Source organism: Humulus lupulus, chromosome X, assembly GCF_963169125.1.
Source record: "Humulus lupulus chromosome X, drHumLupu1.1, whole genome shotgun sequence".
Taxonomy (NCBI): Eukaryota; Viridiplantae; Streptophyta; class Magnoliopsida; order Rosales; family Cannabaceae; genus Humulus; species Humulus lupulus.
In genome coordinates, this window is record NC_084802.1 from 260,918,563 (window position 1) to 260,990,651 (window position 72,089).

General features: G+C 40.4%; 3 protein-coding genes across 6 annotated transcripts; all 3 read left to right on the forward strand.

Moving 5' to 3' along the window:
• The first annotated feature begins 27,436 nt into the window (after positions 1–27,436).
• Positions 27,437–29,818, forward strand: LOC133806938 (replication factor A protein 1-like). The gene is made up of 9 exons (XM_062245031.1): positions 27,437–27,580; positions 27,666–27,939; positions 28,031–28,118; positions 28,248–28,300; positions 28,594–28,811; positions 28,926–28,981; positions 29,178–29,469; positions 29,550–29,618; positions 29,717–29,818. The coding sequence occupies exons 1-9, from the start codon at positions 27,437–27,439 to the stop codon at positions 29,816–29,818; spliced, it is 1,296 nt and encodes a 431-aa protein (XP_062101015.1).
• Positions 29,819–36,174: 6,356 nt separating this feature from the next.
• Positions 36,175–41,065, forward strand: LOC133806939 (uncharacterized). Its single transcript, XM_062245032.1, has 5 exons — positions 36,175–36,223; positions 36,348–36,455; positions 36,562–36,690; positions 36,775–38,154; positions 38,286–41,065. The coding sequence occupies exons 1-5, from the start codon at positions 36,175–36,177 to the stop codon at positions 41,063–41,065; spliced, it is 4,446 nt and encodes a 1,481-aa protein (XP_062101016.1).
• A 693-nt stretch (positions 41,066–41,758) lies between these two features.
• Positions 41,759–57,280, forward strand: LOC133804197 (L-arabinokinase-like). 4 transcript variants are annotated; one of them, XR_009878352.1, is made up of 29 exons: positions 41,760–41,986; positions 42,075–42,182; positions 42,350–42,418; positions 42,528–42,611; positions 42,743–42,819; positions 43,182–43,248; positions 43,405–43,462; positions 43,583–43,650; positions 43,727–43,789; positions 44,294–44,347; positions 44,450–44,552; positions 44,623–44,732; positions 44,902–45,021; positions 45,879–45,935; positions 46,516–46,688; positions 46,782–46,950; positions 47,569–47,652; positions 47,761–47,886; positions 48,149–48,279; positions 48,359–48,440; positions 48,871–48,958; positions 54,144–54,187; positions 54,301–54,396; positions 54,478–54,554; positions 54,822–55,022; positions 55,173–55,338; positions 55,737–55,808; positions 56,620–56,812; positions 57,047–57,280. XR_009878352.1 is itself a non-coding variant. In XM_062242356.1 (29 exons), exons 1-29 carry the CDS (start codon positions 41,879–41,881, stop codon positions 57,167–57,169), a joined length of 2,982 nt encoding a protein of 993 aa, XP_062098340.1. In that variant the 5' UTR covers positions 41,762–41,878; the 3' UTR covers positions 57,170–57,280. The 4 variants fall into 4 exon arrangements, 1 of the variants encoding a protein (XP_062098340.1); XM_062242356.1 differs by having other exon boundaries at positions 41,762–41,986; positions 56,609–56,812; XR_009878353.1 differs by lacking the exons at positions 55,173–55,338; positions 57,047–57,280 and having other exon boundaries at positions 41,759–41,986; positions 56,609–56,704.
• Positions 57,281–72,089: the final 14,809 nt, after the last annotated feature.

Consider the following 72,089-nt stretch of genomic DNA (forward strand, 5'->3'; position numbering starts at 1 on the left):
CCTTGAAGAAGAAGTGGCCCGGCTCAAAAAATGTGGCTTTATCCGCGAAGCCAGATTTCCCATTTGGGTTGCCAATCCCGTGTTAGTTCCAAAGCCCAATGGCAAGTGGCAGACCTGTATCGATTTTTCCGACCTGAATAAAGCCTGCCCCAAGGATTGCTTTCCGTTGCCGAGGATCGATCAACTGGTGGATGCCACGGCGGGGCACGAGCTCATGTCCTTCATGGACGCGTACTCGGGCTACAATCAGATCGCGATGAATCCAGCAGACCAGGATCATACCAGCTTTATGACCCCGACTAATGTCTATTGTTATAAGGTCATGCCGTTCGGTCTTAAGAATGCCGGAATCATTCTGATATCCCCAGAAGGACATAGATTCCATTCGGCGCTGAGGTTCGGGTTCAAGGCGTCCAACAACGAGGCAGAGTACGAGGCCTTGTTAGCCGGACTTAGGATAGCTAGCGAGCTAAAGGCAAGCTCTGTCCAATGCTTCAGCGACTCCCAGCTCGGGGTCTTAGGCGAGTATCAGGCGCGGGGTCCCAAGATGGCCTCTTATTTGGCTAAGGTAAAATCCGAATTGTCTACGTTTAGGCAAGGGTCGATCGAGCAGATACCTCGGGAGCAGAACGCCAATGCAGATGCTCTCGCCAAGCTCGCCACCTCGGGGGAGGCAGAAACCCTGGGGTTGGTGCCAATTGAGTTCTTGGACAAACCAAGCATAGACGGAGATCGAGCAGATATTGAGATGATTGACATAAGGCCGACCTGGATGACTCCCATTGTTGAGTACCTCGTCGAGGGCAAGTTACCCGAAGGGCGCAACGACGTACGGTGAGTCCTTTATCAAGCTCCGAGATATACGCTAGTCGAGGGGGTGTTGTACCGACGTGGGCACTCATTACCTCTCCTCCGGTGTGTTCTTCCAAGTAACAACGAAAGGCCCTTTCCCAGTTACTTGGGGGGCATATGGTACCTGGATATATCCAGGTCTCCTTAACGACTTAGGTGTTAATTTTTATCTACGGATAAGAGTCATCACAAACTAAGTCCTATCCTGGTCTTAACCGGGTCATAAAACTTAGAAGTTAACAAAAATTTGTTGACCGTGGTTCTTCTTTAAAGAGCCCGGCATACGGATAAAAGTTAACGCGATCTAAGTTTTTTCGAAATAAGTTCCTGGTCTTAACCGGGTCATAAAACTTAGAAGTTAACAAAAATTTGTTGACCGTGGTTCTTCTTTAAAGAGCCCGGGATACGGATAAAAGTTAACGCGATCTAAGTTTTTTCAAAATAAGTTCCTAGTCTTAACCGGGTCATAAAACTTAGAAGTTAACAAAAATTTGTTGACCGTGGTTCTTCTTTAAAGAGCTCGGGATACGGATAAAAGTTAACGCGATCTAAGTTTTTTCAAAATAAGTTCCTGGTCTTAACCAGGTCATAAAACTTAGAAGTTAGCTAAAATTTGTTGACCGTGGTTCTTCTTTAAAGAGCCCGGGATACGGATAAAAGTTGACGCGATCTGAGTTTTTTCAAAATAAGTTCCTGGTCTTAACCGGGTCATAAAACTTAGAAGTTAGCTAAAATTTGTTGACCGAGGTTCTTCTTTAAAGAGCCCGGGATACGAATAAAAGTTGACGCGATCTGAGTTTTTTCAAAATAAGTTCCTGGTCTTAACCGGGTCATAAAACTTAGAAGTTAGCTAAAATTTGTTGACCGAGGTTCTTCTTTAAAGAGCCCGGGATACGGATAAAAGTTGACCCGATCTGAGTTTTTTCAAAATAAGTTCCTGGTCTTAACCAGGTCATAAAACTTAGAAGTTAGCTCAAATTTGTTGACCAAGGTTCTTCTTTAGAGAGCCCGGGATACGAATAAAAGTTGACGCGAACTAAGTTTTTTCAAAATAAGTCCCTGGTCTTAACCAGGTCAGAAAACTTAGGAGTGAACTAAAATTTGTTGAACGCGGATCTTATTTAAAGAGCCCGGGATACGGATAAAGTTAACTCGAACTACGTTCATAAAAATAAAGAGATAAATTGTGACCAAATGCATAAAAATATATATGTAAAACTGGTTGAGCAAATTGTCTCGAGGCGGAAACGCCTCACATAAAAAAGAGAATTACAATAAAGAAGAGTGTTCAAAATACTTAAACGAGAAGCGTCCTAAGCCCCATCAGCTGGCCCTTTGGAGGTCGCGGTCTCACCCTGCTCCGCCGCGGCAGAGGCCTCTCCAGTCTCCGATGGAGGAGCCTCCTTATTCAGGCGGGCTTGAAGCCGCGGCAACAGGAATGCCCAGAGGTCCGGCGGCATGAAGGAGAAGTCCGCGTCCGGATTGTGGGACCAGCAGTGATAGAATAGGTCCTGTAAGGACTACTCCGACACGACCCGCTCATCTTTCAGGGCGGCCTGGGAGGTCTGGACTTCGGCCTTCGCCACCTCAAGGTCTGCCCGCGATGCGGCCAGGGAGTTTTTAAGCTCTAGGTTCTCGGAGCGAAGCTTCTCTAGCTCGGATGCGGCCAGGGAGCGTTTAAGCTCTTGGTTCTCCGAGCGGACCTTCTCTAGCTCGGCTTTGGAGGCCGCCAGGGCGTCTCTCGCCTCCTGAGACTCCTGGAGGGCAGTCTGGCGATCTGCTTCCAAACCCTCGAGCTGGGCCTTGGTCCTAACGATGCCTCTATAGGCGGCAGCCATGCCCTGCAAGAAAAGAATGATAAATTAGCAAACTGGAAGGAGAAAGGCGGCGCGTGAGTGTCAAAGCCTTAGAAGAAGGGGGCACTTTACCGTTAAAGTCATGTCCATAGCAGATTCTATAACTCGGACCGGGCTCGTCGTTTCGATGGCCCGGAGCTCCTTCTCCCTGATATTGTAATAGTGGCTGACGGCGTAGCTGGCCGACTCGTACACCGTACCCCGGAATGCTTCGGGCATCTTCTCCAGAGCCCGGGGGTCGACCGGGATACGCACGTCCGGGGCTGCCGCGGCCAGATTCCCGACCTCTATTACCCCGTCCTGGGCGGCCAGTGGAGATCGTTGGGGTGGCGGATGCATGAGTCCTGTCCTGGCGACAGGGAGGTTCGCCCCCGCGACCTGGGATGGCGGGTCTCTCTCCTTCTCCGTAGCTGGGGATTTGGTGGAGACCCCGGTCGAGCTCTTGGACTCGCGAAGCCTCTTTAACCTCGGCCCCGCTGGGGGATTCCCACCGAACACAACGCCCCGCAGACTATTCCCGGGCTGAGACATCTCTTCTGCCAAAGAGCAAAAAACACGGTTATTAGCAATCATACAGAAATAAAGGCAATAAGAAAGCAAATACTAAGGGAGCCCTACCCCCCGAGCTGGAAGAGCCTAGGACGATTATCTCACGAACTGGCGAAGGTTCTAGGTCCGGTTCTGAATCGGGGCTGGACTCTTCTACGTACTGCCTAATCCCCGGAGCGTAGACGCCCCTCTGTAGCGCAGGCCACGTGCGTAAATTGGTCCCGTACTCCTCAAAAATGGCCGACCTAAAGGCTAGGGTATTATCTACTACTACGGTACCCTTGGGCCGACTCTCTTGGTTGTCCAGCACGAGCTGGTCAACGCAGTGGAGCAGAAGCGTGTCCAGGTTCGGATTTCTTGGGTGACGATGGACGAGCTGCCTAGGGTTGAACCTAACCAGCCGGGGGTCTGCAATGGCCCTATCTACGTTCTTAAATAAGTAAGAGTTACCTTGACCGGAAGGACCCGCGGCTGCTCCGGATTGGGCCCTCTCCTCGCTCATCCCCTGGGCGACCTCCAAGCTCCTCTTCCTGTTCCTCACCAGAGGAACTTCCTCACCTTCTTCCTCGCCTTCGTCATCTGCGACCTCCTCCGCGACGATCGGCCTGTTGTCGCGGGCTGGGGGAAGCCCCCGGGGCCTTTTCAAATTCAAAGTCTGATTTGGGAAAATCAGCTTGCAGAATACCATTGCCTCGTCCGTCACGAGCACGCGGTAGTCTTTCTCACTGGGGGGCAGGTTCGCCAGTGTATCGTATTGACCCCCGAGGGTCACGGACTTTTCGGTCCTCGAGTAGATGGCTGCAAGGTTGGTTGAAATCAGAATTGGAATAAGGGACGAGCTAAAATAAGATAACCGTTAAAAGGCGAGCTAAATGGAGGATTACTTACGAGGGCGGTTGAAATAATGATGATCGCAGTTTCAGAACCCAGTAGACATAAAAAACTGGTCTTTGAAGTCGTTTGGATGGCTCGGCAGCTCGATCACTGCTGCTGTGTTAGGGAAGCGGGTTAAGTAATAGAACCCGTCGCCTCGCCCCCGCTGGTCCGGGCTGGCTTTGAGGCAGAAGAAATATAGGATATCAGCAGGAGTGGGGACCTCCCACTCATGCTTTTGGAACAATTACCTCAGTCCCGCCAGCAGACGGTAGGAATTGGGGGGGAGCTGAAATGGGGCCAACCCCACATAGTTCAGAAAATCAGCAAAATACTGATCCAGGGGGAGGAAGGCCCTTGCCTTGAAGTGTTCCCCGCTCCAGGCCGCGAACGACTCGTCGAGCGGCGTGCAGCTCCTCTCCCCATCCGCAGCAGGTCGGGCGATCACGGAGGTCTTCCCCAGAGGAATGTTGTGGTTAAGGAAGATTTTGGTGATCTTTGCCTGGCTGGTTATCTTCGAGACGATTCTCTCCGCCTCGAAAAACGCGTCAGGAGCCACCTCGGCCTGCTTCTCCACCGCCGGCCCAAAGTGAGGAATTGGCGAGCTGGTCACCACCGCCTTTCCTTTATCCTTCTGGGAGGCCGAACTTCCCACATTCTTCTGTGGCAGATTTCTCTTTGGAGCCATCTGGTCGCCTATCGAACAAAAGAAAACACTTTAGAAAAGGCGACCCAAGCAGGAGAGTGAAGCAAGTATTAAGTACACGAGCTGGGGTAAGCCCAGCCCGTGGAGAGTGGTGCCACGCGTTCCAAGGAACACGCGCCTATGCCCTCAACAGATCCCAGATTACTCGGAATTCGTGTGTCAGAAGGCTCAGAGTAAAAAAAATTTCCTTGGGGGGAAAGTTTCAACAGGCAAGGCGTGGCAAAACCGCTTTTAAGGCGTATTCCCTAAGCTACCCGGTTTTTTCACCCAAAATTCTTAAGGATCCTACCCAGAAATTGTTCCTAAGAGAGAATCATGGAACCCATATTCTAAGGCGATGTCCCATGGCAGGCGTGCCCTAATCTAAGAAGGGCCATCACCCTCCATATCCGCGCGACCCAAAAAACCTCTGCATGTGGCTACAGTAAAAATTTTTACCTAGGCTACAGTGGCATGCTTTCAAAAATAAACAGGGACAGAAGACTTACAGTATAGGGTTGGATGGTGAGCGAGGTTGCTGTGCTGGTAGGAGCTTCGTTGGCACAGTAGTCTCCAAGGCCTTGAAGGAACTCGCACGCTTAAGCTTCGTGAACGGAGAAGATGAAAGCAGTGGAAATGAGGGTTTTGTTCTTCGGAAGGTCAGAGAGAAAAGAAGGAAATTTGAGAGGTTCTGAATGGTAAGGTGGCCCGTGCGTGGGATGACCACCCCCTTTTTATACAAGGGGGGATCACGTGTAAAAGGCTCCTGGGAGACCCTCCACTCGAAATGTGAAACGACGGCTGGACAGTAGGCTAGGCCATTTAATGCGGTTCTCATAGAGTGTGCCGTCGCCACCCACGGCGTTCCACGTATCAGACGCATGCGAAAAGCATGGAATGCGAAGGGTTGTGGGGGAAGTCTAAAAGCTCCTACTGTGGTCTCCCATATCTGACGTCATGGACCACGAGCAGGAGCTTGGGGGGTAGATGTACGCCCTGGCTTTCCCACGGGCTGTTTAGCAGGACGATCCTCGGACTAAACATGATTTAGCCCGAGGCTCCCACAGGCCAGAGGCTTTATCTTCAGGACGGGCCCTTCCTAGCTCGAGGGGATGGAGTTTCCTGCTCCCTCTTGTTGTTCCAGGAGCTGGGAACAACATCCGGCGACCACCGACGGATCAGCTCGGGTAATGGATTGTTCCGGCAGCGAGCTTCTCAGGAAGCTCTGACCCTATGGGAAGTCAACACGCAAGATAAACGTGCATAATCCTGCCATCACGTGTCCGATATCCCCCTGACTTCTCGGACACGCAGCAGGAACGTGCGTATTCAGACACCCACGGACGGGTTGGGCCGTGCGGCCCATTGTTTCCTTCCATACTGATTAGACCACACTTGTGTGTCAGGTTTAGGAATTAATCATGAATATCACAGACTTGATATGACAAATGGAAAGGTCACGGGATGACCTCCCTACCAATTTCCAGGTGCCTTCTCCTATAAATATGGAGACCCTGGGAATTGATAGGGGTTGGAAAAAATAGTCTTGTAAGAACTATATATTTTGTAAACCAATTACCCAGAAAAGATCAATAATATTGACTAGTGGAGTAGAAGGATTTTAACCTTCGAACCACTTAAAAACGTGTTTAAGGTCACCTAGTTCTTTTCACAAAGATTTCATATCTGCGGCGGTTCTACTTTTAAGTACTAATCTCTTTCTCTTCTTCTCTTCTTCTCTTAACTTGCCCTCGACGAGGTACTCAACAATGGGAGTCATCCAGGTCGGCCTGATGTCAATCATCTCAATATCTGCTCGATCTCCGTCTATGCTTGGTTTGTCCAAGAACTCAATTGGCACTAACCCCAGGGTTTCTGCCTCCCCCGAGGTGGCGAGCTTGGCGAGAGCATCTGCATTGGCGTTCTGCTCTCGAGGTATCTGCTCGATCGACCCTTGCCCAAACGTAGACAATTCGGATTTTACCTTAGCCAAATAAGAGGCCATCTTGGGACCCCGCGCCTGATACTCGCCTAAGACCTGATTCACCACGAGCTGGGAGTCGCTGAAGCATTGGACAGAGCTTGCCTTTAGCTCGCTAGCTATCCTAAGTCCGGCTAACAAGGCCTCGTACTCTGCCTCGTTGTTGGACGCCTTGAACTCGAACCTCAGCGCCGAATGGAATCTATGTCCTTCTGGGGATATCAGAATGATTCCGGCCCCGGAGCCGTTCTCGTTAGATGAGCCATCAACGAAGATCCTCCACGATGAACCTGAGGAGGTGAGCTGCTGTGAATCTTCCGATGGGATCTCACGGAATCCCGCGCATTCTGCCACGAAGTCGGCCAAGGCTTGACTTTTTATGGTAGTTCGGGGAGTATAGAAAATCTCGAACTGACTGAGTTCGACCGCCCACTTTAGCAAGCGTCCCGAGGCTTCAGGCTTTTGCAAAACCTGCCTTAGAGGCTGATCGGTCATGACGTGTACAGAGTGGGACTGGAAGTATGGCCTGAGTTTTCGCGAGGCCGTGATTAGGCAGAACGCCAGCTTTTCCATCAACGGGTACCTTGACTCAGCTCCGAGGAGTCGCTTGCTGATGTAATAAACCGGTTTCTGAGCCTGGTCCTCTTCTCGCACCAGAACGGCACTAGCTGCGTCCTCAGTCACGGCCATGTAGAGGAAAAGAGGTTCTCCTACCCTGGGCTTTGATAGCACAGGTGGCTCAGCTAGGTGCGTTTTTAGGTCGAGGAATGCGCCCTCGCATTCTACTGTCCATTCGAATTTCTTGTTTCCGCGGAGCAGGTTGTAGAAAGGCAGGCACTTGTCGGTCGATTTGGAAATGAACCGGTTCAGTGCTGCCACCCTTCCTGTGAGGCCTTGGACATCTTTCCGCGACCTGGGGGATGGAAGCTCGAGCAGTGACCTGATCTTGTCGGGATTTGCCTCGATTCCTCGGGTATTGACTATGAAACCCAAGAACTTCCCCGATGCGACACCGAAAGTGCATTTCTGAGGATTGAGCCTCATGCCATATTCTCGCAGTATGTTAAAACATTCTTCCAGGTCGGCGACGTGGTTGGTGGCAGTCTTTGACTTGACAAGCATATCATCGACGTACACTTCCATGTTTTTCCCGATCTGATCCGCGAACATTCTATTTACCAGCCTTTGGTAGGTTGCCCCAGCATTCTTAAGACCGAACGGCATGACCTTATAACAATAGACATTAGTCGGGGTCATAAAGCTGGTATGATCCTGGTCTGCTGGATTCATCGCGATCTGATTGTAGCCCGAGTACGCGTCCATGAAGGACATGAGCTCGTGCCCCGCCGTGGCATCCACCAGTTGATCGATCCTCGGCAACGGAAAGCAATCCTTGGGGCATGCTTTATTCAGGTCGGAAAAATCGATACAGGTCCGCCACTTGCCATTGGGCTTTGGAACTAACACGGGATTGGCAACCCAAATGGGAAATCTGGCTTCGCGGATAAAGCCACATTTTTTGAGCCGGGCCACTTCTTCTTCAAGGGCCTCGGCTCGGGTTGTCCCTAAACGCCTCTGCTTTTGAGACTTTGCAGGGACGCTTTTGTCTAGGTGGAGCGTGTGCATGATTACGCTCGGACTGATCCCTATCATGTCCTCGTGCGATCATGCGAATACGTCTAGGTTCTTTTTCAGAAACGCAGTCAGATCCGCCTTTCTCTTATCGCAGAGGTTCTTTCCGAGCTTCACCGTCCGTGAAGGATTTTGTTCATCGATGCCTACCTCCTCGAGATCTTCAATAGCTTGGAGCTCGGACCTGTCCTCGCCTACTCGGGGGTCAATGTCCTCGCTTAAGGCGAGCTTTTCGTCTTCGAAAACCCGAGGTTTTTCAATCTCAGGGGCCGCCTTGGGTCCCTGCGATTCCTCTTCATCCTGAATGGCCATCGCCACCTGCCCGGGTTTAGATTTTCCCTTCATGGAAATGCTGTAGCATTCCCTGGCAGCGAGCTGATCGCCCTTGATAGTGCAGACCCCTGTCGAAGTAGGGAACTTCATGGCGAGGTGCCGGACGGATGTGATAGCTTCGAAAGCAACGAGCGTTGGTCGGCCCAAAATTGCATTGTAGGCAGCGGAGCAGTCAATGACTACGAATTCGAGCAGTTTGGACACTGTTCGGGACTCGTCGCCTAGGGTGATCACCAGCTCGATCGTTCCTATCGCTGCTGACCCTTCGCCTGAAAAACCATATAGCATCATCGAGGTTGCCTTTAGCTCGGAGACGGTCAGACCCATTTTTTCTAAGGTTGAACGGAATAGGAGATTCACCGAGCTCCCATTGTCCACTAACACCCTCCTTACTCTCCGGTTGGCGAGCTGGACTGCTACGACCAAGGGATCGTTATGAGGGAATTGGACATGGCCCGCGTCCTCCTCCGTGAAAGTGACTGGTTGTTTCTCTAATCTTTGTTGTTTTGATTGACGCTGTTCCGGGACGAACTCCCCTCCATTGTGGGCCTTCAACTCATTTATGTACCTCTTCTGGGCGCCTCTGCTCGTGCCAGCCATGTGTGGCCCTCCAGAGATGGTGGAAATCTCTCCCTCGACCACGGGGGGAGGGACGTCCTGATCTACTTGAGGTCCAGGTTGACTGGCTGGGATCTCCGGAGCGGGTCGACCTGTCGGGACCCTGTTCCGCGAGTATTGCGCCAACGGACCTGCTCGGATGAGAGTCTCTATTTCATCTTTGAGGTGCCTGCAGTCGTCGGTATTGTGCCCGACGTCGTTATGAAAACGGCAGAATTTGGAAGCGTCTCTCTTTCCCTTAGGGTGCTTTATTGGCTCCGGTCTTTTCCAGGGGACTCGCGTTGCGTTGGCCAGGAAAATATTCTCTCTGGTTTGGGTGAGCTCGGTATACGTTGTGAACACGGGCTTGAATTTATCCACGGACTTATTCTTCTTTTGACCGTGCTGGACGTTTTCACCATTCCCTTTTCTTTTGCCGCCACCGGGCTGGTTGCTCTGCGTGACGTCGGGAGTCGCTACTACGATCTCTGTTCCCGCCCCAGCAGGCTTCTCGAGGGCCTGGCTGGTCCCCGCGGCTGAAGCTTCAGCTTCCTCCAAGTTTATCCATTCTTGGGCTCTGTTAAGGAATTCACTAACTGAGCTGACCCCCCTCCTTTGAATATCCTTCCACAGATCTCCGCCTACTAGGATCCCGGTCCTCATAGCCATGAGTTTGGAGCTGTCGTCGGCGTCTCTGGCTCGAGCAGCGACATTTGCAAATCTGCTCAAGTAGGCTTTTAGCGTTTCTCCAGGTTGCTGTCTCACGTTAGCTAGGGAGTCGGCCTGGACCCTGGCGGCCTGAGAGGCGCGGAATGCCCTCTTGAAGTCAGCCGAAAAGGTCTTCCAGGAGCTGATTGACTGCCTTTTACTTTGTTTGAACCACTGCCTGGCAGGTCCAGTTAGGGTGGAAGGAAAGATCAAGCAACGAAGCTCTGGCCCGATGTTATGAGCCATCATTAGGGTGTTGAACATCCCTAAGTGGTCAGATGGGTCTCCATCCCCGTTGAACTTTGACAAGTGAGGCATACGAAAGCCAGAAGGGTATGCTGTTGCTGCTATGTTGGGGGCGAAGAGCTCCATCTCATCCCCTGAATCATATTCGTCTTTTTCTTTCTCCGACAGGAGCTTCTTCATCAGCTCCTCCATTTGAGTTAAGCGCTCTAGGGTTTTGTCCTGAGATCCTGGGTTATTCCGGGGCTGTTCAACAGCTCCGGACTCGTTGTACATATTAGGCGGGTTATTGCCCCTCCTATCTGGAGATAGGTCATTTGGGGCATTCCCGCCATTACGTACTTCGGATCGGACCCCAACTGAGCGGGCCCGGCTACCATCCCTAACTGGACCCTCTCTGTGAGAGTTGAGGCGATCTCGAAGGTCGCCTCCATGGGAATTATGGTGACTTTGTGCTGAACTTAGTCGCTGTCGCAGGTCCCCTCCCGAAAGATCACTCCGTGCACTGCCGGTCCAGTGACTCCTGCTGGACAGGCTCGATGTGCGTCTTTGGCGGCTCCGACCTGCTCCTTCTCCCGGCGCCCTGCTGCGGCGGGAAGGCCCGGCCGATGGCGGGTCTCTCCTACTATTTCCGTAGGTCGGGATGTCTCAGACGGTCTGAGGAGACGGATATCTGATGGGAGAAGGAGGATGCCTGACCGGAGAGGCGATCCTAGTGCCGTCTGGACGGACTAAATTTGGTGGGGGCCTCTCGGCCCTGCCAGCTTGATGGTTTCGCGCTGGGCGATCTGGACGAGGAACTGGACGTTCTTCGGGGACGGGCTGACGTCTCCGGATCTCCTCGGCCCTCCTTTGGGAATTTCCTCTATCTCTTCTGGGCGTCCTCGAGGAAGGCTGAGAGCTAGGGGTTGATGTCCTAACCGAACGGCTGTACTGCTGCGGTTCAGTCTGAGGCATTTCCCTGAAGTTCGCCTCTTGATGGCGTGATGCAGGGGTGGAGTTGGCTGCAGGGAGTCTACCCGAACGGCTATGCCTGGATCGATTACTCCGGCGAGACTTAGGAGCCTCGCCTTGCCTCTCTCCAACGTTACCGTTGGTTGTGAGAGGGGGTAGTCGACTCAGAATATCCTGGATTTGCTGACCAGCTGCTGCTAGCTGGCTCCTCAGCTGAGCATTCTCCATCTCCACCGCAGTATAATAACATGGATTCGGATTAGGCGGCCGGGGCGCCGAACTACCAGTGTCGTCTTGGCCGGCCGGCTGCTTTCCTGGCCTTTGCTGGACTTCAGGAACTTGCTCCTCGGGGAGGGCAACATGGCGGGCCTCCTGCCCATCATGCTGTTCTGTCTCGTTGCCATGTTTGGATCGAGTGGTCACCATAGTTGTATGTTCGTGGTAGTACTAATTGGGCTTGCTCTCAATGAAAGCACCAAACTGTAAACAGGGACAGAAGACTTACAGTATATGGTTGGATGGTGAGCGAGGTTGCTGTGCTGGTAGGAGCTTCGTTGGCACAGTAGTCTCCAAGGCCTTGAAGGAACTCGCACGCTTAAGCTTCGTGAACGGAGAAGATGAAAGCAGTGGAAATGAGGGTTTTGTTCTTCGAAAGGTCAGAGAGAAAAGAAGGAAATTTGAGAGGTTCTGAATGGTAAGGTGGCCCGTGCGTGGGATGACCACCCCCTTTTTATACAAGGGGGGATCACGTGTAAAAGGCTCCTGGGAGACCCTCCACTCGAAATGTGAAACGACGGCTGGACAGTAGGCTAGGCCATTTAATGCGGTTCTCATAGAGTGTACCGTCGCCACCCACGGCGTTCCACGTATCAGACGCATGCGAAAAGCATGGAATGCGAAGGGTTGTGGGGGAAGTCTAAAAGCTCCTACTGTGGTCTCCCATATCTGACGTCATGGACCACGAGCAGGAGCTTGGGGGGCAGATGTACGCCCTGGCTTTCCCACGGGCTGTTTAGCAGGACGATCCTCGGACTAAACATGATTTAGCCCGAGGCTCCCACAGGCCAGAGGCTTTATCTTCAGGACGGTCCCTTCCTAGCTCGAGGGGATGGAGTTTCCTGCTCCCTCTTGTTGTTCCAGGAGCTGGGAACAACATCCGGCGACCACCGACGGATCAGCTCGGGTTATGGATTGTTCCGGCAGCGAGCTTCTCAGGAAGCTCTGACCCTATGGGAAGTCAACACGCAAGATAAACGTGCATAATCCTGCCATCACGTGTCCGATATCCCCCTGACTTCTCGGACACGCAGCAGGAACGTGCGTATTCAGACACCCACGGACGGGTTGGGCCGTGCGGCCCATTGTTTCCTTCCATACTGATTAGACCACACTTGTGTGTCAGGTTTAGGAATTAATCATGAATATCACAGACTTGATATGACAAATGGAAAGGTCACGGGATGACCTCCCTACCAATTTCCAGGTGCCTTCTCCTATAAATATGGAGACCCTGGGAATTGATAGGGGTTGGAAAAAATAGTCTTGTAAGAACTATATATTTTGTAAACCAATTACCCAGAAAAGATCAATAATATTGACTAGTGGAGTAGAAGGATTTTAACCTTCGAACCACTTAAAAACGTGTTTAAGGTCACCTAGTTCTTTTCACAAAGATTTCATATCTGCGGCGGTTCTACTTTTAAGTACTAATCTCTTTCTCTTCTTCTCTTAATTACCTGTTGCCGAAGAACCGCGTCAACATGGATAAATTTAAATTATAATATAATTACGTGATATTACATATGGGTAGATATTGTAAACATTAAAATATATAAATATATTATTGATAGTTATAGAAAATATTTGAAAGGAATAAAATATGTTTGAAAATATAATATTTAAATAATAAAAAAATAGAGAATTTTATGTATGATAAAATATAAAATTTAGAGGTAAAATAAAAAAATTATATTTTTGGGAAGTAAAATTTCATTTAAAACGATGTGGTAGAAACAACGAGCGACTTGAATGATACGATGGGTAGATTCTATCCACCATTTTCTATTTTAAAGATGAGGTAAAGCACAGATGAAAAACAGATCTATATATCTATATAATAGGGATCTACATGGAGCTTAGGTGACATCCTAACATCTCTTTTAGATGAGTTATCTAATTTTTAAGAATTTGATTTTTTTATAATAAATTATTAGTATTATATTAATTACATGTGAGTTAATTATTAGAATTATCTAATTTTTAAAAATTTGATTTTTTTAATAAATTATTAGTATTATATTAATTACATGTGAGTTATTATATGAGAAAATTTAACATTATTATTATTTATTATATTAATTACATTATTATATGAGAAATTTTAACATTATTATTATTTATTTATTACTAATTTTTAAGAATTTGATTTTTTACTAATAATAATATAACAAATATATCTACATGTTCAAATAATAATAATATCTATATAATTTTATATTATTATATGAGAAAATTTAACATTATTATTATATAAATAATTTTTTTATTAAAAATTATAAGTTTAAGTAAACTTATATATAAATATATATAAGTTTAAGTAATAATAATCTATAATAATAATAATAATAACTTCTAAATCTATACATGTTATAACCATCTAGTAGAATAGTTTTATATTATGATATGAATAATTTTATTTACATATATCTATGATTAATATTATTATTATAATATAGGACTTAAAACTTTATATTATAATAATAACATCTAAATAATTTTATATTATTATATGAGAGTTAAAATTTAATATTATATACATATATATATTTACCTATATAAGTTCAAGTAATAAAAACCTATAATAATAATAATAACTTCTAAATCTATATATGTTTTAGATAACATCTATATCTATATATATATGAATAATTTATAATATATGGATAATAAACATATATGAACATAATATATATGGATAGTTTTATATTATAATATATGAATTTTTTATAAACTTTATTATTTTATATTATGATATATAAATTTTTTATTGTTTTAACGGTAACCTCACTTGTATGTATGTCATTAATTTATATATATATATTTAAATAAATGCATATATATATATAGATTGTGTCATGTACTATAACTACACAAAGTGTATATATGTATATGTAACTGTTTTGTAATTAATCAGTTATTTTTTAATTAATAAAGTTATTTTTAATGATTAATCAGTTAGGAAGTAAATTTAAAATTGATTACAATTATTATTATTATTATTATTAAGACTTACCGTTAAAATAATAAAAAGGAGATGGAATTTGTTGACGCGGTTCTTCGGCAACAGGTAATTAAGAGAAGAAGAGAAAGAGATTAGTACTAAAAGTAGAACCGTCACAGATATGAAATCTTTGTGCAAGAACTAGGTGACTCCAGACACGTTTTTAAGTGGTTCGAAGGTTAAAATCCTTCTACTCCACTAGTCAATATTATTGACTTTCTCTGAGTATTTGGTTTACAAAGTATATATTTCTTCAAAGACTATTTCTTCCAACCCCTATCAACTCCCAGGGTCTCCTTATTTATAGGAGAAGGCACCTGGGGGTTGGTAGGGAGGTCATCCCGTGACCTTACCATTTGTCATATCAAATCTGTGACACTCATGATTAATTCCTAAACCTGACACACAAGTGTGGTCTAATCAGCATGGAAGAAGATAATGGGCCGCACGGCCCAACCCGTCCGTGGGTGTCTGAATACGCACGTTCCTGCTGCATGTCCGAGAAGTCAGGGGGATATCAGGCACGTGATGGCAGGAATATGCACGTTTAGCTTGCGTGTTGACTTCCCATAGGGTCAGAGCTTCCTGAGAAGCTCGCAACCCGTGCTGCTCCGCCCGTGGCCTTCAAATGTCACTCTCAGCTCCTATGCCACAAATGCGAGCTGGAAACAAGACCCCCTCGAGCTGATAAGGGTCCGTCTTGGAAATAGGGCCTCCGGCCTGCGGGAGCCTCGGACTGAACCTGATTAGTCCGAGGCTCGTCCTGCTAAACAGCCCGTGGGAAATTCAGGGCGTACATCTGCCCCCCAAGCTCCTGCTCGTGGTCTATGACGTCACATATAGGAGACCACAGTAGGGGCTTTTAGACTTCCCCCACAACCCTTCGCATTCCATTCTTTTCGCAGGCGTCTGATACGTGGAACGCCGTGGGTGGCGACGGTACACCCCACGAGAACCGCATTAAATGGCCTAGCCTACTGTCCAGCCGTCGTTTCATATTTCGAGTGGGGGGTCTCCCAAGAGCCTTTTACACGTGATCCTTCCCTTGTATAAAAGGGGGTGGCCATCCCACGCACGGGCCACCTTATCACTCAAAAAATTCCCAAATTTCCTTCTTCTTTCTCTGACCTTCCAAAGAACGAAACCCTCATCTCTGCTATTCTCATCTTCTCCGTTCACGAAGCTTAAGCGTACGAGTTTCTTCAAAGCCTTGGAGGTCACCGTACCAACGAAGCTTTTACCAGCGCAGTAATCTCACTCATCATCCAGCCACACACTGTAAGTTCTTCTGGCCCTGTTTGCTTTGAAAGCATGTCACTGTAGCTTAGGTAAAAAATATTACTGTAGCCACATGCAGGGGTTTTCTGAGTTGCGTGAATACAGAGGGTGGCAACCCTTCTTAGGTTAGGGCACGCCTGCCATGGGACATCGTCTTAAAGTATGGGTTTCATGGTGCTTCTTCAGGAACAATTTCTGGGTAGGACCTTTAGGAATTTTGGGTGCAAAACCGGGTAGCTTAGGGAATACGCCTCAAAAGCGGTTTTGCCACGCTTTGCCTGTTGAAACTTTCCCCCCAAGGCAAATTTTTACTCTGAGCCCCCTGACACACGAATTCCGAGTAATCTGGGATCTGTTGAGGGCACAGGCACGTGTTCCTTGGAACGCGTGGCACCACTCTCCACGGGCTAGGCTTACCCCAGCTCGTGTACTTAATACTTGCTTCATTCTCCTGCTTGGGTCGCCTTTTCTAAAGTGTTTTCTTTTGTTCGATAGGCGACCAGATGGCTCCAAAGAGAAATCTGCCACAGAAGAATATGGGAAGTTCGTCCTCCCAGCAGGATAAAGGAAAGGCGGTGATGACCAGCTCGCCAATTTCTCACTTTGGACCGGCAGTGGAGAAACAGGCCGAGGTGGCCCCTGACGCGTTTTTCGAGGTGGAGAGAATCGTCTCGAAGATAACCGACCAGGCAAAGATCAACAAAATCTTCCTCAACCACAACATTCCCCTGGGGAGGGCCTCCGTGATCGCCCGACCTGCTGCGGATGGGGAGCGGAGCTGCACGCCGCTCGATGAGTCGTTCGCGGCCTGGAGCGGTGAACACTTCAAGGCAGGGGCCTTCCTCCCCCTGGATCAGTATTTTGCTGATTTTCTGAACTATGTGGGGTTGGCCCCATTCCAGCTCCCCCCCAACTCATACCGTCTGTTGGCGGGATTGAGGTATTTGTTTCAAAAGCATGAGTGGGAGGTCCCCACTCCTGCTGATATTCTATACTTCTTTTGCCTCAAAGCCAGCCCGGACCAGCGGGGGCGAGGCGACGGGTTCTATTACTTAACCCGCTTCCCTAACACGGCAGCAGTCATCGAGCTGCCAAGCCATCCAAACGACTTCAAGGACCAGTTTTTTATGTCAACTGGGTTCCGAAACTGCAATCATCACTACTTCAACCGTCCTCGTAAGTGATCCTTGATTTAGCTCGCCTTTTAAAGGTTATCTTATTTTAGCTCTTCCCTTATTCCACTTCTGACTTCAACCAACCTTGCAGCCATCTACGCGAGGACCGAAAAGTCTGTGACCCTCGGGGGTCAATATGATACACTGGCGAACTTGCCCCCCAGTGAGAAAGACTACCGCGCGCTCGTGACGGACGAGACGATGGTATTCTGCAAGCTGATTTTCCCAAATCAGACTTTGAATTTGAAAAGGCCCCGGGGGCCTCCCCCAGCTCGCGACAACAGACCGATCGTCGCGGAGGAGGTCGCAGACGACAAAGGCGAGGAGGAGGGTGAAGAAGTTCCTCTCGTGATGAACAGGAAGAGGACCTTGGAGGTCGCCCAGGGGATGGGCGAGGAGAGGGTCCAATTCGGAGCAGCCGCGGGTCCTTCCGGCCAAGGTAACCCTTACTTATTTAAGAATGTAGATAGGGCCACTGCAGACCCCCGGCTGGTTAGGTTCAATCCTAGGCAGATCGTCCATCGTCATTAGAGGAATCCGGACCTGGATACGCTCTTACTCCATTGCGTTGACCAGCTCGTGCTGGACAACCAAGAGAGTTGGCCTAAGGGTACCGTAGTAGTAGATAACACCCTAGCTTTTAGGTCGATCCTCTTTGAGGAGTATGGGACCAACTTACGCACGTGGCCAGCGCTCCAGAGGGGCATCTATGCTCTGGGGACTAGGCAGTATGTAGAAGAGTCTAGCCCCGAGTCAGAACCGGACCTAGAACCTGCGCCAGTTCGCGAGATAATCGTCTTAGGCTCTTCCAGCTCGAGGGGTAGGGCTCCCTTAGTATTTGCTTACTTATTGCCTTTAAACCTTTTGTCTCTATTTCTGCATGATTGCTACCTTGTAATAACCATGTTTTTTGTTCTTAGCAGAAGAGATGTCTCAGCTTGGAGGTAGTCTACGGGGCGTGGTCTTTGGCGGGAACCCCCCAGCGGGGCCGAGGTTAAAAAGGCTCCGAGAGTCCAAGAGCTCGACTGGGACCTCCACCAAATCCCCAGCTAAGGAGAAGGAGAAAGCCCCTCCATCCCAGGGCGCGGGGGCGATCCTTCCTGTTGCCAGGACAGGACCCATGCTCCCGCCATCCCAACGATCTCCATTAGCCGTCCAGGACGGGGTAATGGAGATCGGGAATCCGGCCGCGGCAGCCCCGGATGTGCGTATCCCGGTCGATCCCCAGGACCTGGAGAAGATGCCAGAAGCATTCCGGGGGACGGTTTATGAGTCGGCGAGCTATGCCGTCAGCCATTTCTACAAGATCAGGGAGAAGGAGCTCCGGGCCATCGAAACGACGAGCCCGGTCCGAGTTATAGAGTCTTCGATAGACATGACCCTAACGGTAAACTGCCCCATTCCTTTAAGGTTTTAACGCTCACACGTCGCCTTTTTTCTTCCAGTTAGTTAATTTATCCTTCCTTTCTTACAGGGCATTGCTGCCGCGTACAGAGGCATTGCTAGGACCAAGGCCCAGCTCGAGGGTATGGAGGCCGAGCGCCAGACCGCGCTTCAGGAGGCCCAGGAGGCGAAGGACGCGCTGGCGGCCTCCAAAGTCGAGCTAAAGAAGATCCGCTCCGAGAACCAAGAGCTTAAAAACTCCCTGACCGCATCGCGGACGGATCTCGAGGCAGCGAAGACCGAGGCCCAGGCCGCCCTGGAAGCCGAGCGGGCCGTTTCGGAGCAGTCCTTACAAGACCTGTTCTATCACTGCTGGTCCCACAATCTGGACGCGGACTTTTCTTTCATGCCACTGGACCTCTGGGCGTTTTTGCTGCCGAAGCTCCAAGCCCGCCTAAATAAAGAGGTTCCTCCCTCGGAGACTGGAGAGGCCTTTGCCGCGGCGGAGCAGGACGAGACCGCGACCTCCAAAAGGCCAACTGATGGGGCTTAGGATACTTCTCTTTGGGCATTTTGAACTCTTACTTTCCATTGTAATTTTTTTTTATATGAGGTGCTTCCACCTCGAGACAATTTGCTCAGCAATTTTAACATATATATATATTTTTATGCATTTGGCTACAATTCATCTCTTTATTTTTATGGACTTAGTTCGGGTTAACCGTTATTTATATCCCGGGCTTTTAGAGAAGAACCACGATCTACAAATTTTAAGTTAACTTCTAAGTTTTATGACCTGGTTAAAACCAGGAACTTATTTTATAAAACTTAGTTCGCGTCAACTTTTATCCATATCCCGGGCTCTTTAAAGAAGAACCACGGTCAATAAATTTTAGTTAACTTCTAAGTTTTATGACCTGGTTAAAACCAGGAACTTATTTTAAAAAACTTAGTTCGCGTCAACTTTTATCCATATCCCGGGCTCTTTAAAGAAGAACCACGGTCAATAAATTTTAGTTAACTTCTAAGTTTTATGACCTGGTTAAAACCAGGATAGGACTTAGTTTGTGATAACTCTTATCCATAGATAAAAATTAACACCTAAGTCGTTAAGGAGACCTGGTTATGTCCAGGTACCATATGCCCCCCAAGTAACTGGGAAAGGGTCTTTCGTGGTTACTTTAAAATTACACTTGCAAATAAAGAGAAACATTTGATTTTTATTTATACATGGAAGGTGACCTTCTAGGCCTTACAAACGGATCATTGATAGTATTTCTTTAGGTGGATAGCATTCCAACTCCGCGGGACCGCCCCTCCACCAAGTCGAGCTAACTTATAAGTTCCCTCTTTGATAACTTCGATGACCTGGTATGGTCCTTCCCAGCTTGGTCCCAAAACCCCATCTTTGGGATCTTTCCCGGCCAGGAAAACTCTCCTCAAGACCAAATCACCGACGCTAAAGGCACGTCTTTTGACCTTAGTGTTGAAGTAGCGAGTGATCTTCTGTTGATAATGGGCGAGCTAGAGTTGTGAATCCTCTCGCCTTTCATCCACTAAGTCTAAGGAATGGCATAGGAGCTCGTGGTTCCTGTCTTGGTCGTAGGACTGGACCCTATGTGACAGAACTTTAATCTCCACGGGGAGGACTGCTTCACTCCCAAATGTTAGGGAGAAAGGAGTGTGACCCGTGGGAGTCCTATGTGAGGTCCTATATGCCCACAGAACTTGGGGGAGCTGTTCTGGCCAGATCCCCTTTGCCTCATCTAGCCTCTTCTTGAGGCTCGCCTTCAGAGTTTTATTGACCGCCTCGACCTGGCCGTTCGCCTGGGGATAGGCCACGGACGAGAAGCTTTTCACAATTCCGTGCCTTTCGCAAAATTCGGTGAACAGATCGCTGTCAAATTGAGTGCCATTGTCGGAGACGATCTTTTTAGGTAGGCCAAATCGACATATGATGCTTTTAACCACGAAGTCTAGCACCTTTTTCGATGTTATTGTCGCCAACGGCTCTGCTTCGGCCCACTTGGTGAAGTAGTCAATGGCTACTACGGCGTAACGGACCCCGCCCTTTCCGGTAGGCAGGGCGCCTATTAGATCTATCCCCCAAACGGCAAATGGCCAGGGAGATGAAATCATTTTTAGCTCGACCGGAGGAGCTCGGGCAACCGCAGCGAACCGCTGACACTTGTAGCACCTTTTCACATATGAGATCGAGTCTTTGGACAGAGTCGGCCAGTAATAACCTTGCTGGAGAACCTTCAAGGCCAGGCTTTGCCCCCCAGAATGGTCTCCGCAGAATCCTTCATGAACTTCTTGCAGGATGGCCTTCGCTTTGCTTGGAAGAACGCACCGGAGGAGAGGTAAGGAATGCCCACGTCGGTACAGCACCCCCTCGACTAGCGTATACCTCGGAGCTTGATAAAGGACTCGTCGTGCGTCGTTGCGCCCTTTGGGTAACTTGCCCTCGACGAGATACTCAATAATGGGAGTCATCCAGGTCGGCCTGATGTCAATCATTTCAATATCTGCCCGATCTCCGTCTATGCTAGGTTTCTCCAAGAACTCAACTGGCACCAACCCCAGGGTTTCTGTCTCTCCCGAGGTGGCGAGCTTGGCGAGAGCATCTGCGTTGGCGTTCTGCTCCCGAGGTATCTGTTCGATCGACCCTTGCCCAAACGCAGACAGTTCGGATTTTACCTTTGCCAAATAGGCGGCCATCTTGGGACCCCGCGCCTGATACTCGCCTAGAACCTGATTCACCACGAGCTGGGAGTCGCTGAAGCATTGGACAGAGCTTGCCTTTAGCTCACTAGCTATCCTAAGTCCAGCTAACAAGGCCTCGTACTCTGCCTCGTTGTTAGACGCCTTGAACCCGAACCTCAGCGCCGAGTGGAATCTATGCCCCTCTAGGGATATCAGAATGATTCCGGCCCCGGAGCCGTTCTCGTTAGATGAGCCATCAATGAAGATCTTCCACAATGAGCTCGAGGAGGCGACCTGAGATGAGTCTTCTGATGGAATCTCATGGAATCCCGCGCATTCCGCCACGAAGTCGGCCAAGGCTTGACTTTTTATGGTAGTTCGGGGAGTATAGAAAATCTCGAATTGACTGAGTTCGACCGCCCACTTTAGCAAGCGTCCCGACGCTTCAGGCTTTTGCAAAACCTGCCTTAAAGGCTGATCGGTCATGACGTGTACAGAGTGGGACTGGAAGTATGGCCTGAGTTTTCGCGAGGCAGTGATTAGGCAGAACGCCAGTTTTTCCATCAATGGGTACCTTGATTCAGCTCCGAGGAGTCTCTTGCTGATGTAATAGACCGGTTTCTAAGCCTGGTCCTCTTCTCGCACCAAAACGGCACTAGCTGCGTCCTCAGTGACGGCCATGTAGAGGAAAAGAGGTTCTCCTACCTTGGGCTTTGATAGCACAGGCGGTTCAGCCAGGTGCGTTTTTAGGTCGAGGAATGCGCTTTCACACTCTACTGTCCATTCGAACTTCTTGTTTCCCCGGAGCAGGTTGTAGAAGGGCAAACACTTATCAGTCGATTTGGAAATGAACCGGTTCAGTGCTGCCACTCATCCTGTGAGGCCTTGGACATCTTTCCGCGACCTGGGGGAAGGAAGCTCGAGCAGTGACCTGATCTTGTAGGGGTTTGCCTCGATTCCTCGGGTATTGACTATGAAACCCAAGAATTTCCCCAATGCGATGCCAAAAGTGCACTTCTGAGGATTGAGCCTCATGCCATATTCTCGCAGTATGTTAAAGCATTCTTCCAGGTCGACGACGTGGTTGCTGGCAGTCTTTGACTTGACAAGCATATCATCGACGTACACTTCCATGTTTTTCCCGATCTGGTCCGCGAACATTCTATTTACTAGCCTTTGGTAGGTAGCCCCGACATTCTTAAGACCGAACGGCATGACCTTATAGCAATAGACATTAGTCGGGGTCATGAAGCTGGTATGTTCCTGGTCTGCTGGATTCATCGCGATCTGATTGTAGCCCGAGTACGCGTCCATGAAGGACATGAGCTCGTGCCCCGCCGTGGCATCCACCAGTTGATCGATCCTCGGCAATGGAAAGCAATCCTTGGGGCAGGCTTTATTCAGGTCGGAGAAGTCGATACAGGTCCGCCACTTCCCATTGGGCTTTGGAACTAACACGGGATTGGCAACCCAAATGGGAAATTTGGCTTCGCGGATAAAGCCACACTTTTTGAGCCGGGCCACTTCTTCTTCAAGGGCTTCGGCTCGGGTTGTCCCTAAACGTCTCTGCTTTTGGGACTTGGCAGGGACGCTTTTATCTAGGTGGAGCGTGTGCATGATGACGCTCGGACTGATCCCTATCATGTCCTCGTGCGACCATGCGAATACGTCCAGGTTCTTCTGCAGAAACGTAGTTAGCTCCGCCTTTCTTCCATCGCAGAGGTTCTTTCCGAGCTTAACCGTCCGTGACGGGTTTTGCTCATCGATGCTTACCTCCTCGAGCTCTTCAATAGCTTGGAGCTCGGACCTGTCCTCGCCTACTCGGGGGTCAATGTCCTCGCTTAGGGCGAGCTTTTCGCCTTCGGAAATCTGAGGTCCCCGAGATTCCTCTTCGTCCTGAATGGCCATCGTCATCTGCCCGGGTTTAGATTTTCCCTTCATGGAAATGCTGTAGCATTCCCTGGCAGCGAGCTGATCGCCCTTGATAGTACAGACCCCTGTTGAAGTAGGAAATTTCATGGCGAGGTGCCGAACGGAAGTGATAGCCTCGAAAGCAATGAGCGTAGGTCGGCCCAAAATGGCATTGTAAGCAGCGGAGCAGTCAATGACCACGAATTCGAGTAGTTTGGACACTGTTCGGGACTCGTCTCCTAGGGTGATCACCAGCTCAATCGTCCCTATCGCTGCTGATCCTTCTCCTGAAAAACCATATAGCATCATCGAGGTTGCCTCCAGCTCGGAGACGGTCAGACCCATTTTTTCTAAGGTGGACCGGAATAGGAGGTTCACCGAGCTCCCATTGTCCACCAACACTCTCCTTACTCTCCGGTTGGCGAGCTGGACTGCTACGACCAAGGGATCGTTATGAGGGAATTGGACATGGCTCGTGTCTTCCTCCGTGAAAGTTATCGGTTGTTTCTCTAATCTTTGCTATTTTGATTGACGTTGTTCCGGGACGAACTCCGCTCTGTTATGGGCCTTTAATTCATTCACATACCTCTTCTGGGCGCCTCTACTCGTGCCAGCCATGTGTGGTCCTCCAGAGATGGTGGAAATCTCTCCCTCGACCACGGGGGGAAGGACGTCATGATCTACCCGAGGTCCAGGCTGACTGGCCAGGACCTCCGGAGCGGGTCGACTTGTCGGGACCCTGTTCCGCGAGTATTGCGCCAACGGACCTGCTCGGATGAGAGTCTCGATTTCATCTTTGAGGTGCCTGCAGTCGTCGGTATTGTGCCCGACGTCGTTATGAAAACGGCAGAATTTGGAAGCGTCTCTCTTTCCCTTGGGGTGTTTCAATGGCTCCGGCCTCTTCCAGGGGACTCGTGTAGCGTTGGCCAGGAAAATATTTTCTCTGGTCTGGGTGAGCTCGGTATACGTGTGAACACGAGCTTGAATTTATCCACAGACTTATTCTTCTTTTGACCGTGCTAGCTGTTTTCACCATTTCCTTTTCTTTTGCCACCACCGGGCTGGTTATTCTACGCAACGTCGGGAATCGCCACTACGATCTCTTTTCCCGTCCCAGCGGGCTTCTCGGGGGCCTGGCTGGTCCCCGCGGCTGAAGCTTCAGCTTCTTCCAAGTTTATCCACTCTTGGGCTCTGTTAAGGAATTCACTAACCGAGCTGACACCCCTCCTTTGAATATCCTTCCACAGGTCTCCGCCGACTAGGATCCCGGTCCTCATGGCCATGAGTTTGGAGCTATCGTCAGCGTTTCTGGCTCGAGCAGCGACATTTGCAAATCTGCTCAAGTAGGCTTTCAGCGTCTCACCAGGTTGCTGTCTCACATTAGCTAGGGAGTCGGCCTGGACTCGGGCGGCCTGAGAGGCTCGGAATGCCCTTTTGAAGTCAGCCGAAAATGTCTTCCAAGAGCTTATTAACTGCCTTTTACTCTGCTTGAACCACTGCCTGGCGGGCCCAGTTAGGGTGGAAGGAAAGATCAAGCAACGAAGCTCCGGTCCGATGTTATGGGCCATCATTAGGGTGTTGAACATCCCTAAGTGGTCAGACGGGTCTCCATCCCCGTTGAACTTTGACAAGTGGGGCATACGAAAGCCAGAAGGGTATGCCGTCGCTGCTATATTGGGGGCGAAGAGTTCCATCTCATCCCTTGAATCATATTCGTCTTTTTCTTTTTCCGATAGGAGCTTCTTCATCAGCTCCTCCATCTGAGTTAAGCGCTCTAGGGTTTTGTCCTGAGATCCTGGGTTATTCCGGGGCTGTTCAACAGCTCCGGATCCGTTGTACATATTAGGCGGGTTGTTGCCCCTCCTATTTTGAGATAGGTCATTTGGGGCATTCCCGTCGTTACGTACTTCGGATCGGACCCCAACTGAGCGGGCCTGGCTACCATCCCTAACTCGATCCTCTCTGTGAGAGTTGAGGCGATCTCGAAGGTCGCCTCCCTGGGTTGTATGGTGACTTTGTGCTGAACTTAGTCGCTGGCGCAGGTCTCCTCCCGAGAGATCACTCCGTGCACTACCGGTCCAGTGACTCCTGCTGGACAGGCTCGGGGTGCGTCTTTGGCGGCTCCGACCTGGTCCCTCCCCCGGCACCCTGCTGCGCCGGGAGGGCCCGGCCGATGGCGGGTCTCTCCTACTATTTCCGTAGGTCGGGATATCTCGGACGGGTTGAGGAGACGGATATCTGATGGGAGAAGGAGGATGCCTGACCGGGGAGGCGATCCTAGTACCATCTGGTCGGACTAAATTTGGTGGGGGCCTCTCGGCCCTGCCAGCTTGCTGGTCCCGAGATGGGCGAGCTGGACGAGGGACTGGACGTTCTTCGGGGACGGGCCGACGTCTCCGGCTCTCCTCGGCCATTCTTCGGGAATTTCCTCGATCTCTTCTGGGCGTCCTCGAGGAAGGCTGAGAGCTAGGGGTTGACGTCCTAACCGAGCGGCTGTACTGCTGCTGTCCGGTCCGAGGCATTTCCCAGAAGTTCGCCTCTTGATGGTGTGATGAAGGGGCGGAACTAGCTGCAGGAAGTCTATCCGAACGGCTACGCCTAGACCGATTACTCCGGCGAGACTTAGGAGCCTCGCCTTGCCTCTCTCCAACGTTACCGTTGGTTGTGAGAGGGGGTAGTCGGCTCAGAATGTCCTGGAGTTGCTGACCAGCTGCTGCTAACTGGCTCCTCAGCTGAGCATTCTCCATCTCCACCGCAGTGTAATAACATGGATTCGGATTAGGCGGCTGGGGCGCTGAACTACCAGTGTCGTCTTGGCCCGCTGGCTGCTTCCCTGGCCTCTGCTGGACTTCAGGAACTTGCTCATCAGGGAGGGCAACATGGTGGGCCTCCTGCCCATCACGCTGCTCTGTCTCGTTGCCATGCCTGGATCGAGTGGTCACCATAGTTGTATGTTTGTGGTAGTACTAATCGGACTTGCTCTCAATGAAAGCACCAAACTGTTGACGCGGTTCTTCGGCAACAGGTAATTAAGAGAAGAAGAGAAAGAGATTAGTACTAAAAGTAGAACCGTCACAGATATGAAATCTTTGTGCAAGAACTAGGTGACTCCAGACACGTTTTTAAGTGGTTCGAAGGTTAAAATCCTTCTACTCCACTAGTCAATATTATTGACTTTCTCTGAGTATTTGGTTTACAAAGTATATATTTCTTCAAAGACTATTTCTTCCAACCCCTATCAACTCCCAGGGTCTCCTTATTTATAGGAGAAGGCACCTGGGGGTTGGTAGGGAGGTCATCCCGTGACCTTACCATTTGTCATATCAAATCTGTGACACTCATGATTAATTCCTAAACCTGACACACAAGTGTGGTCTAATCAGCATGGAAGAAGATAATGGGCCGCACGGCCCAACCCGTCCGTGGGTGTCTGAATACGCACGTTCCTGCTGCGTGTCCGAGAAGTCAGGGGGATATCAGGCACGTGATGGCAGGAATATGCACGTTTAGCTTGCGTGTTGACTTCCCATAGGGTCAGAGCTTCCTGAGAAGCTCGCAACCCGAGCTGCTCCGCCCGTGGCCTTCAGATGTCACTCTCAGCTCCTATGCCACAAATGTGAGCTGGAAACAAGACCCCCTCGAGCTGATAAGGGTCCGTCTTGGAAATAGGGCCTCCGGCCTGCGGGAGCCTCGGACTGAACCTGATTAGTCTGAGGCTCGTCCTGCTAAACAGCCCGTGGGAAATCCAGGGCGTACAGAATTCCAATAGTTTTGTAAACATATATCTCTTTCATCATTTATGGGTATTATTTCATAGTCTCAATCTCAAAAGCAGTAATAAGAACATATAATAAATATATTGTTATTATTGCTATTATTAAATGAGAGAAAATGAGTATCTACATAACCTGTGTGCATATATAAATTTAAGGTATTATAAACATATGAATTAGCCTGACACGTAATCATTCAATATAGTTATATTCTCTACCAAAAATATATTAGATATACATATACAATAAGTTGTGTATCTACTTTTCTTCCACGTAGCCCCTTACATGCAAACTATATTATTATGCATGTAGGACAAAGGCTCATATACATACACGATACACAACAGTTTATTTTATTTATTGACCAACGGCTGCACCAATATCCATAACGTCTACTTCTTAAATTATAGTTAAAAATAACTTTATTTTTTAAAAAATAATTTGAATAATCATATAAGTTATGAGATTTAAAAAATGTTATTTTGTAGAAAAAAAAAAACTGATTAGTATATAATAAATGTAGCTTAATACTTTAGATTTTTTAATTAGTAAATAGACTTAATTAAATTGGTTATATATAAACACCATTTGCTTGAAGGAAAGTTCCCCTTACAAAGTATTTTTGTGTTTTGGTAATTGATATTTGAACTTTTTCATTGTTTACTTTATGGAGTACTCTTTTCTTCAAGATTTAGACAATGATAAGGGTAGTTTGATGATAAGAGTTCGAGTTTGTAGGATGTGGGAATCAATCAACACCAAGAAAAATGGAGAACTTATCAGTCTTGACATGATTTTCATTGATGAAAAGGTATACAAAAAATCTTTTTATCCTATTATATTGTCTATTTTTTTCAATTATTTTATACTTAATATAATATGGATTTTTGTGACAGGAAAATCTTATGCATGCAACAATCGGAAAAAATTTAGTTACCAAGTTGAAGCACCTTTTGAGTGAGGGTTGTTTATATAGTATAAAAAATTTAAAAGTGGTTGCAAGCACAGGCGAGTACAAACCTCTTTCTAATGAGAACAAACTTCTTTTTTTGGTTACAACTTCCCTAAAGAAGTTGGAAGAAGGAATTGTTAAGATTCCAATCAATGGATTTCAATTCATATCTCAAAGTTTAATTGATTTACGTGTCAATGACAATACAATCCTCTCAGGTACTTGTATCATTTTTTATATTTTTTAATTTATATTTTAAAAAAATTATCTTTGTATTCTAATGATATTTTTTTGGGGGTGCTATTTTAGATGTTGTTGGATGCTTGTGTGGAGTGGGTGACATTGAGATTGTTGGAGGTAACTGGAAAAAAAGAGACATAAAAATTATAACAAATTAGTAAGTTTTAACATGGTCATAAAAATTAAAATTATGTGTATGTTTCTTATTATTGGTTTATTTTATAAATCTTTCATATTCTGCCTTTATTTTTTTTTAGTTAACATTGAATTTTTTTTTCCTTTATAGTTCGGTGACAACAAAAATAACTTTATGGGGAGATTTGGGGGAGATGTTTGATCGTGAGTTGTATAAAAAAGATGACAAACCATTTATAGTGATACTCACTTCCACAACAATTAAAAGATTCCAAGGTGATAATTTTTTGACATCTCACCAATTATACTTTTTTTTAAAAAAAAAAAAAATCAATGTGTATACCTCACTATTATAGTCAAGTTATTTTTTTATTGAAATTTATATTCTTGGCTTTGTGTATCTTATTTTATACTCAAGTTTTGTATATCTTACTATTATATATTAAGTTTGATATGTCAAAAATAATTTTATTGAATTTTACAATTACTTTAAATAGGTGAAGTCATTTTTTCTACAACAAGTGCAACAAAAATATATATTAATCTTGAAATAGATTATGTGACATCTTTAATTGAGAGATTTTCCACCACCTCCAACCGAGTGCAAGATATTGAAAGTTCCAACGTCAATAGGCTTTCTCTTGAGGAAGAGATGTTCCTCAATCGTTTGAGTATTAAAGAAATGTTAGAGGCTAATTTGGGTGATCAAGTCAAGGTAATCATTTTCCATTCTCTTCATCATTCTCTGACTATTCTATTATTTATTCCTTAATGTTCCTATGTCTAATTGTTTGATTTATATTTTTCTATGGTTTGTGTTTAATTGTAGGAGTGCATTGTTACAATAAGGTGCAAAATTATTGGTATAGACAACACTTTTGGATGGTATTATATATCATGCAAAACGTGTTTAAAAAAAATCATACCTACAAATGGTGTTTATATGTGCGGCACTTGCAAGAAAATATGTGATTACCCTCTTGTGATGTAAGAGCAATAATGTTGGTGATTTTTTTTTTTAAAAAAAAAATCTTGATTATTTTATTTGATCTATTCTAACTTTTGTTTTTGTCTAATGTAGGTACAAAATACATATAAGAGTCATGGATAAAACTGGAGAAACAACTTTTGTTTTATTCAATGTTATAGCTGAAAAATTACTTGATACATCTGCACACAAGTTATTCAATAGATTATCTTCAAACAATAATCTTCCTACAGAGATTGAAACTCTTTGTGGAAAAGATTTTGTTTATAAGTTAAGATTGAATGAATATAACTTAAAAGAGGGTCTTGAAAATTTTACCGTATCCAAGATTTTTGTGCCTAATGAGAAATTAGAACAAGAACATGAATCAAAGAAAGTAAAGAAGGTAATTTTTTTAAAATGCAAGGTTTAATTTGTGTGTGATATATGTAATTTAAATAAATATATTTATTATTTGTTTTGTAGGAAAAATTTACTACAAATGATGGAGATGAGAAACTAAGGGTAACAAAAGAAAATCATTCTCAAGATGTGGTAATTTCATTAACTCCCATTTCTAAATTGATATTTCTTATTATTAAAATGAATATGATTTGTGTTCATATTTTTTTCTTCTAAAAATTAAATTGCAGGGTCATCATGATTTTGGAGATTCTGTGGAAGACTATGGTCTCACTGTTCAAAGTGGAAAGAGAAAAAAGCATGTTGTAGTTGATGATGAAGATGATGATTAAGTTGATGATAGTAAAATTATTCAATTTTAAGGATTTGCTTAGTAGTTTGGTGGACTATCTTTCCACATGTGTGTTTAATTTAATTTTATATCTAAGTGTGGTGTAATATGATATTTCTCATTCCTTATTAATCTATGTTTTTATTTAGAATTATTATTGCATTGATCACAATTCATTTCATTGTCTATTTTCAAAATAACCCATAAAAAATATTAAGATTTATCTATTAAATAAAAAAAAATTGATCAAGTCCATTAGACTTAATAAATCTCATAATCTATTACTTAATGGACTTTTAATCTACTAACAGTATTTGTCAACAAATCATTTTCATTTTCAATAATTTTATTAATGAGATAATATCTCATATATAGAAAATTATAATTTTGTTCTTGATTGAATATTAGACGAGTAAAGAGTCTTTATTTATAAGTATAACAAGTAAAAAAAGAATGAAAAAAATGTGAGCATAGTGGCACTTGAATCAACAAGTTGATGAAACGAGAATTTCTACAAAATATTCTAATTTTAATGGTTATGACTAAAACTTTTTTTTTGGTATTATTTTGTCAAATGTATACATGTAAATATTAGTGTTTCCTTAATTATATTTTATTTTGTTATGTTCTTTCATACACATTTACATTCTTTTTTTAGGAAAAAAAATTAATAATCATTAATAATAATAGTATTAAAAATTATGATTAATATATTAAATTAATATTAGTAATAGTTCTTAATTTAAATGTTTAAGTTTTTTTTTAAATATTGGTGTTATTCTTATTATATTGATTTCAAAATCATGATGATATGTAAGAATAATTTTTATAATTTAAATGTATTATAAATTGTTTATTATATATAATAGAATAATTTTATATTATTATTATAATGAGAGTTAAAATTTTATATTATCATTATATGAATAAATTTATTATATACATATATATTTACATATACTATTAATTATAACATAACAAATATATATAAGTTCAAGTAATAATAATTTTGTATCTATATATAGTAGAATAGTATTATATTATTATATGTATAGTTTTATTTACATATATATATTATAATAATAATAATAATAATATGGAGTTAAAACTTTATATTATTATTATTATTATTATTATATGAGTGACCATTCAAATCATCATTGTTTGAATTATTAATAATTATTATATATATGTAAAATAGGCTATTTAATTCATATGATTATAAAACTTTAAATTTATATACATTATTCTCTCATCTTAAAAAATAACTTTATTACCTAAAACAATAACTAATTAATTAGAAAACAGTTACATATATATACACGTGTAGTTATAGTATATAACACAATATTATTATAATAACAATAATAATAGTACAAAAAATATGTAACATATATATGTATATATATGCATATTATAAATTGTTTATTATATATAATAGAATAATTTTATATTATTATTATAATGAGAGTTAAAGTTTTATATTATCATTATCTGAATAAATTTATTATATACATATATATTTACATATACTATTAATTATAATATAACAAGTTCAAATAATAATAATTATGTATCTATATATAATAAAATAGTATTATATGTATATATGTATAGTTTTATTTACATATATATATTATTATAATAATAATATGGAGTTAAAACTTTATATTATTATTATTATTATTATATGAGTGACCATTCAAATCATCATTATTTGAATTATTGATAATTATTATATATATGTAAAATAGGCCATTTAATTCATATGATTATAAAACTTTAAATTTATATACATTATTCTCTCATCTTATTATTAATAATAATAATAATAATAATATATTTATTATATGTTATTATTACTGGTTTTGACTATGAAATAATATCCATAACTACAAAACCATTAAAATTCTATCTCCTCTTTATATATCTTAACTATATCTCATTAATAATAATAATAATAATTGTAATTAATTTCTAATTTTACTTCCTAACTGATTAATTAAAAAACAGTTACATATATATACATGTATAGTTATAGTATATGATACAATATTATTATAATAACAATAATAATAGTACAAAAAATACGTAACATATATATGTATATATATGCATTTATCTAAATATATATATATATATAAATTAATGACATTAATGACATATAGGTGAAGGCTTACCGTTAAAATACTTCCAAGAATTTAACTTTTATTATATGCATATGAGTTATATTAATAAAAATAACATATATATGCATATATAAATTTCAAATGTTATAACAATATGAATTAAATATCTTATTAAATAATAATACCAACGTAACAAAATTTGAATTTATTTGAATTATTTTTCAATTTCAGGTTATATTCATTAGTAAAATAAATTTTTGTTTCATTAACTATACTAAAAAAGTCACTTATACATTTCTCTTTTCTCAAAGCACACCACATTTTACTATAAATAATGTGGTTATAAAAAAAGGAAAGGTCAAACAATTATTCTTCACATCATATATATATACACACACATTGAAATGTAAGAAAAGGAAAAAATATTAGATTTTTGAGATCTTGATGAGGAGCGATTCCAAGGTATTTGGGAGGAAAAAATGTGATCTTACAATAGAGTTGCACTTAGACTAAATGTATTTTTAGTTTCATTGTTCTAATTATTAGCTTTACTATATTAATAAAGAATACAAGTTCATGTGTCTATGAAATATCATTATTTTCTTTATATATATATATGTGTGTATTGCACTTTACTTTTGAGCAAATTGTGTTCACCTTGCAATTATATAAAGTTAAGAGAGTTTTAACTTTGTTTTATTTGATAAAATATTGAAAAAAATGAATTAAAAAATATATCAAAACAAATTTCTTTAATCTTTTTTTTTTTCAAGGATTGCATTTTCCATTTTTTTTAATAAAAAATATCGTTTGAGTTGTTTATTATTTTGTATTGCATGTTCTTATAAATTAGTATTGTTGTTTTATTTCTTCTCAGCTATAAAATTTTTCTTCTTGCGTTTGAGATTCCTACGACCCAAAGCTAAGTAAAGGTAAGTATATCAATCTATATTTTTGTCATTTTTTAATATTGTACATATTTTTTTACATAAAAATCTTGAAGATTGCATAACAAAACTATATTGTTTTTAACTCATGTTTTTTTTTTCTAATACTGTGACACAAATTATAAATATAAGTAAGAAGTGTTTATTAGTACAAATATCAATAATAATTTTAAAAGTGTTTATTAATGTTAATAATAATTTACGTTCCTTTTAAAAAAAATGGATTTATTAATCATTAATAATAGTAGTAAAAATTGTGATTAATATATTATAACTAATAATTGTTTGCGTTTTCTTTTATTATATTATTTTTCTTGATTCTTATTTACATTCATATTTTTTTTAAAAAGATAACCATTAAAAGTAATACTAATATTTTATATTTATAATTGTAATAATACAAGTATTAATATTAATAATAATTTCAAAAGTATATAAGTTATTTTTTATTTTATATTGATTTATAATTTTTAACAAATTCAATTGCATCACCCAAATTGTAATTAAATATTCAAATGTATTAAATCTCAAAATCTTTTTTTATAGTTTTTTGATAATTGAATTTAGCTTAAAAAATAAAAGGTCAAATTAGTTTGTCACGACACATTTTCGATAAAATTACAAATTAAAAATCTTTTTATCTTTTGTTAATTTTTCTTGGCTGACCTCCTCATTATCTAGAGATGTGTTTTTATTTTTATTTTGAATTTTTAGAACTTAGCTTATTTTTTGAATTACATTTTTTTAGAGTTTTTTGATGATTGAGTTTAACTTAAGAAAAAAAAAAGTCAAATTAGCTTAACACACAACACGTTTTTGATATAATTACAAATTAGAAATCTTTTTATTTTTTGTTTAATTTTCTTGACCGACCTTCTCATTATAAAAAGATTGGTTTTTATTTTTTGAATTTTTCCTATTTTTTAATTACTTAACAAACATATATAAAGCTTCAACTAATAATAATAATAATAATAATAACATACATGTCTAGGTATATAATAAATTTCTAATAAATAAAATTATTTCTTTAATTGTGAAATCATTTTTAAATTTTTTCATATAATAATAACAACAATACTAATAACAAAATAAACATATATAAACCTTTAAATACTACTACTAATAATAATATGTAAATATATATAATATATATTTTAATAAATAAACATAAAATTTTAAGCGGTAATAATAATATTAATTATAACGTATATGTAAATGTAAATAATAATAATAATAATAATATGTAAACATATATGTATATAATAAAAATAATAACATAACAAATATATATAATAATAAAGCTTTAACTAATAATAATAATATATATATGTTTATAATAAATTTTATTAACATTCCATATAATATAAATTTGTTCAAATATATTTTTTTGGGTAAGTTAGTAAGTTCTTCATTCATAAACAATGTTTACAAAAGACAACCCCCCTAAAAGAGACACACGTCAAACAAATTACAAAACCCACCCTCTAAAATAACTCCTCAAAATAGAATATACAACATAAATTCATAGTTTTTTTTCGCTCAAAGTTACAAGAGATTTAATCCTCCGGTTTTGATAGAAAGTTAAGTGCAATGATATTTTTAAAGATTATTTGTACTAGACAATATGTATTTAGCAAAAAAAAAGTACAACAATAGTCATTTAATTTTTTTGACTACTATCAACTTTCTTGTGCAAGATAGAATTTTCTTAACTTTAAAATCAAAAAAAAAAAAAAAACTCCAGCATATACAATGAGTGTCTCAATCACTATTTTTAGTCAATTCCACATATATTGTATATTTATTTAAAACTAAATTAGTCTAATTGCATAAAAATTAATGTCAGTGAGTATGTATTTACATCCTCATTTATCCATTATAAATAGATTATATATAGATATGGATGGTTAAATATTATTTAAGATGATTATTAGAAATATATGAATATATTTATTTTAAAATTAATAGTTATTACAATAAATTTCTAAATTATCTTTTGGAAAAATTAAATCATAGGGATGTTGTTATTTCAAAAAATAAAAGTAATGCATTACAATATTTATATTATTTTTTTTATCATTAGATAATTTCAATATATTATTTTTTATATAATTTTTCTTATTTTTCTAATCAAATTTATTTTACAAAAAAGCCACATTAGTATGAAAATATAAGAAAATTCTAAATTAAAATTGCAAACAAAAACCACATAAAATAATAGTTCTAATATATAATATAAGCAAAAATTTCACAAATGAGAATCTCATATTTATTAAACATGTGTTCTTAAGAAACTCTTAATTTTTTAAATATCACAAAGTATTATTAATATAATAAAATGGTTCAAATATACACATATATACTCTCAATATTGACTTAAATAAATAACCATAAATAATCATATGTAGATTTAATACAAAACTTCAAATAGACATCTTATATATGACAAAAATTTAGGACTAAAATATGAAAAATAATTAATGTAATTTTACCACATATCTTATATAAGAATTTTTATCCTTCACAAATATCTCATGCCCTTAATATTTACTTATTTTATATGATTATAAAGTCATGACAACCAAAATAATGAAATCATAAACAAATTGTTACTTGTGATTAAGGAAGTGCAGTAGTATTGAAGCACAAAGAGTATTTTAGCACAAAAAAGCTACTTTCTAAAGAAAAAATACAACTATGATTATTATTGGCGATTAAAATTACGTCACTTTTACTACATAATACATAATAAATTATTTGTGAATAATAAATAATTATCTCAACAAAATACAAACATTTCAGGGAGGAATTAAACAAAAATAAAATGGAACATATACAATATTTTTTTAATAAAAATTTTGAATATAAGTTTTATTTTTAAATATTTTTTGTTGAATCTTTCAAATTACATTCCAATTTTCATATATTTCATAATATACTTTATTCTTTCATATTATTGTACAGACTAAATGGAGCTAATTACTGCAACCATCCAAGAGTTTAGTGGTTCAAGGAATATCTCCGAAGAATTTTCTTACTTATGTCGTCAACTCACAGCTATAGCTCGACATGAAAGGATTCAAAGATTACAACTTCATAAATATTTATTGAGTGTTCAATGTCACACTAAAAAAACTGAATTATCTATCCTTCGAAAGAACATATGCAAACATGCAAGATTCAAGAGAAAAATTACTATTATCCACAATAGATTTAAACATGATTTAAGTAAGCGAATCATTTTGATCTTACAAGTCGTGGTTTTTTTCACAAAATCTATGAAGTTGGACAAGCTAAGAAGTGAAATTGAATTGATTCAATCAAATGGTATATCATTCTTCATTTTATAAATTTTATTTCTATTTACACATCAAACAAAATATTATCCTGTTATATGTATAGATATTTGTATTAATAATTAACAAACATATTTGTTTCTAACATGTTTCAGTTCAGATTCTCCTCCAACCAAATGGAAGTATAGATGACAATTATACTACATCAATACAAATTAATCCAAACAGGCAAAAAAATAAAGAAAAACGTCTTCTTCAAATAGGTATATTCTCTTTGAGATAAAAGTTTGTTATTTATCCTTCATGCTTCTAATATTTAAAAAATACTAATTATTTATGCTTTTGAAACTACAAAAAAAAAAAAAACAGTTGAATACGAACAAGTAAAAAGAATACGTCACTATAATAACGAGGATGCAAATGATTCAACCGAAAAAGACCAACACAAAGAAGTTAGTATCCATGGACTTCGTAGCATACAATTGGAGGGGAAACAAGGTAATTTTATATTTTTGTTGTCGTATTCACTTGAAAAATTTGCATATTATATCTTTATCAATATATATTTTTTTCATTTGATAGCTCATTACACAACACCATGGAATTTCGGACCCCCTACATATACATGCCAATATTGTGGTGCTATTTTATGGTATGAGGAACGAACTAAAAAAACCCAAAATGCTTCACAACCCAAATTCTCTTTTTGTTGTATGGAAGGACGTGTGCAAATACCACTAATGAAAGAAACACCTCATTTACTCAAATATCTCCTCGGACCAGATTCTGCCCAAAAGGGCTTGAAGTTTCGAAGAAATATACGAGCTTATAACTCCATGTTTGCTTTCACATCAATGGGAGGCCGAGTTGATACGTCGATCAACAAATCTAGAGGTCCTTATGTATTCCGGATGAGCGGTCAAAATTATCACCACATTGGTTCGTTATTGCCAGATGTTGGGAAAAAACCACAATTTGCTCAACTATATATATATGACACTGAAAATGAGATTGGAAACAGAATCAACACATTATCAAGTCAGGGGAGAAAGCCAGAAATAGAACATGAAATTGTCCAAGAATTATCTGAAATGTTGGATCAACATAATAGTTTGGTCAAATCTTTTCGAATGGCAAGGGATAGATTCAAAGAACAACCTGAATCAACGTTTCATTTAAGACTCTTAAGTCGCAGGGCTACAGATGGTCGTCAGTACAATATGCCAACAGCATCTGAAGTAGCAGGCTTAATAATTGGTGATTTTAGTGAAGCAAACTACCAACGCGACGTTATTGTAGAGCATCGAACTAACGGACTTCAGAGAATCACTGATTTGCATCCAAGTTTCATGTCTATGACATATCCATTGATACACCCTTATGGTGAAGATGGATATAGAATTGATATACTCTTAAGAGACTTAACTAAGACCTCTTTCAAGAGGCAAAAGTTGATAATGAGGCAACAATATTGTTTTAGGATGCAGCAAAGATTAAATGAGGGGCACACTCTTCTCCGAGCTAGTAGACTACTACAACAATATATAGTTGATTCTTACATGGCAATTGAAGAAGAAAGATTCCGTTGGATACGAAATAATAAAAAAAAACTCCGATCAGATCTTTACTCCGGCTTAATGGACGCTGTTCATCGAGGTGATTCCGATTGTTCAAGAGTTGGAAAATCAATTATTTTGCCTTCATCACACACTGGAGGACCACGATATAGAGTTCAAAATTACCAAGATGCAATGGCCATTTGTAAGTGGGCAGGATATCCTGATTTGTTTCTTACTTTCACTTGCAACCCAAAGTGGCCAGAAATAAATAATATGCTGCATTTGATTGGGCAAAAAGATGATGACAATCAAGTGGATATCATATGCAGAGTTTTTGAGATAAAGTTATTCCAACTAATGCAGGATCTCAAAAAAGGAAAACCATTTGGAAAAATAATTGCATGTAAGTCATCTTCGTATTCATATCCACAACAAATTTATTTTATTTGTTAATGAAAAATGTGGGCAAAAGTAATACATTAACAATTTCTATCAAAATATTTCAAAACTAAGTTTCACTTCGAATTTTTGCAGGTCTTTACACAATTGAGTTCCAAAAAAGAGGCTTGCCCCATGCACATATACTTCTTTTCTTACACCAAACATTGAAAAATCCATCAGCAAATCATATTGATGAAATAATAAGTGCAGAAATCCCAGACGTACATATCGATCCTGATGGTTATAATGCAGTCAACAAATTTATGATTCATGGACCCTGTGGCAAGCTCAATCCTAACTCTCCGTGTATGATGCAAGGCAAGCGCACAAAATATTTTCCTAAAAAATTCACAGACCAAACGACTGTTGACACAGATGGCTTTCCGGTTTACAAAAGAAGAAATACAGGTATCCGTGTTGAAAAGAAAAATGTCTTCTTAGATAATCGTTATGTGGTCCCTTATAATAGGAATTTGATTGTCAAATTTGATGCACATATTAATGTTGAGATTTGCAATTACTCAAGGTCAGTCAAATATCTATTTAAGTACGTTCATAAAGGGTCTGATAGAACAACAGCAACAATAGAATCTATTGACACTGCTGAACAAATAGATGAGATCAAAACATATCTTGACTGTAGATACATATCAGCAACTGAAGCTTGCTGGAGAATCTTCCAGTTTGACATACATTACAGACAACCAGCTGTTGAAAGATTACCATTCCATTTGCCTGGAGAGCATACAATAATATTTGAAGAGAACAATTGCACCGAAAATGTGCTTTGCATACCCGGAATAGAAAAAACAAAGTTCACTGAATGGTTAGAGACAAACAAGAATTATGAGGATGCGCGTGAACTAACTTATTCTGATTTTCCTACATGTTGGGTTTGGAATTCAAAAGACAAAACATGGACAAGGAGAAAAAGCAGCATAGCAATTGGAAGAATTTACTTTGCACATCCTTCAACTGGAGAACGCTTCTATATGAGAATGATGCTCAACTTTGTCAAAGGAAGTACTTTGTTTGAAAGTATTAGAACAGTAAATGGAGTGACCTATCCTACTTTTAAAGCTGCATGCTATGCTTTGGGATTATTAGATGATGATAAAGAGTGGATCGATTGCTTGACTGAAGCTTCAATTTGGGCAACCGGAAATGAATTAAGACATCTTTTTGTCATGATACTCATTCATTGTCAGGTTTCCGATGCATCACAACTTTGGAAATCTAATTATACTACATTGTCAGAAGACATGGTTTCATTACAAAGGAAGAGATTTGGAATGAAGGACCTTCAACTAACTGAACAACAAGTGGAAGCATACACATTGTTCGAAATTGAAGGTATAATGCTGAAGATGGGAAAAAGTCTGAAAGACATAGATGGAATGCCCCTGCCTAATTCTTCTTTAATAAGAAACTCGGGTAATAGATTGGTCAATGAAGAGCTTGAATATGACCAAGATCAATTAAAAATATTGCATGAAAAATCATTTGCTGTTTTAAATCCTTGCCAAAAGTCAGCTTATGAAGCAATAATACATTCTGTGGAGAATGAAGAAGGCAATTTATTTTTTATCAATGGACATGGCGGTACTGGTAAAACATTTCTATGGAATACAATTATTGCAAAGCTCAGGTCACAATCAAAAATAGTCTTACCAGTTGCAACTTCAGGTATAGCAGCTTTATTATTACCTAATGGTAGGACAGCTCATTCACGATTTCGTATTCCCTTGGATGTAACAGCAGAGTCAACTTGTGAAATTCGACACGGCACCCAATTAGCTGCTCTTCTTATGAAAACCTCCTTGATCATTTGGGATGAGGCACCTATGGCAAATAAGTTCTGCTTTGAAGCTTTAGATAAAACCTTAAGGGATATTTTAAAAACAAGGTATGAAAATAGTGCTACCAAACCTTTTGGAGGACTTACAGTGGTATGTGGTGGCGATTTCCGTCAAATATTGCCAGTTGTCCCAAAGGGAACAAGAGCTGACATTGTTGATTCTTCTCTTAATTCATCCTACTTGTGGTCATTTTTCAAAGTATATCAGCTCAACCAAAATATGAGGCTCTATAATGGAAGTGTTAGTAGCTCTGAGGCTGCTAAAATCGCTTCTTTTGACAAATGGTTGTTGCAGGTTGGAGATGGTACATTATATGATGACATTGATAGACAATCAATTAAAATTCCTTCTGATATATGCAAAAAACCATCTGAAGATCCAATGAAATCTATAGTTGAAGCTATCTATCCTTCGCTTTTGCATAAGTACAATGATCCAGCATATTTGAAAGAAAGAGCTATATTAACGCCAAAAAATGAAATGGTTCATGAGTTAAATGAGATGATTATGAATATGATACAAGGAGAAGGGAGAACCTATTTCAGCTCTGACAATATATGCAAAGCAAGTGTAAACGCAAATGATGAAGACCTTCTATATCCACCTGAATTTTTGCATAGCTTGAAATTTAATGGCATCCCAAATCATGACATACGACTTAAGGAAGGTGTTCCTGTAATGCTACTTAGAAATTTGAATCAAACAGAAGGTCTATGCAATTGCACAAGGTTGATAGTCACCCGTCTTGGTAAATGGTCAATTAGAGGTGACATCATTTCTGGAACAAATATTGGTCAAAACGTAACGATTCCAAGAATTATCATGTCTCCCAATGAATCAAGGTGGCCATTCAAGCTCAATAGACGACAACTTCCTTTGGCCCCATGTTTTGCGATGACAATCAATAAAAGCCAAGGACAATCTCTTAAACATGTCGGCTTGTATCTCCCTAAGCAAGTATTCACTCATGGTCAATTATATGTTGCTATCTCTCGAGTTACAACAAGAGAATGATTGACCATAATAAATGCTGACGATGAGGTGGAAGACAAAACATTCATCAAAAATATCGTGTACAATGAAGTATTCCAAAATATAGTATAATCAGCCCATAAAATCAAGGTATCACATCCTTACGTTTTATTTTAAATTTAATTAACATATTATTGCAACCTCATACTAAAATAATAATTTTCATTATGTGTTTTACTTATTCAGCTCACAAATCAATGAATCAGATAAAATATCCAGTCTGCAATGTGGTAGTCATGTCATTTATGTCATTGCTTCGAATTTTTACCTAATAAGGTATAACTTTTACAATCCTTCTATTTGTTCAAGATAATACTCATTTTTTAAAATTTTATATAGCTCAATTGTACTTAATAAATGATTATATTTTTTTTTCACGTTGCGTATCTTTGAGTACTTTCAATTTTATTCTTTTCTTATTTTTGATTCTAATGCATCAAAAATAACATCATATATTTTAATATATAAAAATTATTAATATATATATATAACATTGAGTTATTATCCAGAGTTTATTCATGTAATTGATCAATGAGATTAACCGTACTACTATAATTCCGTTGCGTGTGAGTTTGAAAAGCTCCCCCGGCAAAGGTATGGGGCCCACGTCATTTATCCGTATTTATTAAAACTAAAAAAAAGAAAAATCATTCACATTTTTCGGATGATCTTATTTATTTTTATTTTCTCAAAATTTAAAATATCTTAATCACCATCTTCTTTTTATCTTCATCTCTAGGGATCAGTTCTCCCAGATTATTGTACTGGTGAAGTTTATAGCGTTTGAGGCAGAGAATGAGGATTGAATCGGACACTGATGGAGTATCGGCTTCCAGGAATCATTTGGTCTTTGCTTATTATGTCACTGGCCATGGCTTTGGTCATGCCACTCGTGTAGTTGAGGTCTGTTTTTTTTTTTTTTTTTTTAATTATATATATATTTATATATATTTGATGGCTGATTATGGTGACGATCATGGTGGATGGACAGGTGGTGCGTCATCTAATAATGGCCGGGCATGACGTGCATGTGGTAACTGGTGCTCCTGAGTTCGTTTTCACTTCTGAAGTTCAATCCCCTCGCCTATTCCTTCGCAAGGTTTAAACTCGTTACACTCGATAGTTTCAATTCAATGTCTCTTCTGTACTGATGTATATTTGAAAACAACAGTGTTGCTTGTACATACACATGAGCATATGAAATTCGTGGAAGAGCGATTTGATTATAGTTATTGATTGGATTATTGGATTGTAAAATTAATATAGGTTCTGTTAGACTGTGGAGCGGTTCAGGCAGATGCATTGACCGTGGATCGTCTTGCTTCCTTGGAAAAGGTTTTTTTTATCTGGGAAATAAATAGTAATAATAAAAAGCTTTTGATTTGACTTTGTAAATACCCTTTTCTCATTGTTTTTTTTTTCTTTTCAATTTGGGTGTTTTTAGTATTCACAGACAGCTGTGGTACCTCGGGCTTCCATTTTGGCAACAGAAGTGGAGTGGCTGAACTCTATTAAAGCTGACTTAGTGGTATATAGCTAATTTTCTTTTCATTCGTTTCTCAAATTCTCACATATTAGAAAATCGGTTGAATAAAACGCATGCTTGGTGGTTGTCTTAGTGATACTTAATTGGGGTGGTATATATACACAAACATATAGGTCTCCGATGTTGTTCCAGTTGCATGCCGTGCAGCAGCTGATGCCGGAATTCGCTCTGTTTGCGTCACCAACTTTAGGTATATCTTTTATCGTTTGTTGGCTCATCAGTTAGTGATAATTTTACTATGTAGCTTATTGTAGGATGTTCTTACTTGTTAGAATTAGCCATAAATTTTCTTCCTTGTTCTATGGGTAATGGAAGGCATTTTCTGTTAAAAATTCCCTGGTCATCTATGCAGTTTTACTTAGTATAAGCTGACTGCAACTTTGTTAGCCTTCATGATTTTTAATTCAACATCAATGAATCTAGAAAAAATATTGTTTCCAAGTCATTGTTGGCTTATGAAAAATAATTCTTCGTTTAGATATGGGAGAGATGGCATTTTAATATTTTGAAAATGTTTTCATTTGTCTAATTTCTTAATTTGCACTATTACAGTTGGGACTTCATCTATGCAGAGTACGTCATGGCTGCTGGACATCATCATCGGTCAATAGTTTGGCAGGTTAAGTTTTACTTGCTATATCTTAATACAGTATTTTTCTCCTCTTAATTGGTGTTTATCCTCTTAATGTTGCCTTCACTCTTTTGGGTTTTTGAGTATGTTTTTTTTGGTGTCCTCCAGCAATGATAAACTTGTCTCTCTTAAAATGTGATACAGATAGCAGAAGATTATTCTCACTGTGAATTTTTGATCCGCCTGCCTGGATACTGCCCAAGTAAGTTTATTTGACATATTTTCCAGATCGTGGCATCTCTTGTTACACTAAGTTCAATTTATATGTATGTTTCCCGGGCTTTTAACTAATTTCTCTTGAATTGTATACTTATAATTACAGTGCCTGCTTTTCGGGATGTTATTGATGTTCCCCTGGTTGTTAGAAGATTGCACAAATCCCGCAAGGAGGTTTGAGGCTCACAGTTTTTCTTAAACCCATCGATTGCTTAATTAATTCATGATCTCATTATATTTTCTTCTTTAGGTGAGGAAGGAACAAGGCATTGAGGAGGAAGTGAAGCTAGCTATTCTGAACTTCGGTGGGCAGGTTAGCTTAATTTTCTTATATACGATGTTGCTTCAGTTTTCAGTGTCATCTGGTGCATGACCCTTCTTGCACCTTTAAGAGTTCTTCATTAATACAGAGATCAAAGTAGGTAATAAATAGTTGAATGACTTAACCAGAAACATTGTAGGAGGCATTGTTGATATTGGAAATTTGACTTCCCAGTCAGTAGAGGATAATAAGTTACATTTTTAGTAGCGAATCATTAGACTTTTTTAAGACATTTGTTTTCAAGTCACATTATGTATTTTATTTATCAACACTTTTAGAATTGTTGATATTGGAAATTTTACTTCCCAGTCAGTTGAGGATAATAAGTTACACTTTTAGTAGTGAATTATTAGGCTTTTTTAAGACATTTGTTTTCAAATCACATTATGTATTTTATTTATCAACACTTTTATGTAGAATTGTCTTGTCCTATTTGCCTGAGATTGCATGTCCAGTGAATTCTGATTATACCTTGTTTCTTTTTCTATTTTGCAGCCAGCAGGCTGGAAGTTAAAGGAGGAATTTTTACCTCCTGGTTGGCTGTGCCTGGTACTTCTTGTATCTTATACTGTATACATTCCTTTAAAAGTGTGCACCACATGTGCATACCCTTTCGAACACTTTTTTTTTTAATTTATTTTGGGGTATTAGGTCTGTGGTGCATCTGACACTCAGGAGCTTCCTCCAAATTTTATAAAGCTGGCAAAAGATACATATACACCTGATCTTATAGCAGCATCTGACTGTATGCTTGGTATGTATGAAACTTGTCAATGCAAGCTGGATTTTGTAGATACTGAATGAATTAAATATATCATTTGTAGGAAAAATTGGTTATGGCACTGTGAGTGAGGCCCTGGCATACAAGCTACCTTTTGTTTTTGTTCGCCGAGATTATTTCAATGAAGAACCTTTCTTAAGAAATATGCTTGAGGTATAATTGATTTATTAATTATTTTTGTTCCTTATCATTTTAAACCTGTAATTAAGAACCTGATGTTGTTCATTGCTTCTTCTGATTTACTCTCTTCCTTCTCTCTTTTTCCTTAAAAATTCTTACCAAACATTTGATATGAATTGGGGTACAATAATTATTTGAACAGTTTTACCAAGGAGGTGTTGAGATGATTAGAAGGGATTTACTTACTGGCCATTGGGCACCTTATCTTGAACGTGCAATTACTTTGAGACCATGCTATGAAGCAGGCATCAATGGTGGTGAGGTATCCTCTTCTCCTTTGGAGTTCTCTGATTCCTTAAATGTTTCCATTAAGTGTCATCATGGTAATCATATATAATTTAGGGAAAATACAGCAGGTCAAACTATTTTAGTTTGGTAATTGATCACTTAGTAATTAATGCCAGTGATGTGATGATTATTCATGGATTAACTTTAATGTTTAGGAGGAAGGGATTGTTTAAGAAAAAATTCATTTTGAAAGCAGATTTTGTAATTTCAAAACTCAAATCCCTGAATTCTTGAAATTGTCGAATGATTGTAAAGTATGTCAATTTTTAAAAGTATTGAAATGTGTGTTGGTTTGAACATTAGAGTCTGATTGTCTTAAGGTTCTTTTTTTTTTCTTTTCCAAAATGGATACTGCTGTCTAAAGTGGTTTGTTTTGAGTCTTGGTAACCATGGTTTCTTGCAGTTTTTCTGCTGCTTGTTAGTAGGAAAATTGTTTTGTAGTTTTTCTTCATGTTTTGTTTTAATTTTTGGGCTGCAGGTTCCTGCACCCTACTCCACTCTTTGTATTATCTCTCTGTATTAAATAATGCAAGTAGTTTTGTTTTATTTCAAAAAAAAAGAATTATGGTTTCTTGCAAGGCATATGATATTATTTGGCAGGCCTAGGCTAGCACATTGAAGGTTGTGTCAAGCTTGCTAGATATAATTACATTATGTGTTCATTTCCTAACAGATTATTATTATTTTATGATTATTGAAGCTTAACTAAATTAGTAAAAGAGAAAAAAGTCATGGAAGAATGACTTAATATTTTGTAATAGTTCTGGAAAAAGATGTTTATTGTTTCATTATGCGCCATTATTACTAGTCTAAAGAAGTTTTAAATCACAGGTGGCGGCTCACATATTGCAGGAGACAGCTTTTGGTAAAAATTATGCGTCTGATAAGGTAAACAATGATTTTTTTCTCAAAAATAGAGAGGAAAAACTAGAGTGAAAAACTATCTTTTACCTTGATTTAGACTAGGCTATTATACATAATTTATAGGAGAAGTTTGACAGCAAATCTGCCACTAATTCTCCAAATGTCACCATGAATCATAGAAAAGGGATGAAACATTTTATAGCCTTAAATATGATATGTGTTTCTCACGTGTTTTGAAATCTGACAAACCTAACATTGAAAACCACTGATGTATCCCCAAAATATCTGGATATATCTCCGATAAATATGACTCTCAGCTACACTGTTATACCGACAGTGAGATAATATCAATTTTAATCGATATTTCCCCAGAAAATCGTGGATAAATGGAAAGAAATAGTTTAAAGGTAGCAAAAGTGTCGAGACCCTCCAATTTCTGATAAATCCCCGAAATGTCGACCGATATTGTCGATATTTTCTTCCTTCGGTACACGACATAGCTTACATTTTTTGTGAAAACCGTATTATGAAAATAAAATTTTTGCTAGCCAATGATGCGAGAAGATTTACATCCAAACTTATGTTCTGCTCAATTGAAATGTAGCTTAGTGGAGCTAGAAGGTTGCGTGATGCCATTATTCTTGGGTATCAACTACAAAGGGTCGTTGGGCGAGATATCTGCATTCCAGATTGGTATGCAAATGCTGAAAGTGAACTTGGTCTTGGAAGCGGATCACCCACTTTCCAAATGAGCGAGAAAAGTTCCTTGATGAACTCGTGAGATTTAACTTTTTAGTAGTTTTGTTCTGGTAAGACAACTAGTGCTATTGCAATTTGTTTTGCTTTACATCATTCAACTTCTGCTTTCAGATTCACAGAAGACTTCGAGATTCTTCATGGAGATACTCAAGGTCTTCCAGACACATTAACTTTTTTGAAGAGCTTAGCAGAATTAGACGCTGTTTATGATTTGGGGAAAAATGCTGAGAAGCGCCAGATGCGGGAGCGTAAGGCTGCTGCTGGACTTTTTAATTGGGAGGTCTAACTATTTTAACTAAAATTCCACAAGTTATTTCTTTCTAGTCTTTGCACTGTGCTTCTCAATAAATGAGATTATGTCCTTGTTTATTACATGAAAGTATGCACAGCAGTTCCATACCATCACATCTTATAATTGCAATGAATAATTGACTTCATTTCATCCAGTTATCGGTACACAATGACATTGATATACATATGACTTATTAGAGTTTGGTGCTCTGCATGACAACATTGATTTCTGAACGTCACAGGGGAATTATGCCTTAAGAAGGATTTTCATTTTTTTCTCTACTATCACACAAATCTGGATTAGTTACAGCTGAGCCACACTACTTATCCTCAAAAAATAAACAGATGAAAAACTTTATTATGATAAAATATCATGTGTTGTAGTGCATGAACATGTACGTCTGCACATTTATGAATAGAAGGCCCTGGGCTTATATATGCATGCACACATTTTAGGAGTTTCAATACTGATTCTATATTTCATCTTCGGTGTTACTGGGCAGACTGTGGGTTGTAGCATCCGCCTATTAAGATTCATTAGCACCTATAAAATGTGGCAAGTTGTTTCAATACTAATTTTATATTACAAATTAAATTTGGATTACAGGAAGAAATTTTTGTGACCAGAGCACCTGGGCGTTTAGATGTAATGGGAGGGATTGCTGACTATTCGGGGAGCCTTGTATTACAGGTGCTGCATTTCTCGCTATATAGCTTAGCGTACAACTTTATTGCCCTGATCTCAGTAGTTATTATACTCCTGCCTTTTTTGAATCTGTACTCATTTTTGTTTCAACAGATGCCAATTAGAGAAGCCTGTCATGTTGCTATCCAAAGGGTTCATCCAAGTAAACATAGACTTTGGAAACATGCACAGGCCCGACAGCAAGCTGAAGGACATTGTTTAACACCCGTCTTGCAAATTGTAAGTTCAAGTTGGTTTTGTCTTCAAGTTTATTGTAAAAATACATGGACTTGATTTTTATTTTCCTTTGAAACAATGAAGCACATTTCTTATATTAAGTAGGCTGTGAATCAGTAAGTGCAGCATTTTCTATTCATAATGTAAGCTTGCATACATTTAGAATATATTGAATGGATTGTGTATTTAGAGATGAAAATAGAACAAATGTATTAGATACATCAAAATTGCATATTTTATAATGTTTTCTTTGTTATTTTGGTAGGTGTCATATGGTTCAGAATTGAGCAATCGTGGCCCAACCTTTGACATGGATCTATCTGATTTTATGGATGGAGGAAAGCCAATATCATATGAGAAGGCAAATAAATTCTTTGCTAAGGATCCTTCCCAAAAGTATATCAATCTTCTTCGTTTAATATGCTGTCTGTATCTTTGCCTTAATATCCTACTTACATGGTCTGTGCGTTCTTAGGTGGGCAGCATATGTTGCGGGTGCTATTCTGGTTTTAATGACAGAATTAGATGTGCGTTTTGAGGATAGTTTAAGTATTCTGGTATGTGTTTCTTATACTTTTTTAAAAGTATGTAGATTTGTATATTATCCATGAATAGGGATTTGTTGCTAATTTCAGACATTTGTTTGCTCTCTCTCTCTGTACACACGCACACCAATAGTGGCAAGAAACTAAAGTTTCAATTAATTACCAAGAAAATACACAATTCAGCTTCTATTTACCTACAAGATGACAAAAATAAAGCTACCTCTTTATAGCAATAGTGGCAAGAAACTAAAGTTTCATATTAATTACCAAGAAAATACACAATTCAGCTTCTATTTACGTACAAGATGACAAGTTATCATTCCTTGGAGGTCATTGTTGTAGGTTTTTAGTAGCCAGGGTTTTATGCAACTGGTCATTTCAAGAACTTAGGACTGCATTTTCTTTTTAAAAGCCATTTCGAAGATTCAAATTTGGTGTACAGGTATCTTCTACTGTCCCTGAAGGTAAAGGAGTATCTTCTTCTGCTTCTATTGAGGTCGCTACCATGTCTGCCATAGCTGCTTCTCATGGTAACTTTATTATTTTGCATTTTCCAACTTCATAGTTTTGTTGTATATAAAGTACATGTCAGTTGTTAGCTATATGGAATATATTCTTAGTGTTATGCTTGTTTCTTATGAAAATGACAGTCGGTCTTTGATGAGCTATACAATAAGGAATTAAAACCAGTCTTTTCATAAAAAAGTCGTTTTCTTATTCACAAAGTTCATGGGAGAATAATGTCAGTGATATTGAATATTAAAAATTTAAGTTTTGAACTACTTTATTTAATATTAGTGCATTAGACATATGTTAAAAATGGATTAAGGTTAGAACTATATTTAAAAAATAGTGCATACTAGGACATATGCTGCCTTTACAGTAAGACATAAACATACTTTTCTAGTCTATACAGTTAGGTATTTGAAAGCACTCATATTGGTGTTCTGTTTAATCAGAAGACTAACTGAAACCAAAAAAGGTTCATGATGGAGGAATGTAGGGTGAAGTGGCATACTAGTTTGGAGATTCTGAAAATTAGTATTTACTATTTTGACATATGCCATTGAATGTAAAGTTTAATGCCGATGTCCATTAGTTTATACCTCCATGTTATTAAATAAATATTAGCTGTCACATTTAACTCTTATCAATGTAAATTTCATTGGAAACATGACTTTGGAAGAATGCTTGGGTAAAACATAATGTTGTTTTCTTTTGTGTTCTTAGAGCTTGGTATTATTGTAGAAGTTGGAGTAGATTGTTGTTTTCTTCATTTTTGGCATTAACTGCGGTAGGCAATCAAGCTAGTTATTGGTTGTCAGATGTTGACAGCAAGAAATTTATGTTTCCAATTGTTGTTTCAGTTTCCTAGTCTATAGGAATTCCTATTTATTGTATTTATTTTTTAATATAAAGGGTCTTAGAGGTATGTTGTATATATAGCCTAGTTCTATGTTGTAAAAGATAGAGAATACAGAAATAAAAATAATTTCTCTCATACCATTTTCTTCATGGTATCAGAGCAATAGAAGCTCAAAATTGGGATTTATTTTGCAATTTTTCTTCAGCCCTCTCTTAAAAATTTAGGGTTTAGTATTCTTGAGGTTCAATCCTGGAAAACTATTTTCGAGTGTTATTCTATTCTCACCTCCGGCCCAGGGAGATTGCCCAGCTTTCGATCGGCGGAACCCCGAACTCCGGTGCCCAGCAAAGTCGCGCGTGAGCCCCACGCGCCTCCGTCATCCTCTGCCAGCTATGCCACGCGTCGGCGCTTGTAGGTGCGTGACTACCTTCGACGACCTCTTTTTTAGGCGTCTTCCTCGTCTCCGGCGCGCCACTCGTCCGTGCTCCATTGCCTCGTCTCCGTTGGTATTTCTCTATGGCAGAACAAAGCTCTTCACAATATTTCTCTTTAGTTGCATAACAAAGCAACACTCATGCACTCCAGGTTATTCAAACCCCTCATACCCATTGGATTGTGGATTCCGGTGCTTCAGACCACATGACAGGTGACAGATCATTGTTTTCATTTTTTAGCAAATGCTCCAATGATAGCACTGTCCGTATAGCAGATGGCTCGTGTTCGAGAATAGATGGAATTGGGACCATAACAATCACTCCAAATCTTGTTTTAAATTTTGTTCTTTACGTTCCCAAACTTGATTGCAATTTAATCTTAGCGAGCAAACTGAATAGAGATCTTGATTGTGACTAATTTTTGTGTTTTTCAGGATGTGGAACCAGGGATGATGATTGGCCAGGCTGAGTTCAGTAAGGGCTTGTATCTGCCAAAAATCAAAACCTTTGAGTCTAACCATGGAAATCATTGTTGTCTCTCTCAATGCCAATCTCTTACATCAGTAAACTAGTCCAATAAAATCAGTACAATCACATTATGGCATTACCGTCTAGGTCATCCAAATTTCGTGTACCTCAAAGACTTATTCCCATCCCTATTTGTCAATATAAACCCTCAGTCCCTCCGGTGTGATATTTGTCAATTTTCTAAACACTCTCGTCATTCTTTTGCCCCAAGACCTCATCAACCCTCCCATCCCTTCTCACCCATTGACGGGGATATTTGGGGACCATCCAAAATTCAGAATATCAGTGGGACACATTGGTTCTTGTTACTAGTTCACGATCATAGCCGCTTAAGTTGGACATTCCTCATGAAAGAAAAGTCTGAAACAAATCAGATTTTCCAAAACTTCACAAAATGATTCAAACTCAATTTCAAACAAACATTCAGGTATTAAAAACCGACAATGCTCGTGACTTCCTCAATTCTGTCCTTGGATCATATTTTGCAATCGCATGGGATTGTTCATCAAAGTTCTCGCGTTGACACACCACAACAAAATGGTGTGGCCGAACGCGAAAATCGCCATTTACTTGAGGTATCTCGATCCTTACTTTTTTCATCTCATGTTCCAAAAAGATTCTAGGGTGAAGCTATCCTCACAGCTACCTATCTCATAAATAGAATGCCATCATGAGTCCTAAAGTTCAAAACTCCGCTGCAAATCCTTCTTGAATCGTATCCTCACTCACATCTTGTGTCTCAAATTCTCCTTCGTGTCTTTGGCTGTGTTGCATTTGTCCATGTTCACTCCTCACACCGAAGCAAACTCGATGCCCGCACCACCAAATGTATCCTTCTTGGCTACTCATCCAATAAAAAAGGCTACAAATGCTACTGTCCAATTTCCAAAAAGTTGTTCCACTCCATGGATGTCACTTTCTTTGAATACCAACCTTATTACACCAATTCTACAATTCCGGGGGAGAACCATAGTTAGGAATTGCAAAATTGAGACTTTTTTTTTCTCTCATTGACAATACAGTTGATTCTCCTCCGAATACTTCTCCTCACAACACAATTCTACCAAGAACATCACCAACTCCTTCCATTGCCCATACTCCAAACTATTCAGTTGAATCACATGAGCCAAGAAATTCTCATCCAATCTCTTCTTCAATTCCTATCCACATTCCAAGCTAAGAGGTCCAACCTCATCATTCAGCCAAATCAAATGAATCAAGAACTCCTCATCCAATCTCTTCAAGTCCTGTTCCAATCCCAAGTAAAGAGATCCAGGCTTACTCAAGGAGAAAGAAACAACTAGCAAGCATTGAACAAGCCACTACACAAACTCAGCAAGGTCAAGAATATGATCCGATCCCATTCATCCTTGAAAAAACACAGGAAGATGCTAGACCTGAACCTATTATAGAAGAAAATGTGTCAGATGATCTAAACATCCCCATTGCTCACAGAAAGGGGGTACGCTCTTGCATTCACAATTATCTGAGTTACTCAAGCCTATCTCCTACATATAGAGCCTTTATCCTCCTTGGACCAAGTTCAGGTTCCCACATCGGTCCAAGAAGCCCTACAGATTCTTGATTGGAAGGCTACCATGATGGAAGAAATTAGAGCACTTGAAAATAATGAAACATGGATCCTCACAGATCTACCTCTTGGCAAACGCACAGTTGGCTGCAGATGAATCTTCTCAGTCTGGCATAAGGAGGATGGAATCATTGAAAGATTCAAGGCCTGCTTAGTGGCCAAAAGATTCACTCAATCCTATGGCATTGATTACCAAGAGACGTTTGCTCTTGTTGCTAAGTTGAACACCATCCGAGTTCTCTTGTTGATTGCAGTAAACAAAGAATGACCTTTATTCCAACTTGATGTAAAGAATGCATTTCTTAACGGAGATCTAGTGGAAGAAGTATACATGGATGTCCCTCCAGGATTTGAGGACAGATTCACTAAGGGAAAGGTGTGCAAACTCAATAAATCCTTTATGGGCTCAAGCAATCCCCTCGAGCCTGGTTTGACAGGTTTGCAAAAGTTCTAAAGGGAGATGGCTACACTCAGTGCCAGTCATATCACACTCTGTTTGTAAAACATTCAGCGGGGGTGTTAATAGTTTATGTCGATGATATTGTGGTTACAGGATATTTCATGGAGGAAATTACTCATCTCAAGTAGCTCCTCTCCAGTGAATTTGAGATAAAGGATGTAGGTCAATTAAGATACTTCCTAGGGATGGAAGTGGTAAGATCCAGCCTAGGCATTTTAGTCACTCAACGAAAATATGTCATCGACCTTTTACAGGAAACATGGGTGATTGGGTGCAAGCCAGTTGACACACCGATGGATCCTAATACCAAACTTGGAGCACAGACAGACGGAATAAAAGTTGATCGGGGAAGGTACCAACGTCTCGTGGGAAAATTAATCTACCTAACTCACACTCGGCCTGATATAAGCTTTGCTGTAAGTGTTGTTAGTCAATTTCTCAGCAGAGGAACACATGGATGTTGTATATCAGATTCCTAGGTACCTCAAAGGAACGCCAGGAAAATGGCTAATGTTCAGAAAAACTTTTCACAGGGATCTTAAAATCTACATAGGTGCAGACTGGGCTGTTTCTCTCACTGACCGAAGATCCACTTCCGATACTGCTCCTATATTTGGGGAAATCTCGTATCTTGGCGCAGCAAGAAGCAACCAGGTAGTAGCTCGCAGCAGTGCTGAAGCAGAATTCTGTGCCTTAGCACATGGAATTTATGAAGGAATGTGGCTGAAAACACTTACTTGATGAACTCAGAATTCGCCTTGAAGGCCCTATAAATGTTTTATGTGATAATCAATCAGCTAAAACAATTGCGAAGAATTCAGTCCATCATGATAGAACCAAACATGTCAAAATTGATCGTCATTTCATCAATGAGAAGATTGAAGGTAAAATCATCACCTTGAAGCATGTTCCCTCAAGACAACAAGCAGCTCCCTCAAGACAACAAGCAGCTGACATCTTAACCAAAACTCTCCATTGCCCTAATTTCAGTGAACTCAGCTCCAAACTAAGAATGTTTAGCATATATCATCTAGCTTGAGGGGGAGTGTTGGAAATCAAGCTAGTTATTGGTTGTCAGATGTTGATAGCAAGGAATTTATGTTTTCAATTGTTGTTTCAGTTTCCTAGTCTATAGGAATTCCTGTTTATTGTATTTATTTTTGAATGTGTAGGGTCTTAGAGGTATGTTGTATATATAGTCTAATTCTATGTTGTAAAAGATAGAGAATACAGAAATAAAAATAATTTCTCTCATACCATTTTCTTTAACTACTAATTGTCAACATAGACTATCTTGCATACACAAACTATTTAAGCTGACTGCTCTACTTTGCAGGATTAACTATTAATCCAAGAGATCTTGCATTGCTTTGCCAAAAGGTTAGACTTTAAAAGAGTGTTCTCTCCTATACTTTTTCCTACATTACTGTTGAGATGTCCTGAATTATGTTCCAGAAGAATGTTTAAATCATTATTTTTCAATTCGTTATTAGGTGGAGAATCATATTGTTGGAGCTCCGTGTGGTGTTATGGACCAGATGACTTCAGCTTGTGGCGAAGCCAATAAACTTCTTGCAATGGTGTGCCAGGTATTCATTGATAAGAACAACCTTGCTGCTATTGCTACCGAGATTAGAAGATAATTGTTAAATTTACTTGTCATTTTGCAGCCTGCTGAGGTAATTGGGCTTGTTGAAATTCCTGGCCACATCCGATTTTGGGGAATTGATTCCGGAATAAGACACAGGTAGAAAGGCTTCAATATTCTCACTGGTCCATTGCAGCTTATTTATGTTGGTGTGTCATCTATGATTATTGCCTTGTGTCATGGATGGGTTTTCTGAACTAACGATTTTACATGGGTCAAGAAAGAAATTTAATAAATTCATATGAATTTGAAAGGTTGAGTTACTTTTTTATATCGGTGCGTTATTCTTCTTCTTTATCAATATAGTGTACGCTTCTCGAATCCACAAATTAAAGAGGCTTTTATGTTTATTTTTCTCCTTTGTAGCGTTGGAGGTGCTGACTATGGATCTGTCAGGATAGGCACCTTTATGGGTCGAAAAATAATTAAGTCCATAGCATCTTCTATCCTATCTCGATCACTGCCTGATGCAAATGGATTCAACCTCGATGAGTTGGGTGATGATGGTATTGAACTACTAAAATCTGAAACATCATTAGATTACTTATGCAACCTGTCACCTCACAGGTAAACTTTTATCTGTAGGTTTTCTTTTTCTTTTTTTTTTTGAAGTGCAAATTTGCAATTATCTTAACTACTGGGTCATGCAATGCAATTAATTTGGTCATCATACTCTGAAATGAATTTGTCATTTCAAATTAAACTTTTGGTGTACAGATATGAGGCCGTTTATGTTAAGATGCTGCCCGAGTTCATGCTTGGTGAGACATTTGAGGAAAAATATGTTAACCACAATGATCCAGTCACAGTAATTGATCCAAAGCGTAATTATGGAGTTATAGCACCTACTAGACATCCTATATATGAAAATTTCCGGGTCAAGGTTAGAATTTTCAAGTTAACTGTTAAGCACCCGTCAATGAACAGCATATGGAAAAGTATATCAAAGATTGAATAGCATGCTTTCATCAAAGGGTGTGTCTATAGTTTGAAATTGATGTCTTCCCAATTTAGCCACTCACTCTTCCCCTGTGTCTATAGTTTGAAATTGATGTCTTCCCAATTTAGCTACTCACTCTTCCCCTGTGGTAAAGTTAACGACATTAGAGGTTGCTATCCTTCTCAGGTCATATGTTACAGGCTGTTTATACTTCCACCTGATTTGACGTTTTATGTTACATACACAACATATTTGTTGTTGTTTTAATTTATATATATGGTCTTATTTATTATTATGCATTTAATTTCACATGTCTTTCTCTCCCAATTGCTTGATTCCAGGCATTCAAAGCATTGTTAACATCAACAACGTCACACGAGCAACTTACAGCTCTTGGAGAATTATTGTATCAGGTATTTGAAAATTGTTTTAAAATTAATTTTGTAGTTACGTATACTTTTACAAACAATAGCAGCAGGCAGACGTTTAAGATCTAAGATCATAGCACAATTGAAATATTGCCTCATAAGAAACAAGTTAGAGGAGAATCTCTTTCAGGTTATTAGGAGAAAGAAAGAAAGAAGAAGATTGGAGAGCATATTTTTAGGGCGTTGAACTTTCTTCCAGATGTCTGAGGTTGTATTCAATTATTTTAAACTTTGAATGAAGTGGTTAACCATAGTATCTTAACTTTTACGTGGTAGAACCACTTCCCTTTTCCATTTCATGCCATTACTGGTTCGATCCAGATGCAGTCATTTGATAGATGGTGGCTGACTTGTCCATCCAAGTGGCAACTAGTGTAGTTTAGGGCAAGTTTGTTTACTTGTTTTCAATTACCTAACAAATCTGAACGTTCTCATAGATTTAGTTGGGACTTATCTACAAGTTAAACTGTTTGTGTGCTTAAATAAATCGAAATCTGGTTTGAAAAACACTACTTGGATTTAATTGGGATTTGATGGGTTGTGTAACATGGGATGATGAAAGAAAATCAAGAACCAAAAGTGCAGAACCAATAAGCAACAACAGTTGGTCTACAAGAAGAAACATGCATTTAATTTTCCTTACTGAACTTAAATATAAACATCTTGCAGTTGTCTTTTTTTTTCCTCCCTGGAAAGAAAATCCGACATAGAGAGACAAACAAACTACATAAAAACATTGTCTTGACTATTTTGTTTTTATTTATTATTTGTTCATTTTTGTCTAGTGCCATTATAGCTACAGTGCTTGTGGACTTGGCTCGGATGGAACGGATAGGCTTGTACAATTGGTACAAGAATTGCAACATAGTAAAGTCTCTAAATCTGATGAGGGGACATTGTTTGGAGCCAAGATAACAGGCGGAGGCTCAGGGGGAACAGTTTGTGTGATTGGAAGGAACTGCTTACAGAGCAGCCAACAAATTCTTGAGGTAACTTTTTGCACTAAAACATAGTTCTTCTCTTTCTCTTCATGATCACATTATAATTATAGTTCAACTTTGCATTTACTTGATTTTTCTTTTTTGACAATTTCTGGATAAAGACATAATACTTTTGTAAGATGAACAACCAAATGATTCTCGTCTTATGTTGTTTACATCTTTATATAAAATATTGTTGTCTTAAGATGGGGAGTACTGAGCTGTCAAATTGTTAACGTTCAGGTTCAGCAGAGATACAAAGATGCCACGGGCTATTTGCCCTTTATTTTTGAGGGTTCATCACCAGGCGCTGGGAAGTTTGGGTATCTTAGATTACGCCGTCGCAGCTCTGCCAAGCAAAATTAATTGAGATTTCAAAGGAACACTATTATTTTATTTTCTATTTATAACTAATATTAAACGTTTTCCAATAAGTTGCATCGATTAATAAAAATGACGTCTGTTTCTATTTATAAATTTATTTTTTAATTTATCTTTTATACAATGGGAATTTGAATCCCTCTCCCTCTATACGCTACACGCTCAATAGTCTCAATAGTAAAGTTCTTTTTTTTCATATAGTCCAGAAAGATGCGCGGAAAAAATTGACAGATTAAAAAAAAATAGAATTACCATTGAGCAAAATAATGAAACCTCATTCCCAAAATCGATATTAAAACCTCAGAACAATAGATAAAATCTTCCCAAAAGAAAAAAAAAAAGAAAAAACAAATCTTAACAAACATTTCAAAGATTCAAAAGAAAGTAAGTAAATAAAACAATATTTTAGAGTGATGAGATCTTTTTTTTTTTTTTTTTTTTTGAGATTTTTACAGAAAATGACTATGAGCCACTTTCTTACATTTTTACTAGGTGGATATTTTTTTCTTTCTTTTTTACTGTTTTGGTTTATTTTTTTTGTACTATCTTTATAATTTTTAATTTACAAAAATACTAATATGGTTATTGACACACATTACCCACCACACATCATTTTCTCTCTTTCTTCTTCCTCTATCATTTTTTCTCTCTTCTTCTTCCTCTATCATTTTTTTTCTCTTCTTCTTCTTCCTCTATCACCTCTCTGCCCAAGATCATCCTCCTTAGTTCCGGAAACCATGTAGGCACCATATTCTAGCTACTTTTCTCTGTTGCCGGCGTGACCCACTATGCTATCATATTTTCGTTTTGTTGATTTTTTTTGTTAATTTGATTTTATTTTTACTCCCTTGGTTGTTAGTGCATTTTATTATCTTGTTGTTTTTTATGTTTATGTTACCTTTTCTGTTTTGTTTTTTTTGATTGTTTGTTATATTTTCATATATATTAGTGCTATTTTTCATAAGGCATACAATGTGTTTGATGTAATGCTTGAATGATTGAGATAGGTTGTTTAGTGTTAGTTCTTATAATTCTTTTAGTATGTTTATTTTTTCATTTTATCAAGTGTTATTTTAGAGTTTGTGTTGGGCTCTTTCAGTGTTTAGGTTGTGTTGGGTTGTTGTTTTAGGGTTTGCCTGGGCAAGAAGATAAGCAAGTATCTATTAAATTTTGTTTATGTTTCAAGTTTTATTCTATTTTGCTGATCTCTAGTTTTTTTTATTAGTTAGATGTTGTTTTTCTATTGTTCTGTAGTGATTGTGGTGTTTTTGAAGTGTATTTTGCTGAGTACTTTTGTCGAAGAAGCAAGTGGTAAAAGTGGACAGTAATAGTGAAGCTCCAATAAAGCCCAAAGGTAAATGGAGGGCTTTTGGGTTGGGCAAATTGATCATGCATACCAAAATAATCAAGACTCCAACAACAACAAATCAACATAACAGCTACTGTTTTTATACTTTTGACATATGTTCATTGATTTTGAATTATAGACATATTTATTTTTATATTTAGTTTAATTCGTTGTTATATCACAATTTTGGATTATTGTCAAATTTTTTTATTGTTATTAATGTTGGACATCACATTTAAAAATTATGAATTCCCTTGAGCTTTTGTTTTGCCAAAATGTTGTCTATAATTTATTATATCAGCAGTTGTAATTTTAAAGTTTTTGTATTGATTTTAGTTTTGTCAACGTTACGTCAACACCAAAGCAACACAACATAAACTGGTAAAGGAATAAAATTACTAACATCAATTTTACAACAACACAATAGCATAAAATGAGAAACCAACACCATATCATATTTTTATTCTAATTTTTATTTATTTCTTATTTCTTATACTCTCTGTCAACTTATTTTCCTACCACACTCTCTCTCTGTTGGGAATACTTATACACGATCTTATTTATTTTCATGTAAATAATATATTAAACAAATTAATATAAGAAAACTTAGATCATGTTTCTGTTGGGGTTCTATACCTTTATTAAAACTCAATTTCTTTGTAATCTCATTTTATTATCAATAAAAGAATATAAATCATTTTTGACATGGTCAATCACTTTAATCACATGTTTTATTATCGTGATTATTTGTTTAATATGAACTTCTGTTAAATCCCGAGCATATAGCTAATCATATTTATAGTGACGTAATCACAGTGGAATATAAATATGATTATATGTTCAAAAATAAGTTAGTCCTAAGATTAGTCAGTGCACAGGATTTACACTGACTTGTCAATCTACGATATAATCTACTTACACATTGTAGTGTCAATCCCCAAAATTTGAAAACAATGACGCGGCAATAGAAAGACAAATGGCAAGGAATGGTTGGGTGATCAGGCTTAGGAGTGAACTGGTAGACCAGTGAAGAATTTTGACTGGCCAGTCAAGTGTCATGACCGACCAGGCATGACTTTGTCCGATCAATCACATGTTTGTCTGCCCAGGCATGGCCTTGTCCGATCAGTCACATGTTTATCTGCCTAGGCATGACCTTGGTCGACCGGTCATGACCATGTCCGACCAGCCAAGTGCATATCCGGCCAGCCAAGTGCATGTCTGCCCAGTCAAGTGCATGTCTGCCCAGTCAGGTGCATGTCCGCCCAGTGAAGGTTTGCCCGACCAGCCTGAATGTGATATGGATTGACTAGACAGAGCAGGGCTACGCAAGAGATCCCAGAAACGGCTTCAACAAGAATCGATCTTGGCTTGCGCGGGAATCTCTCAAATTACCCCATAAATATAGTGTATCGTTATATTTTGAATATTATTGTAAATTAAATATAATGAGAATAACAAAATATCCCGATTATGAGGGACATCATCTGTACGATCCTGAGCCTATAAATACAAGGCTTATGGCATCATAAAAAGGACTTTTGATTCGAATTCTAATTTTCTAGAGAGAGAGTACTTGTATCTTGAGAGAATTCTTGTATTCTTGTAATCTGCACTGAAGAAACTCAGTTGACTCAGGTTCATCTGATCTTGAGTGTAGATCTATAATCACAACTATAAGTGGATTAGGCTATTACCAACACATTGGGGCTGAACCACTATAAAAATCGTCTGTGTCATTTATTTATCTTGAAGGTTTTTGTCGTTTTGACGTCTACACGCCATTGACCAAAAATGTGGTCAACATTTTGGTGCTTTCATTGAGAGCCTGAAGAGAAAGACAGACGATCCCTGAAGTATTATGGGCCTAAGAACACCAATGCGGCCTCCAAGAGGACAGGTTCCTCTAAAGAGCCTGCCAGATCAGAAGTTCCTGGCCCTCAAGACCGTGAGACTGAGCCTAGAGTCATGCTCGAGGACGTGACTCCAGAGGTTGAACAACTCCAGGAGGCCATGGGGGCTTTCCAGGAGGAAATGGCACAATTCAACGCCAGACAGGAGGCGTTCGCTGAAGAAATGGCTAGGCAGAAGGCTGCATTTGAGCAGCAAAGACGGGAGATGGACGCTAGGAGTGAAGAGATCCGGCGACAGTAGGAGGAGGCCGATAGGTGACATCGCGAGGCTGCACTCGCTCTGGAGGCAGCTATGCAGCTGACCCAGGCCAATGCCCAAGCTGTAGCACGAGGAGCAGCCACCCCAGGAGCAAGGACCACAGAAGCTGGTCGTAAAAACATTGATAGACCCAATTCTTGAGGGCCAAACAGGAGTGGTAGTAACCCACCTAGTCGGGAAGAAGATGGGGTCTAGTCGGGCACCACCTCAACCCAAAGGGGGAACTCCAAAACCCCCTCAAGGAGCCACCGATCAGAGACTTCTAGATCAGGAAGTCATAAATCAGGTAGCAAGAAAACTCCACCTGAGCAGGAGCAAAATAGAGCTCCTTGAGGTCAAGAAACTTCACACTTCAAAGATGGGCATGGTCGTGATGAAGCTGATAGTCATCACACTGACCAGTCGAAGGAGAAGAATGATAATAACCATTGAGGAGGAAAAGACCGCCCAGCGCAGACAGGAAGGCCACCACTGCATCCCAACCAGCGTAGTGGCAAGGAGCATGTTCTGCATGGCAAGCCTTCCGAAAAAACTCGGAGTACAATGTTCAATCGGTTAGGAAAGCATACCGCTCAGAAGGATCTAAGAGACGTCATTGCTGATAGGAGAAGGACCGTCCCGGTCGAAGGGCGAGATCCGAACTGTAACGCCCTACTTCCTTAGAGCCGTTACTAAGTGAGTTTTAAGACAAAACAATGTGCAATGAACTCGCTAACCGAGGTTTTGAACAAAAGTGTGACTAATTAAAAGTTAAGGCTGTAATATTTGAAAATGCGTCGTTTCATTAAAACATCTATCATTAAACATTTGGGATCTCAAAATAAGGTTTGAAAACTAATTACATCTTGAAATAAGGTTACAGTTGAGAAATCATAAAATCATAGATTATTACAGCCATTTTCGAATAAACCCCCAACCAAAGCAGTCGGGCAGGCCAAACATGTACGCGTCGCTTCACGCTCTCCGTACTCATGGTTGGTTGACTCAGACATTGCCCTTACCTGCAACACAGAGCACCCGTGAGCCGAAGCCCAGCAAGAAAACTCATGCAGTACATAACATATGCAATCTATACAGTTTATCATAACAGATAGTCCACATATAAACAAGTCAATCATTAGACTAAGCAAACACGGCCATGCCGCCCCCGAAGCCTTACCGAAGCCTGGGGTCTCGGTCTTCACCGTAGGGATACCACCCGTATCCCCTGGGTCCTACCCTGACCATAGCATCCCATGTGCTAGGTGTTACTTCCGGCCCCGCTGCCGTTCTCGGCCTTGCCGCCCTCGGCCATAGCCGTTCATTTCACTATAATCATATATAGCATAAATCAAACAACATTCAAACAAATATAAATTCATTTAAATCTGCACCCTAACATGTAATGCACTATAGCCGTGCCCTGCAATCATTTCATCATGCAACATGCAATATAGGGCCGTGCCCTGCAATCACGCTATGGGCCCATGCCCCATCCTACGGGTGTTATAGTTTTCTTACCTGTATTCCGAGCCTCCTGATGCACTCACGCCGCGAGCACGGTCCCCTAGCACGAGCCTCACCAATAACCTAGTCACAACACACAAGAAACATCCCTCAATACTAACCAAATCAAAGACCGCTTCCCGGGACCAATCCCGCACTCCCGGGACCTCTAAAACCTTAAAACAACACCCCGGAGACATCCCCCGAACCCCCGGAGCAAAGGCCTAAAATTGCCTAAAAATTCCATCCTGAAATTAGCCTTGTGCCGCGGCACAACTTTCTTGTGCCGCGGCACCAAGAAACCAGAGGCTCCCCGCCGCGGCAAGCAAAACCCGTGCCGCGGCACGCCCTCGCAGACCCAGAATTCTGGGTTTTTCCTTCGCGTTTTCCCGAGCTTCAACCTCTCCAAATCACCCTAAACCAATATCTAAACCCCAAAACTCAATTCCAAGCTTCATATGAAAAACTTAACAACCTATAGGCACTAGATACAAGGCCAAAACATCAACACACTCAAGAATCCACCCCTTGATTCCCATTTTCAGCAACTCAAACCAAAACTCAAACACACTAACTCAAGCTCTAGATTTTACAAATCAAAACAGAAATCAAAACTTAAATGTGTATAAAACCCTTACCTCAAATGGAGAACCCACACAAAGTCCTTGATCTCCTCCTAGACTCCCACTTCTCCTTCTCTTCTTCTTCTTGCCCTAACTTCTTTCTCCTTCTCTTTCTTCTCTTCAATTTCTATCAAGCCTCAAGTGACATAAATGCCCAAACCGTATACCCCTAAATCCCAGCTGCAAAATGTCTATAACCCTTGCCAAATGACCATTTTACCCTTTCCTACTAATCCTCCTTAGCTAAACCTCAAAGGGCACTTAAGTCTTTACACTTCATTTCAATTCTATCACTTTTTACCTTAAAACTTGTTACCCACAGCAGTAACTAATGGTTACCCAGGTTACTAAATCTCCAATAACCATTACCCGCTAAATCTCAACTTAGCCATAAAATTCCCGAGGTACCCCTAGGCTCCTCCCGAGCCGGGTATAGAAATCCCGTTGTGACTCTTAAGTTAACTAGCTCTCTAGGATCGTCTCGGCACGTGCATCACAATAATTAAACCACACCCACATGGTACAATTCACAGAATACAATTATCACATATCAATACAGTTATGCCCAACATGGCCAAATATACAATTACGCCCTTCTAACACGATCCGGGCCTACATGCATACTAGAAAACATAGCCATGCATCTCAGTTAAACAAATAGCCAAATAACATGCTTTAAATCATAACCATGCATTTAACTCACAAAATCACACATAAATCCCAACCTGCCCTCCTGGCACACTAATCAAGGCCCTTAAGCCTTATTAGCGAATTTGGGTCGTTACAACTATCCTCTCCTCATAAAAATTTCGTCCTCGAAATTTACCCAAACACACCAGTCAGCAACCCGCAATCTGACCATAATCTCCAAGGTCCACTGCCTTACTTTAGTTCCCAACATCACTCTTTCAGGAGTAACAATCTTGCCCCGCAAGATCTCGTCTAATAGCCATACCTTGATAGCTTCTCGTTTACACCGCAACCCTGCTGAAGCCTCAGGGTCTGCCTAGATTTCAATGACCAATTCATCGTCTTATTCCTGATTCCAGAGATACTCAAAAGTCATCACCTCTACTAGGTGGGATCAGCTTGAAGGCCCCGCTGGCCTAACCCTTAGTACAACTTCAGAATTTCATGTTGAATTAAGAGTCAGAACTCTCCCTTCTTTCTCTGAACATGTACGCGCCGCCCCCACGCTCTCCGTACTCATGGCTGGTTGACTTTCTCTTTGCCCTTACCTGCAACACAGAGAATCCGTGAGTCGAAGCCCAGCAAGAAAACTCATACAGCACATAACATATGCATGTCACACAATCACTATAGCAGATAATTCACAGTTAATCAGACAGTCCACAAGATTAAAACACATATACGGCCATGCCGTCCCAGAAGCGTTACCAAAGCCTGTGTAATGCCCTACTTCCTTAGAGCCGTTACTAAGTGAGTTTTTAAGACAAAACAGTGTGCAATGAACTCGCTAACCGAGGTTTTGAAACAAAAGTGTGACTAGTTAAAAGTTAAGGCTGTAATCTCTGAAAATGCGTCGTTTCATTAAAACTTCTATTATTAAACATTTGGGATCCCAAAATAAAGTTTGAAAACTAATTACATCTTGAAATAAGGTTACAGTTGAGAAATCATAAAATCATAGGTTATTACAGCCATTTTTGAATAAACCCCCAACCAAAGCAGTCGGGCAGGCCAAACATGTACGCGTCGCTTCACGCTCTCCGTACTCATGGTTGGTTGACTCAGTCCTTGCAACTACCTGCCACACGGAGCACCCGTGAGCCGAAGCCCAGCAAGAAAACCCAAATAACACATAACATATGCAAATCAAATAGCTGGCATAATTCACTGACACATAGGAAAAACCATCATAATAAACAAGCACGGCCATGCCGCCCCCAAGGCCTTACCAAAGCCTGGAGTTTCGGTTCTCACCGCGAGGATAACTCATGTATCCCTTGGGTCCCACCCTGAATATAAGCATCCCATGTGCTGTGTGTTACTTTCGGCCCCACGGCCGCCCCGGCCTACGCCGTACCCGGCCCCACGGCCGCCCCGGCCTACGCCGTACTCGGCCCTTGCCGTTCAATTCATCATAATCACACATATAGTACATTCGAAATAATCATTCACACACATCATGATTCATTTAAGATTAAACATTTGCACATAGTACAATCTGGGGCCATGCCCTACAATCACACAGTGGGGCCATGCCCTATTCTCGGGTGTTACGGTTTTCTTACCTGCATTCCGAGCCTCCTGATGCACTAAAGCCGCGAGCACGGTCCTTAAGCACGAGCCTCTCCAATAACCTAGTCACAACACACAAGAAATATCGCTCAACACTAATCAAATCAAAAACCGCTTCCTGGGACCAATCCCACACTCTCGGGACTCCCAAATCCCTAAAACAATTCATCGGAAACATCCCCCGAACCCCCGGAGCAAAAGCTCAAAAATGCAACTTTTAGTGCCCTGAAAATGGCCTAGCGCCGCGGCACTCCCCTCAAGGGCCGCGGCGCCCAGCGAGATGCCCCTCTCCTGATGCAACCTCGCGCCGCGGCGCCCAAGAACAGGGCCGCGGCGCTCATACGCGAACCCAGAAAATCTGGGTTTTCTCTTGCGTTTTTCCCGAACTTAAACCTTCCAAATCACACCAAACCAATACCCAAACCCCAAAATCAATTTAAAACCTCAAATGAATCACCCAACAACTCAAAAACTCTAGATTCAAGCTCAAAACACAAACATACCCAACAATCCACCCTTAGATTGCAAAAATCAGCAACATCAAACTCAAACATTAAAAACTTAACTCAAGCTAAAGATTTCACAATTCAAAACAGAAATCAAACTTAAATGCTCATAAAATCCATACCTCAAGTGGAGAATCCACCCTACAAGCTCCCTTGATTCACCTCCTAAGCTCCCACTTCAGCCCATTTTCCTCTTCTTCTTCTTCTTCTTCTTCTTCTCATTGCCCTAACTCTCCTTCTCTTCATTTTTAGCAAAGCCATCATATAACCCAAATGCCCAAACCGTGACCCACTAAAACCCAGCTGAGAATTGCCTATTACCCTTGCCAAATGACCATGCTACCCCTCCAAATGATCCTTTCCCAACTAAGTCCTCAAGGGTACTCTAGTCCTTTCATTAATATTTCAATTCTACCATTTTTCCAACCAAACTTGTTACTCACAGCAGTAACTAATGGTTACCCAGGTTACTAAATCTCCAATAACCATAACCCGCTAAATCTCAACTTAACCATAAAATTCCCGAGGTACCCCTAGGCTCCTCCCGAGCCGGGTATAGAAATCCCGTTGTGACTCTTAAGTTATCTAGCTCTCAAGGACCGTCTCGGCACGTGCATCACAATAATACCACCACACTCACGTGGTACAAATCACGGAATACAATTATCACATATATGCCCTCAGCGGGCTAAGATTACAATTATGCCCTTCAAACACAATCAGGGCCTACATGCATACCAATACACATAGTCATGCATCTCAGATAAACAGTTAGTCAAATAACATGCTTTAAATCATAACCATGCATTTAACTCATAAAATCACACATAAATCCCAACATGCCCTCCTGGCACACTAAACAAGGCCCTTAAGCCTTATTAGCGATTTTGGGTCATTACAGCCTGGGATCTCGGTCTACACCGTAAGGATATCCCATGTATCCACTGGGGTCTCACCCTAACCACGAGCACTCCATGTGCTAAGTGGTATTCCCGGCCCCACTGCCGTTCTCGGCCTTCGCCGTTCCCGGCCCTTCGCCGTTCCCCCTGCTATTACCACATCTAGCATTCCCAAATAACAATCAAGTATAAAATCATTCATTTAGAGCTACACCCTAGCAACAATACAATCTAGGGCCGCACCCTGCAACAATACTATGGGCCCAAGCCTTACTCTACGGGTGCTACAGTTTTCTTACTTGTATCCCGAGCTTTCCGATGCACCAAGGCTGCGAGCACGGTCCTCTAACCCGAGCCTCTCCGGAGACCTAGTCACAACACGTATAAAACATCCTTTAATACTAACCAATCCAAAACCACTTCCCGGGGCCAATCCCACACTCTCGGAATCCCCAAATTCCTAAAACAATTCATTGGAAACATCCCCCGAACCCCCGGAGAAAAAGCTCAAAATTGCAAAATTCCATGTTCTGAAAATAACCTAGTGCCGCGGCGCTACCCTAGAGGGCCGCGGCGCCCAGTTTGGCGTGCTGCCCCTTTGGCACACCCACATGGGGCCATTTTGTAATGAGCATGCCTTGGTGCTTGATCATTAGTCAAGTCTTGCACCAAGCAACCTCATGGGATAGGGTAGTGGCAGTTTTGTAATATTGCATATGTCTCCCAGACAAAAATCATATATGTTCTTGGGAAGACTTTATTTCCCTAGAAGGCTCCTTAGGGGGAGGTGACCTGGCGACTTAGGGAAGCATCATGGCCATCAGCAGATAGGGGCCAAAGCTGTGTACTCCCTTGCCCTATCAAGGCTATATATTAATGAAACAACATTTATCCATACTTGCCCCTGTGTGCTTCCTTGTTGCTTATGTGTACTTGTTTGTTATCTTCGTTGGGCCATTGTGTGCCACTTGCCTTGTTGTGTGCTTTGTGTTGTGTGGACGTTCCTAGGAATGACTTGCTTTGTGCTTGCTCATACTTAGTTATTGCCCGTTGCATGTCCGAGATGTGTATGTGGCTAACCGCTGAGTTTGTTTGCCTGTAGGTGTGTGTTGTAGGCTGACTTGCTAGCTTGAAGAGTCTGCAAGTGCCGCACGTTCTGTCTAGTTGGAGTACCCAAATAGCCAGCTCGTGACACCCAGTAGGTCAGAAAGCCTTCCCCTGTCCTGAAGCAGCCTCGTGCCGCGGCGCTCCTTCGCGAACCCAGAAATCTAGGTTTTCCTCTGCATTTTCCCTGAACCAAAACACTCCCAATTCAACCCAAACACATACCTAAACCCCAAAATCAGTTTAAAACCCCAAATAAACCATTTAACAACCTATAAACATCATAAACCAGCTCAATCATAAAAAATCACACCCAAAATCCACCCTTTGGTTTCAAATTTCAAAAACTCAAACCAAGACTTGAAAAACTTAACCCATGCTTCAATATACTCAAACCACACCAGAAACGAAAATTCAAAGGTGACAAAAACTCTTACCTCGATCAATAACTCAGCTTGAGCTTCCCCCAATCCCAGCTTTAGACCAACTCCTTTTGATTAACAAGCTGAATTCTCATAAAAACCAGCCATAGCTATCCTTAAATTTCCATTCTTACTTTCTAAAATCAAGCTTAAAACTCAGTAAAACAGGAGCAATTCTTATCTCAGAACAAATCTTGATTCTTGTTTGGCTTCAATTACTTCAAACCACCTTAACTCCTCTCCTAAATCTCAGAATTCCCAACTCCCTTCCTTTCTTCCTTTTCTTCTCTTTTCCTCTAGGTTTCTCCCGATTTTAGCATAAACAAAGCATATGACTAAGTATAATACGTATTTCCTTTTTCCTTCAGCTAAAGTAATCTAAATCCCTGCCAATCAAGGTCCTAAACCTTATTAGTAACTTAGGGTGTTACAATTATCCCTCCCTTACAAGAATTTCGTCCTCGAAATTACCTGAACAACTCGGGATGCCGCTCCCGCATATCAGACTCAAGCTCCCACGTCGCCTCTTCAACCTTGCTATTTTTCCATAGCACTTTAACCAAGGCGATGGTCTTGCTCCGCAAGACTTTGTCCTTTCTATCAAGGATCTGAACAGGATTCTCCTCGTATGACAAATCCTGATCCAACTCCAAATTCTCATAGCTTAACACATGAGTAGTATCTGATACATATTTCCGGAGCATGGACACATGAAACACATCATGAACCCCTGATAGAGCTGGAGGCATTGCTAACCTGTAAGCCACCTCTCCAACTCGTTCCAGAACCTCGAAGGGGCCAACAAACCTGGGACTCAGCTTGCCCCGAACACCGAATCGTTTCACTCCTCTCAGGGGTGAAACCCTGAGGAACACATGATCGCCGACCTGAAACTCCACATTCCTGCGTCTCAGATCTGAGTAACTCTTCTGACGACTCTGGGAGGCGAGCATACGAGCTCTAATCTTCTCAATTGCCTCATTGGTCCTATGAACCATCTCAGGACCTAAATATCTTCTCTCACCTGTCTCATCCCAGTGTATCGGTGACCTACACTTTCTCCCATACAACATCTCATACAGAGCCACTCCGATAGTCGCTTGATAGCTATTGTTATACGAGAACTCAATCAATGGGAGATATTTACTCCAAGATCCCCCAAAGTCTAACACACAGGATCGTAGCATATCTTCCAATATCTGAATTGTCCTCTCAGACTGCCCATCTGTCTGAGGATGGTAAGCGATACTGAACCGTAGCTGTGTGCCCATTGCCTTCTGCAGGCTCTCCCAAAACTTGGAGGTGAAAGTGGGGTCCCTGTCGGACACTATCGACCTCGGAGCCCCATGAAGTCGGACAATTTCCTTCACATAAAGCTCGGCGTACTGTTCCATAGTATAAGTTGTTTTCACAAGTAGAAAGTGGGCAGACTTAGTATACCTGTCTACAATCACCCACACCAAATCATGCTGACCCACGGTCTTTGGTAATCCAACCACAAAGTTCATGGTAATATCCTCCCACTTCCACTCAGGAATCCCTAGGGGCTGCAACAACCCTGCTGGCCTTTGATGTTCAGCTTTAATCTGCTGACAAGTTAGGCACCTTGCCACATAATCTACCACATCCCTCTTCATGCCTGACCACCAGTACAAAACTTTCAAGTCTTGGTACATCTTCATAGTACCCGAGTGTAAAGAGTAGGGAGTGGTATGAGACTCATCTAGAATCTCTCGTCGAATATCCGGATCGATCGAAACACAAATTCATCCCTTGTACTTCAATAGGCCCATCTCTGAGATAGAGAAGTCCTTAGTCGTTCCAGCTAGGAAATTCTCCCTACGTTCAACTAACTGGGGATCCGTTCCCTGTGCTTCCTTAATTCTCTCAAGGAGCGTGGACAGGAGAGTTATGTTGGCTAACCTACCAACCACTAACTCTATACCTGCTCTGGCCATCTCCTCAGCTAGTCCGTCTGATATCTGTCTCGAACTATACAACTGACCTGGGCCCTTCCGGCTCAATGCATCAGCTACTACATTAGCCTTCCCAGGATGGTATAAAATGTCACAATCGTAATCCTTTACCAACTTTAGCCACCTCCTTTGGCGCATATTCAAATCTTTTTGGGTAAAGAAATACTTTAAACTCTTGTGGTCGGTGTATATCTCACACTTTTCACCATACAGATAATGCCTCCAAACCTTAAGTGCAAATACCACCGCAGCTAACTCCAGATCATGCGTGGGATATCTCTGCTCCTACTCCTTTAACTGCCTTGATGCATAAGCTATTACCTTCCCAGCTTGCATCAACACACATCCCGAACCCTGTCTAGAAGCATCACAATACACCACGAACTTCTCATTGTCTGTCGGCAGGCTCAACACTGATGCAGTAATTAATCGTCGCTTCAACTCCTTGAAACTATTCTCACACCGATCTGTCCACACATACTTGGTTTTCTTTCTTGTCAACTCTGTCAATGGAGTAGCAATTCTGGAGAACCCCTCTACAAATCGCCGGTAGTATCCAGCCAATCTGAAAAAACTTATGACCTCAGGAACACTGCTCGGTCTAGGCCAATCTCTCACTGCCTCTATCTTACTTGGGTCAACCAGTATCCCCTCCTTACTAACGATATGACCCAGAAATGTAACTTGCGGTAACCAGAACTTGCACTTGCTAAACTTAGCATACAACTTATGCTCCCTCAACCGCTACAACACCAGGCGCAGATGATGCTCATGCTCTGTCTTTGACCGGGAGTATACTAGTATATCATCGATAAATACAATTACAAACTTATCTCTAACGCCCTACTCCCTTAGAGCCGTTACTAAGTGAATTTTTAAGACAAAACAGTGCAATGAACTCGCTAACCGAGGTTTTGAGGCAAAAGTGTGACTAATAAAAGTTAAGGCTGTAATCCTTGAAAATGCGTTGACTCAATAAAAACTTCTAGTTTTAAACAATTGGGATCCCAAAAATAAGGTTTGAAAACCATTTTCATCTTGAAGTAAGTTTACAGTTGATCAGTTATAAAATCATAGATTATTACAGCCAATTTCAAATAAACCCCCAACCAAAGCAGTCGGGCAGGCCAAACATGTACGCGTCGCTTCACGCTCTCCGTACTCATGGTTGGTTGACTCAGTCTTTGCCCTACCTGCAACATGGAGCACCCGTGAGCCGAAGCCCAGCAAGAAAACTCATGCAGAACATAACATATGCAGTTAATACAGTTTATCATATCAGATAATCCACAGATAAACAAGTCAATCAATAGACTAAGCAAACACGGCCATGCCGCCCCAGAGCCTTACCAAAGCCCTGGGGTATCGGTTCTCACCGCGAGGATAACTCATGTATCCCTTGGGTCCCACCCTGAATATAGCATCCCATGTGCTAGGTGTTACTTTCGGCCCACGGCCGCCCCGGCCTACGCCGTTCTCGGCACTTGCCGTTCATTTCATCATAATCACACATATAGTACATTCAAAATAATCATTCACACATCATGATTCATTTAAGGTTAAACATTTGCACACAACACAATCTGGGGCCATGCCCTGCAATCATCTCATCATGCAACATGCAATATAGGGCCATGCCCGGCAATCACACTATGAGCCCATGCCCTATCCTACGGGTGTTATAGTTTTCTTACCTTAGTTCCAAATGCTTTAAATAGAAAATGACGACCCCCGAGCACGATCCACTTCCCGAGCACTAGCTTAACACCTAGTCACAACCAAGATAATGGATACCAATAAGATTAATCTCAAATGAGTTTCTAAACCAAGTTCTAGTACTCGGAACGTTGAAATTCACCAAACATTGTAAAAGACTCAACCCCGAGCACCCTAGGTTAAATTCCCAAGCCCAAATTCTCAAAATCCCAAAATTCCTTAAGCGCCGCGGCATGGCCCAACCATGCCGCGGCATGGCCCCCAAACAGAGCCACAAAATGCCCAGAAACAGGTAAGGGCCGCGGCCCTACATGGACCATGCCGCGGCCCGCCCTCCATCCTCAGCACAACTTAGCCTTCAAGGGCCGCGGCCCTCCAAGAACCATGCCGCG

Bases quoted from the DNA above. Each gene is read 5' to 3' on its own strand.
- LOC133806938 (XM_062245031.1), top strand. From the start codon at position 27,437: ATGGAGTACTCTTTTCTTCAAGATTTAGACAATGATAAGGGTAGTTTG. The intron at 28,812-28,925 runs GTAATCATTTTC...GTTTAATTGTAG, and splicing joins ATTTGGGTGATCAAGTCAAG to GAGTGCATTGTTACAATAAG. The intron at 28,982-29,177 runs GTATTATATATC...TGTCTAATGTAG, and splicing joins ATAGACAACACTTTTGGATG to GTACAAAATACATATAAGAG.
- LOC133806939 (XM_062245032.1), top strand. From the start codon at position 36,175: ATGAAGTTGGACAAGCTAAGAAGTGAAATTGAATTGATTCAATCAAAT. The intron at 36,224-36,347 runs GTATATCATTCT...AACATGTTTCAG, and splicing joins TGAATTGATTCAATCAAATG to TTCAGATTCTCCTCCAACCA. The intron at 36,456-36,561 runs GTATATTCTCTT...AAAAAAAAACAG, and splicing joins AAAACGTCTTCTTCAAATAG to TTGAATACGAACAAGTAAAA.
- LOC133804197 (XM_062242356.1), top strand. From the start codon at position 41,879: ATGAGGATTGAATCGGACACTGATGGAGTATCGGCTTCCAGGAATCAT. The intron at 42,183-42,349 runs GTTTAAACTCGT...AAATTAATATAG, and splicing joins CTCGCCTATTCCTTCGCAAG to GTTCTGTTAGACTGTGGAGC. The intron at 43,463-43,582 runs GTAAGTTTATTT...TTATAATTACAG, and splicing joins CCTGCCTGGATACTGCCCAA to TGCCTGCTTTTCGGGATGTT.